The sequence below is a fragment of the Pyrus communis genome, chromosome 5 (assembly GCF_041283825.1).
Source record: "Pyrus communis isolate YQ-2024b chromosome 5, ASM4128382v1, whole genome shotgun sequence".
In the NCBI taxonomy this organism is placed as follows: domain Eukaryota; kingdom Viridiplantae; phylum Streptophyta; class Magnoliopsida; order Rosales; family Rosaceae; genus Pyrus; species Pyrus communis.
The window spans coordinates 6,003,081-6,064,028 of NC_142569.1; the positions used below are offsets into that span (position 1 = coordinate 6,003,081).

Sequence of the window (60,948 nt, forward strand, 5' to 3'; positions counted from 1 at the left end):
TTTCAAGGAATCTTTCGTGTTCACAAGGGATTTAGGCCAATCCCACAATTCTGTTTATATGGAACAAATCAAAACCTCAATCTACGAGTTCATTTCTTGTTCAAAATAAATAAATAAATAAAAATAACGTTGGTCTTCGTAGATATTAGAATTTCCAGCCACAATCAATGGCAATACCAATAATCAGAATCTCTAACCATAATCAATGGCAATACCAATAATCAAAATTTCTAGCCATAATCATCATTGGCTAAACAAGACGTTACCACAATTCTTTTTCAAAATCCGAGTACAAAATAATCCAACTTGATGACCGGTCCTGCGGCCGAGTACCCTTACTTCAATCGAAATAGTGGATTGAGGAATAAAAGCTCAAAGACAAAGAGAATCAGCCTTTTCCAAAGAATTACAGCAGCTTTCCCACTCTCACAACAACTCGAAGTAGGGTAACGAGAGTGTCCATTTGCTTCCTACACCACACAGATCACAAGTACCTTCCTTATGGAATATGGGTACAAGTTCGTCAGTATAGGCCCCAAAGGTTTAGTGGATCAAAACCTAAAGCAACACACGGTGCCCCTCACACCTAGTTCCTCTCAATCTAGGAGTGTCCATTTTCTCCAGTTATGCCACATAGATTATCCTACAGGATTAGCCTATCCGCACAACACCCTCTGAAGGTTTAGGGGATCAAAACCAGGGAAACCACACAGTCCCTTTCACTCTCAAGTCATCAAAATCATCCATGAAAATTGCATTCACTCCCCGAGAACGAGTGATTCACAATACACATATATATTTCACATGAAGGCACCATTATTCATAATTCCTATGAAATAATGCAATATCAACAAAGAGCTCAAGACTACCATTACTATAATATTATTGCTGTTCAGAAATGTAACCACAATCCATTACCATTTCAGTTAATTAATGAAAAAATAAAAGAAAATCAATGAATTGATGCAGTTCTAGTATCTTTTAATTCTCTCAGTTTGCTATGTTTATGGCTTATTCATTAGAACATGGGTATCATTCGAAGACAGAATTGATTTTCTTTGATATCTAACATAATGCATAAAATGATCGTTGAAGAACCATAAGATGGTCACCATAAAATTATTAACGAAGACTTCTTCTACAAGATGAACATGCTCAATTTCATTTGATTGAATAGTTGATTCAGCTCCTCGTTGTTTGAAGAAACCCTCCGCTTCAATTGGAAAATTTTCACGAAAAGCAAACATGAGATAACAAATCTAGTCTTTCACTAAGATTTCGAATAGCAGCTGTCCCTAATTCAAGTTGATTATGTTTCGCCTCTTCCTTGACGAAGGACGATCAAACCATTCCCAATCACAGTCCTTGTAGATCGGATCATCCATATAATATGCAAAAAGAAACTCCAGATATTTGATATCTTTCTCTTTGAATGAGATCTCAATTCCAACGAAGGTTTCATTAGATATCTTACAACTAGAAGCTCTCTTTTTCCTGATGCAGTTCCTCCATCACTGCAAACCCCAGTTAGATTCGGGCATGATACACTTTTTAGTTATTGGGAGAACCTAAGTACTCTCTTTTGGATCCAGGAAACAGCTCTCAGAGATCTTTTTTTCTTTTTGGAAGATACAGGAGTGAAACAATCAACCTATTGATATTGGAAGACCCAAAAGATTCTTCCAATGTATCATTTATGGATCCAATGAAATTCATAGGTATAGGAAGAAGCCCTGTCAAATACAGATTTTTTCTTTTGACCTTCTTTCGATTGTTAATACGATATATAAGGACCGCTGCTACAAATAGTACTACACCCTTGATCGTGAAATATCGGTTGCTTGTTGAACCTTGTAAATATGAATTGTGTGAAAGTAGGATACTCCAAATTCAGGAGTCCAAGAGTTTATAAAGCATTCTTGATAGAAAAAAATGTGAATAAAAAATCTCACTAAATTGAATTTGGTCCATGAATCTAAGAAATAGTGAGAATCCTGGATCTCTCTCAATATCTCTTTTTTTTTTCTTTTTTCTTTTTTTTTCTACTCCATCTTCAAAACAAAAGAAAACACGAAGCCAAAGATAATTGGTGGTACAGAAAACGAAAGATAGTGTTAACTATACAAAGCCTCAAACTATAATTACAATTGTGAAATAATGTATCAAAAGCAACGTAAGAAGGCTTTTCAAACCAAAAATTATTTTGTTGCTACGAACATGGGTAAAATCATTTCCAGTGATCCAAAGTAGCTCTGCCTTCTGCCTTCTGCCTTCGTATTTTCAGCAGTATATCATAATCTCTTAGGGCAAACGTAATATGATTATTAATTTCTTTTCAGGTCACCATGCATCTTGTTTTCTAGTGTTCTTCAATTGCCATAAACAGATTAATTTGTTTCTAGTAATTTTGCTCATATAATACCAAATTATGAATTAAGGAGAAAAGAAAACTGCAGTCTACAATTTGAAGAACTGATATCAAGAAAGGAAAGGTTAATAACTAATTAGTAACACAACCCCACATCAAAAGCCCTTACATATTCATTACATAAATATACTCATTACTTAATTAATTTAAACTTAATCAGATTAGCACAGATAAGGGCATCATGGAGTCCCTGGCAGTAGCAGATGAAGCCCCAGCAGCACTATACCCATAATCTGAACCAAAATTACCATGTTGCCCATGCCTCTCCTCCTCATCATGTTGTTGATCATTCCCCTGCAGCTGTTGTGACGGCCCTACTTTCTTTCTCTTCTTCTTCTCATAAGCAATCCCCCTTGCCCTGGCCTGGCTGTCCCTCACCTCCCTCAGGTACAGCCTCACTGCCCGTGCCCCAAACGGGTTAGTCTCGGGGTGCCCGCCGTTCTCCTCAAAAGCTGCCCGAAGCCGCCCAATGAGCGCGTCCAGGCTGCCCCAAGCCTGCCGCAGCGGGCATGGGCAGGGCGCAGGAGGGTTAGGGTGCCCGTAGAAAGGGCAAGCGTCCGCGTGGACCTTGGTCTTCCCGAATTGATCCAAATACCTAAGGAACTCCAGCACGTGTGCCCCACTGCAGCGGGACAGGTTAAGCGGCGGGCGGTGGTTCTTGAGGTACTGCCCGAACGTGATCCAGTCCCGCCGCTTCTGGGACTCGTATCTGCTCAGCACTGGCGTCACGGCCGCTAGCGGGGACGGTGTGAATAACGGTTGGTGGTGGTAGTTGTCGGTGATGGAGTTGCTGTTAGTGGAGCTCGAATTACTCAGTGCCGCCGCCGCCGCCGCTGCGGCTGCTGCTGACATGGTACACAAAGTTTGATAGCTTTCAAAAGGATTAAATTGGTATGATGATATGAGGACAAAGTGCTATGTGTGAAATGTATGAGAGACGGTAGAAAGACGTGTAGGAATATATAAACGGTGGGTAGGGGGCCGGGGATGGAAAGAAGGAGAGGAGAGGAAGTGGGGGACATAATTTCAATGAGAAGAAGAGAGAAGATGGGGGAAGGAAACAAAAGGAGGGTCCCATTCAAAAGACAAAACCACGTCGCGCAAGCAAGCGACGACAGTTTGGATGTCACTTCATAAACGTCATGTCTCATGATATCTATATACGAAACCTCACCTTTATTTACGCGTCTCTCTCTCTCATGTTTGAAACAGTGAAAATTTGATTACGAAGAAGATAATTATGTGATTTGATTAGGCAGTGGATGTGACTGGTGTGTAACCTTTGTAACCTAATTCTGGCGCGGCAACTGACTGCCCCCTCTCCACCTCAAACTGGATCAACTCACATGCTTATCAGTTTTAAATATTAAACTGCCTATGTTTGCTCGTAGTGCACATTTATTTTCCAGAAGAGAGTAACAGTGCTTACTGTTCTGGGCTGCTAGGGCTAGCTAAGGACAGAACGTACTCTCACTGTGCAGTTCTGATCCTCCAAATTAGGGCATCTTGAACGTAACTTTATATACATATCTCTCCTTATACAACAATTTACAAGTGTTACGGTTTGAATACATGTTCACGACATGTAACATGCATGCAAGATTATTTTTCTTTGCAAATTTTAAGATGAGGCTTACATCCTAAGAGTTTATATTGCCAAACAAAAATTCTGCTAGGTTTCCTGCCTCTCGATCTTTGATATATACATTGTGGCTTTATATATGGACTCACAAAGTTAATTAAGAATAAACTAATGTAGCATAATGTAAAAAAATAAATAATGGAAAAAATTTGTAAATGTCATCTCATTTATTGAGTTGTAAAAGTTACTACGCATACTACATAATCCGTCAGTCACTTATAGAAGTTACTACCTTCCTTTTGTAACTAATTGCATGACATACATGTGTTGCAGATTATATGTATGCCATGAATTAGATAGACAAACTCTAACTCATGTATTTCTTTTGTTCAATTGCAAAGAAAGAGATCAAGCAATAAAATTTAAAACTTGTCCCAATCCATCGTCTCTTTACAAATAGAGGAGTCCGGCTTTAATAATACGTATCATTTAATGGATCAATTTTATGTAATATTTAGCCATTGAAATAATTCATTAAATATCTATATGCAAAATTTAACAGTTAATTTTTTGAACCATTCAATAATTTATACGAAAAATAAAAAATTGGAAATAAAGTGACATAAAAATGGGTAAGGAACAAAAAAAAAGTCAATAGAAAAGGTAAAAGAAAAGGAAGAGAATCCTCAAAAGAAGCATATTAATGGAGGGTAAATAGTAATCCAACATGATTATGTTTAGGGTAACACTGACTGTGCAACCAAAGACTTTTTGTGATGCTTGTTTGAATCTTATTTATTGTATCGCAGTATCGCACTGAGTTGGGTAAGAGGTGGGGGCAAAATAGTGTTACATCTTGTCAAACATGTCAAATCCGATCGATGAGACTATTCTCTCTCTCTCTCTCTCCTTTCTTTTCTGTCCACTTCTTCTGGCTGCGATTGAATCAATCAAGCACATACACAAAGTCCTCTTTTTACAATTTTGCCAGATCTGGAGCTGGATTTGTGTACGTGGGTCACCAACACCCCAGCTGCAAATCCCTTATTCTAGTTGTGTTGTTCCCCTTTGAAATGCTCAAACATGCCATAGTAGTATCATAAGGCCTCCCATGCTTTTCGATCCAAACCTGTAACAAACGTATCTGGTTGAAGCAAATTACCTGCATGGGTAATTCCACACGTGTTTTTGCACAAACTATGGTGTCAACTTTTAAAATGAACAAAAAAAAAAAAAAAAAAAAACAAAAAAACAAAACTTATTGGCATGACCAAACATTTATATAAAATTCTACCTTAAGCACATGTAATACAACCGTAGATTGTCAGAAAGCCAATCTACGAAATAACTTAATTCATGGACAATGTCGTTGTGGTAAATATTGTAATGCCAAAAGAATCCTTACCGTATGATGTAAAGGGAAAGATCATAAGTGTCTATACCATAAAATTGAAAATTCATTTTTGCTTATTACTTTTGTTAATTAAAATTGTGAATTCGTTGTTACAAAGTTCAGTGTCTAATTCAACATCCCTTATGCCGACACACTTCTCATGCTAACAATTATGCAGGTGATTAGAAAAATGCAATTAGGCTTCGCATATTATTATAAAATTGTGATTATTATATTATAAAATTTGTTGAGAACGAACGTGATCATAAAAGTTGGGACAATATTATTTAATTAAACTGGTTAAATATTACATTTCCCTCTTACATTTCTACGAAATACTGAATTCCAAACGTAATGCTGTTTGAATAAAGGTGCTGATATTATTTCATGGAGGCGACAAAAATGAGGAGAAAAATGCCGCTCGTGAATGTGTTCGTTTCAGAATAGTATGTTTTGTTTGTTGTGTATGTTGATTTTATTGTCATTTAATGTGATATGACATATAGTTTCACCAATTATTGGAGATTCATGGGACACCAATCAAACAGGAATGCTTATTTGCAGCGCGCCATTTTGTTACCTTATATCAAGAGTAATGCTACAAAAATTAAATTTATAAACTAAATGTGAAACCTTGTCTCAAAATATGTACATTTTTTATATTAGCGGAATTACGAAAGTACTTTTACGTATTTTTTTCGTTTTAACGGAGTTTGAAATGACCATTTTTATCCCTTATCATTTACCCAATCCGGATCCCATTTTTAGATTTTCTCTAATTTCTCATCCTCTCTCTACCTGCCACGTGGCAACTTCCTATCTCCCTTTCTCTTCTTCTCTCTTCTTCCCCCACCCCGAGACACTCTCTCACTCTCAGCTCACTCTTTCTCTCTCTTGGATCCCTCTTCTCTTCCCGACGACACACACTCACCCACACCCAAACCGAGACAAACGACAGCACCACCCACCATGTTGGACCTTCCCCTTTCTCTCTCCATTGCCTCTGTGAAGCACAAACAACCCGAGAACCCAGGTCCGGCAAGCCCGTGGCTTTCGAGGTGAAATCCGACCGACTTCGGCCACCTCACGGCATGAGATAGGTATGAAACCCTCCTTCTCATCTTGCACTTCAATTTGGTACTTAGATTGTACCTTAGGGTTAGAATTTGGCGTCGATCGGAGCTATGGAAGCTCCGGTCTCTTTCTCGTCGAAAACCTACCTGAAAACAGGTCACATCCGATCCAGGTGGATCCTAGGAACCCAGGCCACGCGTAGGCCGTGCATGAGCCTGCGCGTGGGCCCGCGTGAAGAGCTGCCGGTGCCAGTGCTTAAAGCACACGGACCACCATCCACGGCAGCGCCGACTACTTTTCTTGGCTCGTGGCCTCTGAATCCGCCACCTTACGGTGGCGTATGAGAGCACGTGAGGCGGCGTGTGAGGGTACCCAAGGTCCCCCCTTATGTTTTTTGATGTCTTAAATTTGTTTATGATGTTCGTTTTTCAAAATTCAATTGTTATGATAGAGTTTTATTAAATAGACCCTTTATGTGCCTAGGCGCAATTATTAGCGACGATTTTTCCCTCCTATTTCTCACGGCTCTTCAACGACGGAGTATCTGTGAGTGGACTCATTCTAAAATGCATGTTTTAATAGTAGAAACGCATACACGAAAAACATGATTTAATGGTTACATTTTACGAAACGTTTTATGAGTAAATTAGTTTTACACTTTATGATTATCATGCTTTATTAAGAATATTTTAGAATACCATTCTTTATTGAATTTATGTTCTTTGTAGTATATATGATGGATGACTATATACTATTATGAACATGTTTTTACACTCTTTGTAGTATATATGATGGATGACTATGTACTATGAAGATGTTTGAGATATATGTACTTATGTTGGAAAGATTATATTCAATGTTTTTGTACTTATCTAGTGGTCACTGTTCTGCCTACGGGCGATGATACTTATATTGGCTTCGGCCGGGCATTGGTAGATGGCTACGGTCGGGAGATACTTATATTGGCTTCAACCGGGTGTTGGTAGATGGCTACAACCAGGAGATACTTATATTGGCTTCAGCTAGGCGTTGGTAGATGGTTATGGTCGAAAGATATTTATATTAGCTTCGGCCGAGCATTGGTAGATTGCTTTGGCCGGAAGATATTTATATATGACACCACTATTTAGCACACTATTTGATATATGTTTATTGAAAAGTTTTATGGCATGCTAGGGTTTTCGGAAACCTATTACATATTATGCTATTAGTTTCCATAAACTTTAGGGGTTAGTACGTTATTGAATAATTATATTTGTACTACTTATATATCAACTTGGTTCACTCATGTTTGTTTTGCGCCCTCTCAGGTCATAGGAATGAGGCTTATGATCCGAGCTATGAGGCATTCCCCTTCCAGTGACAGCATGCCATCCATTCTTCTTTGACATCATTGTAATAGCACATTCCGATTGTATTCTGAATTAGATGTATGCTTTGAACATGTCATGCATCATCACTATCATTATCATTGTTGACAGTTGAATATTATTATATTACATTGTGTAGTTCGCGCAAAATTTACATGCATGTTTCCCATGTTCTCAGCATATGCATTCATTAAATGGTTTGCGTCACCCTCGGGTGTCGGCTAGCACGTGACCATCCTGATGTCCCCCAGATATCGAGACCGGGGCGTCTCACTAAACGACGTGAAAGTTGGAATTGGATTATTACTTAATCGTTGATAAACATGTTTTTTTTATTAGTGACACATCATTTGATTCGCTAATTTAAATAGAAATTTAGTCTCCCTAACATTACTCTTATATCAATGATCTATAGCAACCCTTTGCCACTGGTTAATTAAAAGGAAAGGTTATCATTATAAAAAAATAAAAAAAATAAAAAATAAAAAATAAAAAATAAAAAAAAAAACTTATTTCACCAATAACAGGTATTCACGCATCTCATACTCTCAACATCTGACGCTCACAATACAACTATGAGATTATCAATAAGACTCCATTGTAACCTAACCATAGACGGTAAAAAGAGAAAAAAAAAAAAAAAAAAAAAAACTATATACGGTATGAAATTATTATTCACACGTAAAAAAGCTAGTGGTAAGTTTTGTCTCTACCCAACTCTCTGCCTTCTTCGTAAAAAAACCTATATCTAAGAATTTCACAGTCGTCGGCCCCTTGCTTCGGCTTAGGGCTGATGGCAGCCCTTCTCGTAGCCCTCCATCCTCGCGCCTCGTCTTCCCTCCCTTTTTCCTCTTGTTCTGCAGTTTATGATGTCTAATCTCCTCTTTAGTTTGGTTGAGTCTGGCCATTTTTGTTGCTTCTAAACTATGAATGGGGTTGGACATTAGGCGTTTCCGATGGCAGCTTTTCCAGGTGCTGCCAGTAATTAGTGTGTAGATCTTCTGTCGTAGTTTTCTCCCGTTGGGTTGGGCTTTACGGGGGTTTTGTGTTAGGAACAAGAACAAATATACAAAGAGTAATACTGCAAATAACTCAAAGTAATACTGCAAATAACTCAAACAATCTGGAGGAATGCCTTATTTATTGAAAGGAAAGTTTGGCTATTATATAGCTTTACAGAAGTAATGAAACCCTAAAACAGCCCACGATCCACACTACTCGGAAAGTGGTAACGTGCATGAGGAAAAAGTCTACGTAGAACAAGTCTTCCTAGATAATAGGAATTTATTCAAAAACAAAACAAACTAAGTGGTTGAGTCCTATAACAAAGAGAACAACCAGACTTATCAATCCCTCCCTTAAACTTACTGTTATCAAACAGTTAGTTTATACCAACAATTTCACAAACTCCCATCATGCTTCGAAGTCTCTGGAAAACATCCACTTTCAATGGCTTGGTCATTATGTCTGCCACCTGATCTTTGCTCCCACAATGAATCAAAGCAATCGAACCCTCTCTTGTGAGATTCCTTAAGAAATGATACCTTACATCAATATGCTTACTGCGACCATGCATCATAGGATTCTTGGACAGCTTAATGGTTGAACTGTTATCACATCTAATTAAAGTACACATGTCATTACTGTACTCAAGTTCCTTCCGCATTCTCTTCATCCATATTGCTTGACACGCACACACTGCAGCTGCTACAAATTCAGCTTCTGTAGTAGACAGTGTAACAATAGGTTGTTTTTTTTAACTCCATGTCACAGCACCCAAGCTCAGTAAGAACACATAACCACTTGTGCTCTTCCTATCCTCCACAGCTCCTGCATAGTCACTATCTGTGAAAGCAAACAGTCCACTATTTCCACCTTTCTTATAATGAATACCATAATTCATCGTCCCTTTTAAGTATCGAAACGCTCTCTTTGCAGCTTGCAGGTGAAGCTCGGTTGGTTTTGCCATAAATCTGCTTAAGAGATTGGTGACAAACATCATGTCTGGTCTTGTGGCAGTGAGATACATCAAGCTTCCCACCACTTGCTTGAAGTATGTCTCATCCACAGTAATCCCATTTTCATCCTTACCGATCTTAACACCTGGGACAATCGGACTGCTCACTTCATTACTTTCCAACATTCTAAATCTCTTTAGAACCTCCAGGGCATATTTTTTTTTATGTATGAAAATACCATCAGTTCTTTGAAGTACTTCAATGCCGAGAAAAAACCTCATGCTTCCCATATCAGTCATATCAAATTCTCTCATCATGGACTCCTTGAACTCCCACATCATATCTTTATCATTACCAGTAAAAATTAAATCATCAACGTAAATACTTACAATGATGATCTTTCCTGCTCCATTCTTCTTTGTGAACAAGGTTTGCTCACTATCACACCTCTGAAAACCCTCCTCAATAAAATGCGCCTCGATCCGACTGAACCAAGCTCGTGGAGCCTGTTTCAAACCATACAAAGCTTTGTGCAGTTTGTAGACCAAGTGCTCACTTCCTTCCTTCTCGTAACCCTTTGGTTGCTCAACGTAAACCTCTTCACTCAGCTCTCCATGAAGAAACCCTGACTTGACATCTAACTGGAAAATCCTCCAACCCTTTTGTGCTGTCAATGCAATGATCATCCTCACTGTGTCCATCCTTGCCACTGGTGCAAAGACCTCTGTGTAGTCTATGTCGTGCTTCTGGGAGTAGCCTTTGGCTACTAGACGTGCTTTGTACTTGTCAATCTCTCCATGTTCGTTGTACTTGGTCTTATAGACCCACTTGACCCCAATCCTTTTAGCTCCAGTAGGCAACTCACGTAAAGACCATGTTTTGTTCTTCTCAATTGAGCTGATCTCACTATCCATAGCTCGCCTTCATTTCTCTTCTTTCACTGCTTCTTCAAAATGGATAGGATCTTCGATTGGCACGACTTGAACCATGTGTGCCTCATCCTCACTTAGCCCTTCTCCAGTGACATAGTCACTTAAGTAAGAAGGAGGGCGTCTTATTCTTCCTTCATAAACCCTCCCTTCATCCTCACCAAGTTCATTAGGATTACAACCCTGTGTTTTTTCACTGCTCTCACTCACACTGCTTTCTTCTCTAGCCTCACTGACATTCTCATTTTCTCTCACCTTTTCTTCTCCCTCACCATTTTCTTCATTTTCTCCCCATTCCAAATCTAACATGATCTGTCCCTCATAACTCACACCCCAATCCCACTGTTTTTCTTCCTAAAAAATAGCATCCCTGCTTACAATAATTTTCTTAGCTATAGGATCAAACAATCTATATCCCTTGGACTCCTCACTAACTCCCAATAAAACGCAAGGAAAGCTTTTGTCATCTAGTTTACCTCGCTTGACATTTGGAACATGGACATGTGCTAAGCTTCCAAAGACACGGAAATGCTCAACTGAGGGTTTTACGCTGCTCCACGCCTCTCGTGGAGTAATATCTTTCACTGCCAATGTGGGACATCTATTCAGGACATAGATAGCCCAGTTCACCGCCTCTGGCCAGAATGTTTTTGGAAGCTTATTCTCAGACAGCATAGAACGAACCATATTCATGACAGTTTGGTTTTTCCTTTCAACCACTCCGTTTTGTTGCGGCGTGTAGGCAGTGGTTAACTGCCTCTTAATTCCATTTTCTTTGCAGAAGTTAGCGAATTCAGTTGAGGTGAATTCGCCCCCTCTATCTGTCCGTAGGCACTTGATACTCAGCCATTTCTCCTTTTCCACCATTTTTTTAAAAAACTGGAAGCAATGCAGTGCCTCACTCTTTGCTATCAACAAGTATACCCATGATTTACGACTAAAATCATCAATAAAGCATAAAGTATACCTTTTCCCACTATTTGATGTAGGAGAAATGGGCCCACAGATGTCTGCATGAATAAGCTTCAAGGGTTGACTTGCTCTCCACGTACCTTTTGTTGGCATGTCATTACGATGTTGTTTTCCTTGAATGCAGTCTGTGCATGTAGTATTTGAGGTTTGGAGTTGAGGGAGTCCACGAACCATCTTCTTATGTTGTAAAATTCTCAATCCTTTGTGGCTTAGGTGACCGTATCTTCGATGCCAAAGATAAGGGAGATTCTGTGAGCTTGTGTGAAGACACATTGTCGGTTGAACATCTGTAGAGACTAGCGTCTGAGCTCACAGTATAAACATCATGTTCTTACTCATCTCAGTCTGAATAATCAGACCCTTAGTCGGATGATATATTTTGCAAACTCCCTCTCGAATCAATATAGCCAACCCCCTTTCTTGAAGTTGTCCTATGCTCAAGAGATTGTTTTTAAGCTCTGGAACATAGTACACTTCATGGACAACATATGTAACTCCATTTAAAAACAGCTTGACACTCCCTTTGCCAACCACATTCAACCTACTGTTGTTTCCCAATTTGACTGAATGAACAAAACTTTCATCTAGATTTGTGAACATACCTTGACTGCCACACATATGGTTGGAACATCCTGAGTCAAGAAACCACGCATCAGTCTGTTCAGGTAACTCAACATAAGACATCAACAACATATCATCTTATTCAGTTACTTCTGCATAATTAGTCTCCCTTTCCCACTTTGGACATTCATACTGGTAGTGTCCAAGATTGTGACACTTGTAGCATTCCACAGTATCCTTGTTGAACGCTTGGCCTCCCCTTCCACGTCCTCGTCCTCTATAATTGCTTCTTCCACGCCCTCGTCCTCGATAACTGCTGATACCCTCCTCAGTTTTGGCATCAGTGGTTACCTTCAGAGCTTGCTCCACACCGCTGCTTCTGTGAAACTTCTGTTCATGTACAGTGAGCGAGCTTTGAAGTTCATCAATGGTAATTGCATCCAAGTCCCTAGATTCCTCAATCGAACAAACTATATAATTAAATTTGTCCGTGAGAGATCGCAGGATTTTTTCACAGATCGTGACATCAGTCATGGTCTCCCCATAGATTCTCATTTTGTTTGCTACGGTCATTACTCTAGCAAAGTAATTAGTGATTGTTTCACCAACCTTCATCTCAAGAGTCTCAAAGTCTCTTCGTAGGGCTTGAAGAGTTGTGTGTTTCACTCGTGCATTCCCTTCATATTTCGTCTTCATGGAATCCCAAATCTTCTTGGAGGTGTCCTTTTCCAACATTGTCTCTAGGATACTCCTATCAATTGCTTGGAAAAGATAGTTTTTGGCTTTGAGATCCTTGAGTTTCACTGCATCAAGCTCTTTCTGTCGTGCTTCTGATAGGGGTTGTGTCCCCTTTACTGGTTCTTCATAACCAGTTTCAATCAAACTCCAATACTCCTTGCTTCGAAGGAAATTTTCCATGAGCATGCTCCAATGATCATAATGACCATCGAAACGTGGAATGGACGCCTGCACATAGTTTCCTTCAAAACTCATTTTCCTCTCTTGTGTTTGGAAGTCACTCAAAAGCTGCTACTTTTCAGTTCTCAGGCCCCAGTGAGGGGCTCTGATACCAGTTTGTTAGGAACAAGAACAAATATACAACGAGTAATACTGCAAATAACTCAAAGTAATACTGCAAATAACTCAAACAATCTGGAGGAATGACTTATTTATTGAAAGGAAAGTTTGGCTATTATATAGCTTTACAGAAGTAATGAAACCTTAAAACAGCCCACGATCCACACTACTCGGAAAGTGGTAACGTGCATGAGGAAAAAGTCTACGTAGAAAAAGTCTTCCTAGATAATAGGAATTTATTCAAAAACAAAACAAACTAAGTGGTTGAGTCCTATAACAAAGAGAACAACCAGACTTATCACTTTGCCCTTGAAAACTATCATTCAACCTTTTTGGGTTCGTGGTGGAGGTAGGCTACAGCAATGCAGCGACGTGGGTGGCTTCGGCCTGGAGTCTACTAATTATGGGACCCATTTAATTTATACGTACGTTATTCTCTTTGGAGGCAGATTCTTTGCCCTCCCACTTTTCATGCCCTTCCGTGTCCTCTTATTTTATATGATCATGGTTAAGTCACGTCAACATTTTATATTATTTTTTTATAGAGATAATAAGACAAAAAGGTATTACGTGACCACACACAAAAGAGGGCATTGAAAGGCACGGGAAGTGAGGGGGAGAGAATATGCCTCCATTCTCTTTTGTCTCACTAAAAAAATTGATTATTTATTGTACATGGATTAAGCTCAATGAGTTTAGTATATTAAACTCAAAATTGGAATCACACCCATAGAACTTGAATTTTTCTGCTTAGTATATAATTTTGGTTCCTATAGAATTAGAATCAAACTCAATTTTCTACCCTAATTTGGTACTGAGGTGATTTTGAAAAAAGTGGCTATAAAAAAAAGCTAAGAGCTTTTTTATATTTGGTAAACATTCAGCTTCAGCTTTTTTTCACAGTTTTTTGTGAAAAAAAAGCCAAAAACACAAAGCTGCAAAACCCAGCTTTTTTCACATTTGTTTTACATAAAAGTTTATGAAACACTATAATACTACTTCTTTTTTATTATTCAAAAGCACTTTTACAAAAAAGTTTATCAAACATTCTGCTGCTTTATTTCACAGCTGCTTATTCTCACAATACAATAAAAATAGTTTTTTTTCAAAGCACAACAATATCAAACTAGCCCTAAGTACATGAAAATGGATTTGGATCCCATTCGGATTCAAATTGTGGGAATCCTACGGATCCTCATGTCTTAGTCATTCATCGTGTATCGTGCGGTCAGAAATCATTTCACTTTTTTTTATTTAAAATTAAACACAAATAGTACCTTATGAAAATTAACCACACAATGTATAAGGAACGACTAAGATGTGGAGATCCTTAAAACCTCTACAAAATAAATCCAGAAAGGATCCTCTTCCCAAGAAAATAGCCAAATGAAAATAAAATAATAAATTTGAAAAAATAAAAAAAACCTAAATTAAAGTTGGACCAATATTAAAAAATGCAGGGTTTCAAAACAAGTCTCCAAGTATATGGACTCACAGTTGAGAGCCACGTTTTTAACATTGCTAAATCTCGCAATTAGTACTATTTCTTTTTATTAGTAAGTGTACGGTATTATTTGATTCTCGTTGAAGGTAAATTTAAAATATACTATTATTAGCTCATTGTGAAGATTAGCTAAGCCTATGGTATCGTTTATTAAAAAAAAATAATAATAATATTGCAGAATCTCAGAGGCTCCGAATCCAAAGCCCGCTGTTTTCTCAACCATATTGCCCTTCACAATTGCCACTAACAAAAACCCTTGAAACCTCTCTCAGTCTCTCCAGTACCAACTCTAACGATCCCCTTATCTGTTGATTCTTCAACGATTCCTATTTTTCTCGGTACAAGCATCCCATACAATCCCAACAAGAAGCGCCAATCGATTATACGCAATTTGATGTATGAATTTATCCGCCTCTGATTTCGTTAAAGTTTTGTTTTTTGATGTATTATTTGTGTTAACTTTATTTGATTTTTTATGTTTTTAGGTGCCATTGGTGATTTTTATGGCCTATTCCGATGTCCTGAAATTGTTGGTGGCGGCAGGAATTTGGTGTGCTGCGTACATGGCGGTAGCAGTTCTTGCCTTTTGTCAAATCTTTTGCTACGTCTGCGGCTGCTCAGTTTGAGAATTTAGCGGCGGAACTGAGATTTCTGGCCCAGGAGCCACTGCAATGGTGATTCTCAATTCACTGCTTGTTTCTACAGTGCAGTATTTTTTGTTTTCTATATCAAATAGTTAATATTTGCCCAAAATCTGGTTTTTCAGTCTGGTAATTGTTGCCGGAGAGCCCTTAAGCTGCTAAGAATCTCATGTCCGTATTCTTTTCGATCTAATTCGATAGGTTTTCCATGCCACGGGATTCTCTGTGTTAGTTTAGTCGGATAAGTGTTTTGACCTTTCATTATGATTTGGTTGACGATAGTGTGATTTCAGTTTCAGGTTGTTAGATGAATGTGTGTAGGAGATTCTGGGGTCAGATGTGAGGTGTGGGAGTTGGAAAGCAGGGGACTTTTAGTCGTGACTGACTGACGGAAACAAGAGGATGTGGGGAGCTTTATTTGAACTACATTATGCTGTCGTTGTGTCTTGCTGAAGGCTTATCAGTTTGCAATCCCTATGATTTGTATCAGTGAAGGACTGAGTGAGTGAACTGTCAAGGTCGGGATAATTTTGTTTCGATATCAGGCAGTCCTTTGAGGCATTAGACTTCTAAGCCTAATGCGTGTGTCTAGTATGATGCGACTGCATTAACCTTGATACTAGGCCGTCTATGAGTTCATATAGCCCCCATCCGTAGTGCTTTAACATTCATGTCAGGATAATTTTGTATTGATACCAGGCAGTCCTGTGAGGCATTAGACTTATATGAAGCCAGAAATTTTAAGTTTTCTTCGTTTCGGGCCTTTGACAGTAGATGATGGATAAGTACTGCAGAAAATGAACAAGCGGTATAGGAGTTAAATAGGTCGAACGGTTAGTAAGCAACAAAAGATGTACCTCAACCATTTTGTATTTGTCATCCAGCCACCTTTAGTTATTGCTTTTATTTTTCAAAACAGAGAAAATACTGTGCAGGTTCAGGGGAAAGCTGTATACTTGTATTCATTCTTATATACGGTGATAGATGTCTGCTCTCCGGAGTTTCTAGAAATCTTTGAAGAATCATTGATTGTTCTATTTCTTAATGTTAGCAATGTATACTGGTCAAACAGTGATTCTTTTGTTGCCGAAAGAGTCTGATTAGGAAAGTTGATTTTTCTTGTTTTGCTTTTGAAGTCATTTTGTGCTGTGAGAAAATAGTATGGATTTGGAGGTGTTATCACAGATGATTAACTTTGACGTGTTCACTTCTGCAGTGTACAGTTCGTTTTTGGTTCAAATTTGATAACTACCTACAATGTGGAGAATGTCAGACATGACAGTTAGGGACTTGGATCCATAGGATGGCGGCTAGGCCTTCAAATGTTGATTTACTTGAGACGTTACAGCTGCAGGAACTGTGTTTGTGTGAGAATGTACAAATTTGTCACAATATACTGCAAAACCAATTGTGAATAACGAGAGTTATAATGAAAATGAGCTCCGAGTATTGGTGAAGCAAGTTAGTTTACTTTTTACTGGATTCGTAATGGTTTTGTTGTCATTGATGAAATGTTTGCGCGATTTGAAGGGTGCAATGGCAATTGATTTCATCTATTTTTATTGTCTTTCATTCCAATGGATATGAGACCTTGTGCTTCTCCCTTGTTTGTCATCCCTATTTCTACTGCTTGGGTTCACCGATGATCTCAGCTCATTGTCACTGTCACCACACCGATGATATCCAGCGGATTCCATATCTCTCTATCACCGGAGGCCGCTGCAATACAACCACTATTTAGCCGTTTGTCACATCCACTGCTATCATACTTGAGCCAACTTACCCACAATCTCGATATAACAGTAAGGATTCCCAGCACATGAGGAAGATAAGTACTTAGAAAAGTAAGTGTTTGTTGAGAGATGAGTATGAAACTCTGAAGAATTTGTATAATTCTTGTCGTACAACTTACAAGAACATGATGTATACGTTTGTTTGTCACACGAACTACAGCCGAACTATGCTTCGGCTTAGGGCTGATGGCAGCCCTTCTCCCTCCCTCCTAGCCTACCCTCTTTCTCCCTTATGTTCTCCTCCTACCCCTTTATCCCCTCTGTTTCTGCACTCCTTTCTCACATTTCCGGTAGCCCTCCATCCTCACACGTCTCTTCCCTCCCCCTCTCCTCTTTTTCTGCAGTTTATGATGTCTAATCTCCTCTTTAGTTTGGTTGAGTCTGGCCATTTTTGTTCGTAACGAAAATGGACGAATTTTGTTGCTTCTAAACTATGAAGGGAGTTGGACATGAGGCGTTTCCAACAGCGGCTTTCCTGGGTGCTCGCAGTAGTTAGTGTGTAGATCTTCTGTCGTAGTTTTCTCCCGTTGGGTTGGGCTTTACGGGGGCTTTGCCCTTGAAAACTATCTTTCAACCTTTTTGGGCTCGTGGTGGAGGAGAGATTTTTTAGTACAATCAGCACATAAGGTAGTATACCACGTGTCACTATATAAATAGTGTGATATGTTTGTTAAAAAGTTAATAACTAAAAAGTAAAATCTCTCACCACTTACATAAAAACACGTTGTATACCACCAGTATTCCCGTCACAATAAAAAATTTCTCATGGTGGGGCAAGCTACAACAATGTAGCGACGTGGGTGGCTTTGGCATGGAATCTAATAATTATGGGACCCATTTAATTTATACTCTACTATAGGTTATTCTCTTTTGTCTCACTACAAAAATTGATTACCTGGCATGTTTACCAAAGGGGAATGAAATGATAGGAACAGAATTGCACACATCCCCATTCATTCAAGTGTTTACCAAAACTTCAGGAATCAAAAAACTAGTGGGACTCGCGTAAAATTAAGAATTCAATTCCTGAAAAGGCTGGAGTGGGATTCTTGGGTGAGAGGAGGGATTTGGATTTTTGGAAATTATGTTAATCAGGAATCCAAGTTTTGTACCGGTAATACCCTCAAGCTTCAAAGTGATATTGGGATGGGGGGAGGGGGAGAACGTACCAGGGGATATTGTTTGCAGCCCTTGCAGGTTGTACTGATCTACTTCGCATAGTAAGAGGAGCAGAACGTGGTTGGCGATGAGGAGAGTCTTGTGGGTGAGGGGGGTGAGTTGAGGCGGTGGAAGGTGAGAGAGAAGAGGATGGGGGAGGAGAGACGGTGGTAGTGGTGGGTATCCTGCAGCTGTTGATAAAGACTTGGGAGAGGGGAAGAGAGAGAAGAGGATACAAATTAGGGTGATTAAGAATCTTCTCAAATATGTGGAAGCAAATAAAAAAAATTATTTCATATTAAATTTGTGCTGAAAAAAAAATCTCTCTAAAAAATAAAAAAAATGAAAGAGTAAAAGTTTTACTAAAAATAATTAGAAAATAAAATAGATTAGTTAAGCAAGGGTACTTTAGTAATTATATTAGATTTTATTCCGATTCATATGAATTAGTAAACAGTTTATATAGATCAATGTCATTTCTACTCCGATTCCAGACTTTTGGTAAACAACTTCAACAGGAATCTAATTCTGATTCCAGCTCATTCCAATTCCCTCTCAATTCAATTCCTCCTAAATTCAATTCCCCTCAATCTGATTACGGATTAGTAAACGCACCCTTATTGTACATGGATTAAGCTCAACGAGTTTAATATATTAAATTAAAAAATTAGAAGGCTTTTTATATTAGCATCCCACAAAATGTTGAATGCACCCCACATTAAAATTTAATATTAAATGACTTATTTACCCTACTATGTAATGGCAATTTTTAACACACCCCAAACCTCCTAAGGACCTCACCAAGCTTCCTACAAGCTTGAAATTCCCAAAAACATAAGAATTTACATGTACATGAACAGTGACAAAAATCAGGTATCCCGAGTTCGACGTGAAAACGAAGGTATCCTTACCTGAAATGGGTATGGTTGAACTTCTACGGACCTCACGAGCATGGATATGTACTTTGTTCCTTCGATCTGTGAAGATTTCAAGGGTTTTGGAGTATGTCCGTACAAATGGAAGTGAAATGGGTAAGGGAAAGGGCACGGGACAGGTGCAGGAACATGGAAAGGGTGAAGGAAATGTGTGGGGGAAAGTGTGGTGCAAAACCAGCCACACCAAGCTCAAAAACAAACAACACAACGAAAATTCACACTAGGGGCAAAATTATCTTTTCACGCGTACGTTTTAAAATTTTCGGAACTGGCTGTCACAATTTTGACCTTATTAGGTTAAAAAAAACAAAAAACTATGTACACCCCAAATCACTTTTAATGTATTATTTATTTTCTTCAACTATCAAAACCCCTCCGACCCTCCTTTGTTGAACAAAACCCTAACCAATGAAACTACAAACATGTTGATTGAGAAAAATTATTTTTGACGAATGACACACGAAATCGATGTTTCGGAAGCTTCACATGAGGTAAGACTTCATATTTTTTATTGTTTTAGTGATTTTGACGACATCGATAATTATTTAATCTTGCCTTTGATGCGTTTTTCAAAAGTTTATATATTCGTATTCATCTTTTAGGGATCATAGAGATTACATGAAGAATTAAACACTAAAATTACCACCAAATATTAAAACCAGACAACATGGGTTTTAAAGGTGGAATTGAAAACAACTCACATATGCTTTAAATCCCAAGCGACATATTTTGTCAAAATTCCAATCGGCATTTTTTGTCCAAATTAAAAGCTTTATAAGATTTGAGAAATGTAACGACCTGTCCCCAAAAATTATGATTTTTATAATTTTTAAATGTAAATTTACAAAAATGCCCTTCGAGGCAAAGTGTTGACTCTTATTGACTGTCGTGTCGTGTCATGTAAGACTTGTTTTCTTGGTGTATTCTCGTAGTACTCATCGCTATGAACGCGTGGATGCAAACAAAATGTAATTTGGAGTGATAATGAAAATTCTACGAACCTTTAAACGTCAAGGATATTTTGGTAAATTGATAATTAATAGAACATGTGGTATTTTGTCGGACCGTTGGATGAGTGCCACGTGGGGCCACCCCCACTTTTCTGGAACACTCACTTTCTTTTTCTTCTTTCTTCCGTAGCTGTTCTCTCAACTCTCTTAACTCTCTCTCTCTGGGGTCTTCCTTTCTCCCGTGAAACAAACCATCATCATCACCAAATCTTTCGGCTTGTTGAACATCAAAACCACCATTATCTGCATGTCTTCACCACCATAAACCCAGTTTTGAGTTTTGTTTCATTGAAATTGAACCCGAAACACGAGTTCGAAGAACAAAGTTTTGGGCCATTACTTCTAGGCATGATTCAGATAATTTCCAGCCATATTTTGAACTCTAAACAGGTATAAATCGATTCCTCTCATTGATTAGATAAATTTTCATGTTTGGATCGTTTAATTTGGTGAAGAAATGAGAAAGTTATAACGATTTAAAGTTTGCCCAGTTTCCAGCGACCTCCGCCAATTTCGAGTCATTTTCCGGTCAAATCACGGTGAGATATCCATTTTACAAGATATCAATCTCTTCTTCTCGAGAACTATGATTTTCGTTTTTGAATCACTTGATTTCGTTGAGCATTGACAAAGTTATGGACGTTGAAAGGTTGCCCAGAAATTTTGACGAATTTCCCTGTTTTCCCGCGGACAGCCGTATTTCAGGCCATTTTCTGGCCATCTCCGGCGACCATTTGGACTCCAAGCAGGCAAAAAAAATTTCTATACTTCTCTAGCTTCAATTTGGTATATTGTGATCGAATTTGGTTGAGAAACAAGTGAGATATGGAGTTCTAAAGATTGCCCAGGATAGCTGCAAAATTTGTAGAATCCGGTGAAGTTCCATTAAGGTCCGCCACTTGATTAGAATAGTAATCGAGTATCCGACCATTGGATCATCACCAAACTTTAATATGTTATAATACATAATATTTGAGTACCATAGGAACTTACGGATCGCGAATCCGACGTATGGATCTTTCCGAATTAGACTTGTAAATTCATAAAATAAAACGTTGACCGCCACTTGAATTTGCAATTGGCGGAGATCCAACCGTTGGATCGTAATGAAATTTTAGTATGTTATTCTAGAAGCATAATGTGGATATTTAGATGTTATGGATCATAAATCTGAGGAGCGGATCTTCCGGATTGAGTTACGTAGGGTTGTGGACCCTACCGTCGACCATTGACCGACGGTTGACTTTTGGTCAATGGGTCTCAAATCATTCTAGAACGTCCTTGGGGATTTGTTTTATGTAAGTTACGTGTTCTATTGATGAGGATTCTGAGATGTGGTTTAATAATTGTTCTAGGCGCCGATTGTTCATGACGTCTTGATGTTTGTGCTAGGGAGTTGTAGCGCGGACTCCAGGTGAGTGGGCATTTGGTTTTCTATATATACGTATATATGTTTTACATTTTCCCAGAAACTATTTTAAATAAGCGTATATTTTTAAATGCCATGTCATGCTTGCATTTCATTTTATTATATGCACTGGTATGTATATGCATACTATTGTATGACGCTGCGGAGGCCAGGTAAGTTTCAGGTGAGTATTGTATGATGTTGGTGGTTGCATTGGTTATGGTTATACATAGAGACATGTATAGCTCATTATCCTGCACCCCAGTGTTAGTGCTCTCACCCGTGGCCAGGGTACAGTCATTCAAGTGTTGTTCACCTCTCGCACCGCACACTCACATTGGATCCAAGTTTGGTGCACAACCCTGTCGTACAGACCACATTAGGTGGTTCCAACTCGTAGGTGACTCGCGATTATTCGCACAGCCTTCACGTGATCGTAGCACTTGACCGTACTTGTTTACACCCAGCCCTGTCTTACAGACCATAATAGGTGGTTCCAACTCGTGTGCAGGCATATTTGATGAGCTATAGGTTTAGCCGTATAGGTCACGTTAGGTGACTCTGGCTGACATATCATTTTATATTGATTCACAGCACCTTGCTTACATATTTTTTATTGAGATACTTGACATGGCACATACTTTGGTTTTCATTGCTCTCAAGCTTGATTTCTTTATACGTATGTATTATTATTTTCTTGTAAATTATACGGGTTTTACGATGAGGGGTTATTATTTTTGGAAAGAGAAATGGTTTCAAAAAGTTTTGTTTTTACCCACTCACGTTTTCTGTTTTTCGCCCCTCCAGGTTTTAGCTGCTGAAAATTCATTTCGACGATGATTCTTGGCAAATCTCAGTATAGGTGGCTACCTCTGAGGGTATGATCCTTACCCACACTACTGTACTTTACTTATGCTCTGATGTCGTGTGTGAAATGGGTTCATTCCCGCTCACAGCGCACTCTTGTCTTTGGGCACTTTTAGGTTTAAATTTATTCCATTTTCCACATCACTATACTTTATGGCTTCGTCACCTTCCAGGTGTCGGCCAGCACAGCTCGATTAGGAGTCTTAGTGGATATTACGGGTCAGGGTATGTTAAGAAATGTGAGGTGTATAGAAAATATGAGGTGCATGTAGAAAATGTAAGGTGTATATTAAGAATGTGGGGTGTGAGGGTATTATGTGGAAGTATGTGGGGGTATATTAAGATAATTTTTAATTGAAAAAGTAAATTTGAGATGTATTAAATATGTAGGGTTTATTTAACAATTTGTAGGATGTTAAAGCCAAATTAGAATCATACTAATAGAACTTAAATTTTTTTGCCCATTGTATAATTTTGGTTCCTATAGAATTAGAATCAAACTCAATTTTTCGTGGAATGTCTAAGTACATGAACATAGCCTAGGGAATATAAAATAATAAATTTGAAAAAAATAAATAAATAAAAGTTGGACCAATATTAAAAAATGCAGGGTTTCAAAACTAGGCTCCAAGTATATGGGCCTACAGTTGAAAGCCACATTTTTAACATTGTGGAATCTTATAATCTAATACTACGGTTTAGTGGTATTTCTCTTCATTTGTAAGCGTCAGATCTTATTTAATTTTCGCCAAAGATAAATTTAAACTATATTATTGTTGAGGCATTGTGAGGCTTAACTCAACCCCACCGTATCATTTGTTAAAAAAAAAATAATAATAAAAATTAAAAACATTTCGTAATCTGGGAGGCTCCGAATCCAAAGCCCGCTCTTTTCTCAACCATATTACCCGATTTCAAAATTGCCACTAGTAAAACCCTTGAAACCTCTCTCAGTCTCTCAATTACCAACTCTATTGATACCTTTTTTGTTGATTCTTCAACGATTCCGATTTTTCTCGGTACAAGCATCCCATAAAATCCTAACAAGAAGCGCCAATCGATTCTACGCAGTTTGATGTATGAATTTATGATATCCGCCTCTGATTTCGTTAAAGTTTTGTTTTTTGATGTATTATTTGTGTCATTTTTATGGTTTTAGGTGCCATTGATGATTTTTATGGCCTACTCCGATGTCCCGAAATTGTTGGTGGCGGCGGGAATTTGGTGTGCTGCGTACATGGCGGTAGCAGTTCTTGCCTTTTGTCAAATATTTTGCTACGCATGCGGCTGCTCCTGCTCCCATTGAGAATTTGGCGGTGGAGCCGACAGTTCTGGCCCAGGAGCCACTGCAATGGTGATTCTCAATTCACTGCTTGTTTCTGCAATGCAGTAACTTTTTTTTCTATATCAAATAGTTAATACTAGAGTGACTGTCATATACCTGATTATTATTCATTGGAACAAGGTGCTGGTATATCTCTTCGTTAAAAAATAAATCGCCCTTGCAGATTTTGCACAAAATGTACACCCCTTACTATTTTGCTAGCAAATTCCTCCATAAAACTTTGATTGAGGCACTGTCTTTTCTGTTGGAAAGTGTACTCAAAGACCTTTCCAATGAAATATGTAACCTTTTAGGTGACTCGGACAGAGAGAACTGAAATGTGAAGAAGTGTAGAAGCAACAAGACGAATTTACTTTTTTTCCTTTAAACCCGCGGCGGAAAACCTGCTCTAATTTCACTTGACGTAGAAAAGATCAAGGGTCTTGAAGAGACAGGGGTAGTAACTTGAGAATCACTCAACCAGAGCAACGGATTCGCTCGACGTTGTTAATCGTGGATTCCTCAACACAACCAAACCAAATGCTTGTTTAGGAAGGAGAAATCACTTTCTTCTTAGAATAACTTTTAATTCACTTCTTAATCTTACACATGGAACCCTTTAAATAGGAGGCCACCTTACCTTCATAGGATAAATAACTTAACACCCCATATCTATTCGACATATTTGTGATCCACTATTTGGAATCTTTTCAGCAGAACAAGAAGATTAGAGTCCGAGTGCACAGAATTTTGATTGAAGCTCTTTGTTTGGATGCAGCAATCCAATTACAACCAAATCAGGTATCTTTAATCCAATTTTACTTCTTCTATGGAAACAATTGTTAAGTTGAATGTGGTGGTTGATTTAAAGGAAATTTTTTTCTTAATTGCTTGCAGTGGTGTTAGGGATTTGCTGCATATTTGTGTATTTCAATGTATTTGTTATGGTTATGGTTCCTCTATGTTTCGTAATGGGCCTTGGCATTAAGTTTTGAGATTTTACCTTTGGGAATTTTTCAGGTTCTAATGGGCACGGCTGCCCCTAACAATGCTCTGACGATTTTAGACACGGAACAGCTTGATTAATCCTCAGTTCAAAACGTTAGGAATAGAAGCAGAGGTTAAACTTAAACAGCTTTGTTAGGTAGTCAATGTAGCCTAATATTTGCACTCTTCTTCACTTAATTATATTGTGAATACAGCTTTGTAATTACACGTAAATCCTGTTTTGGTCCATAAGTAAAGGTCCCAACTTGGCTGTTTCTTATTTTCTTTTAAAGTTGATTTTATTTTATTTGCCGTTAATTATCTTCCTCTATGTTTGTTTCTATTGAGTTATTTACCAAAATTCTTTGTTAATATGATGTGCTCTGCCAGTTTATCAATTTGATAATATTCCATGGGAACTTTAACGAAAAGATCCATGTATTGTTTACTTTAACGAAAAACCACATTTTTACACTAAAAAATCAATCCTGGTATTATTCACTTTACCCTTTATTTTGTCCTTATTGTTAAAACTCAGAGTTTTCAAACCATTTTCATTAGTTTTTCTATATTTCATTACCTAATGTAGTACTCCCGAACTCTGTTCAGGTTCCTTTTTAGGTTTCCTTTTGAGGTGCTCTGTTCAGGTTCCTTATTTTGTGTATGCTCGTACCTGACATTTGTAAGCTTTTGATTAGTGATGAGAGTTGACATATTTTCTGCGTGTTTATAAACTTATGACATACAATCAGTTTGTTTTGAGTTGGGTTGAAATGATACTGATGGAGCTGTTATGAAGCTCATTTGTTTATAGTTAGGTTGAAAATCACGTTATAGATTCTTTTATTTTGTTGATTCGATTTGTAACAGAGGACCCAAAGAGAAAAAGGAATGAATCTCAAGAGTGGAATAGCAGTGAAGATTGGGAGTACGTTTGTGAAATAGGAGCAGTTATATGCCATTGTGTCTACCGTTCCCTGCTGAATTTCTTTGTCCAATTTTTTCTCTCTTAGAGTCTCTCTGTTTCCTGTTTGTTTTTTGTTCTGCTTTGGGTTGTTCTTGGCTGCTGATTGTGGTGGTTTTTTTTGCAACCTTGTTTCCTTTGCTGTCAATTGCCTCAGTTGCTTTCATGTTGTTGGTACAACGATAACCATTTAATCTCTCTAATTCATACTTCAAACTCGAGTACTGTAAAAGTGACTTCATTAGCTGAAAATGCCCTAGCCTCGTTTGCACAAGGATCAACTTTGAGGTCCTCTAGATCCCTTTCACTATAAAAACCAGGTTTTTGACGTTGAGGCAATGCACTTTTACCACTCAACATCAGGTAATGAAATATTATCAAATTGACAATATTTCGCTGCACACATAAAAGAGACATGGATCGACCGCAAAACAGCATGTGGATTACTGAAGTCTCCTATTGATGTATCGAGCAGTTCAATGGAGTTGCCTTCCATGTGTAAACTTCATGTCTAAAAGATCACAACCACCAATCGTACTGAATAAATAGAAGTACAAAAAATCGAGTAAATATAAATAACAATGCTACACGAACCACATGTTAGATTTTTATGTGGAATCGGATCCATTTTTTACATGAATTATATAAAGTTACGAACTACACCTCAAATCCAAAGAAAACATAAATAAGAGGCTTGGAATCTCTCATATTTGTGTTCAATTCTAAGAATATATATGCACCAACATGAAATATAAGTTACGCCACATAATTTATTTCTTGCCTTGAAGAAGTTGTAGGAAAATCAAAAGATACAATAATGAGAGATAGGTGTGCGGAAATCATTTCCAATATTTTATCTAGCCTCAAGTATTGAAGTAGTGACTTCATTAGCTGAGAATGCTTTAGAAGAACGACCAGCTTCAAGGTCAGTCAAATCCCTTTCATTGTAAAAACCAGGTTTTAGAGGTTGAGCCAATGCACCTTCACCACTCAACATTAGAACTGCAGCTGACATACTCGGCCTGTCTTCTGGATTTTGTTGCACGCACAAAAGACCCATATGAATTGTTCTTACAACTTCAAGCAGAGCGGAGTCCTTTACCGATGTATCAAGTAGTTCGAGAGGCCTGCCTTCTATGTGTAGCATCCATGCCTAAAACACGAAAACTAGTCTACTTAGTAGAAGTAGTGGAATCGAGCGATAAGAAATTTTAACTTGATATTTGATGTTGTCACACTCACATGTCCAAGAAGGTTGAGTTTGTGGTCTGGATGAGAGAATTCTCTATTTCTGCTCCCACTCACTATCTCTAATACCAGAACACCAAAGCTGTAGATGTCGGACTTTATTGAGAAGAAACCATCAATTGCATATTCTGGGGACATGTAACCGCTGCAAACTAATGTGTCAAAAAACGTTTTTATACGCAAAGAATCTAGACTTTCTATTAGTGTTTTCGAAAATTCTTAAAAAGCAATCATACAATTGTGTTTTAGGATACTTACTATGTTCCAACCACTTTCTTCGTTTCTGCTTTCGTTTCATTTCCTCCAAAGCTTCTAGCCAGGCCGAAGTCTGAGATTTTCGGGTTAAATTCACTGCCTAATAAAATGTTACTTGCTTTGAGATCTCTATGAATAACTCTCAATCTAGAATCTTGATGAAGATAGAGGAGCCCTCGAGCTATCCCATTAATAATTTCAAAGCGCTTCGGCCAGTCTAACAACATCCTTTTTCTTTGATCTGCAAAATATCGTAGTTCATAATTGTCAAAAAATACATCATGCCAGCATAAGCGAATTGATGGAACCAAAGTTTAAGGTTTTTGAGCGGTCAAACCAAAAATAAAGAAGTCTAAGCTCTTGTTAGGCATGAACTCATAGATCAGTATCATCTCGTCTTCTTGAATGCAACATCCAAGAAGCTTCACTAGATTCCTATGCTGAAGTTTGGCAATAAGTTTAACTTCATTCTTGAACTCGTTAAGTCCTTGTCTAGAACTTTTTGAAAACCTTTTCATTGCTATTTCTTGTCCGTCTTTCATCGTACCCTAAAATCCATCAGCTTATGTTATGGCCAAGATTCATATTCTGTAGTTTGCACACTACTTATATCCATCATTCCATATTATGACCAGAACTACATATCTATGCAACATGGAAACAGTTAAGGACTACCTGGTTTTACCTTAAATACAGATCTGAAACCGCCTTCACCAAGTTTGTTTTCAATTGAAAAGTTACTGGTTGCAGAAACTACAGTCATCAAGTCAAATAACGGTAATTCCATATCCTCCTTTTGGCTACGTCCCAATTTTCCTGCAAGGACGCAGTAACAAGGGGTGAAAAAAAAAAATTCCCTATACAACTGAACTGTAGAGGGGCAGAATAGTACAGCCAACTTACCACCTTTTTGGTGCTGCTTCTTCCAAACATAAAATAGCAGGGCAAGGCCTAAAATCAGCAGTCCGGTAGACAATACAGTAGTGCTTATTATGATTCTCATTTTCTTTGCATTGGATTCAAAGTATTTAGCATTGATCTTTGTATCGTCTTCATGATCTATGAATGACATTTTTGAAAACAGAAAATCTATGAGTCGGAGAGTAATAAATAAATAAATAAAAACTGTATAATGCCTATCATCCAACTAATACTTGCTAGTTTGTGAGACAATTCTAAAAGAAGATATTGCTAATTGTGTCAAAATTCAAGGTTTAAACTGTTGGAAACAATACAACGTTTCACTTCATTATGTCTTGACTTTGTTTCAAGCATTTGGTCATGAATAAATAAATGCATATTCACCAACAGGTGTTTTTTGCATACCTAGTTCCGATGCAGCCATTCTTATATAAATATCTTGCCCGTTCTCAGCAAAGTATCTTATATCAATTAGATCGCCGTACCACAGCAAGCACCCGCTTCCTCCATTCCGAACATCTAAATTTGTATAAGCCGTGCAGGAGCAGGTCTTCATGCACACCATCTCACATTCCTTGAGGTTCATACTTCTGCTAAGCCAGGATTGTTCTGTGCTAGGCAACTTCACCCCCGAGTACTTTTGGAACACATCTCCGGTGCAATTTAGAGGAGTCTTTCTCACACAGCCATTATACCAATCTAACATATCCCATTCTTTCGGAAACTTTGGTGTAAATCCTTTTAAACAGCTGCAAACCGGGGACTTTTCCATGTTACATGCACCATGTACACCACATACTGCATAGTTGTCACAGTAATCAGTTTGGGCTGCTAGGGAAGGAGCCCAACCTTTGGTTCTATCAATCCATGTGTAGCTGTGCACTCCATCTGAGGTTATAACCACCCTCGTAAGGATTGAGTTGTTGTGAAGCTTGTAACTGAAGTACATTTCATCATGTTCAGAAACAAGATCGTATGTGTATATAGCGTTTGGATTTAACTGAGGCGCTCCACTCAACCGGAGTCCATTCCATGGTCCATACCGAAATTTAATGACCGAACCTTCCCTCCCAAATATTTCAGCATATCCTTTGGGACCAAGTTGAATTGTACAATTGCCTTGAGAAGGATCCTGAGGACTTTTCCACGATCTAAGATGCCAATTGAAGCCTGTAACTGTGTTCCTACCAATCTTCGAACCTGGTAAGAATGTATTGCCAGGGTAATCAAAACTTTGCCACAGAAAGTTCCCAGGGTCATCATCACTTCTATCTGCCACGACAAGATTACCCGAATCCAAAAGACGTGCCACTGGATTCTGTGCGGTTCTTGATGTATTGGAGGACCAAACTGTGCTCATGTTGTGGCTGAGGACAAGAATTCCGGGGTTAGTGACCTTCAGAATGCCGGACTTATCAGTGAGGGGTGTGTCTCTGTTGGCAACCCATACTATGGTTGTCACAGATATCTTGTACCATATCCCCACGTACCGTCTATTAGAAGCATCAAGACTGAAAAATCCTAACTCAAACGTACCGCCAGTTGAAACTACAGTCTCACCTTCTCTAATGGACTGAAATGTACTCACGGCGTCATCAGCTGTGGAGAATACTGCTGCGACGATGAGCAGCAAAGAAGAGTAGAAAAGAAGCAAGCATATCTTAGTTGAAACTTTTGACGGATTTTTCATGAACTTCATGGGAAAGCACAGAATATTGAAGGTTTCCATTGTCCGTCTATATACTTTCTACACGGTGATTTAAATGTTTGTCTGTCATTTGAACACCTTACTGAAATAAACATTGGTACCTTTTCCTGCAAGTAACCAATCATTTTCGAGTTCCTTCAATATTGTTGAATAGTCGGGTGCGTGGGAAGACAAATTGTTCTCCTAAGTGTGAGACTAAGAAAGTCGTGTTTCCACAAAAACAAACAAAAAAAAGAAAAAGAAAGCCGTGTTTCCACAAAAAAAAACAAAAAAAAGAAAAAGAAAGTAGCAGCCGGATACTTCACTCTAGTAGAAAATATCCGAATTAATATGTGGTCATCCAGTTCCCTCAGCTCAAAGGAAACTTAAACGTTTGATTGCTGCACTCTTTCGCATTTGACTTTAATATACAAATGCTAGAAAGTATCAATGAGAGTCTTTGGCAGGAGATAATATTCTCTGTAACTGGTTGTATATCTCGTTGTGTCCATCTTTCTAATCACGTTAATTTTTTCATTTCTAAGTCAATATGCTACACATGTAATGGAATAATTTGGTGCTCTTGTCATTTTCTTTAGTTTATACTAGCAAGCGTGCCCGCACAATGGTGCAGGTTTTGAAACTATATAAAATGTTTTAAATATATATATGATAAGTCTTACTACTTGTTTACATGTGGAAATCTATATACAACCCTATCTACAATAAGAAACAATGAGTAGTATTGAATTTCCTGAATCTAATGGGTTTGTTCCTTCACTTTGTTCCTCCTCCTTTCTTATGATATGTAGCTGTTTTCGTTTATCTATTAGAAATTGGAAAAATAGAAGTTAATGTGAACAAATGACAATTGGATTTGTTATAGGATGCTCTTGCTAAGATCAGAACAATAAAAGGAATAACATAAAGTTGGAAAACAAATGCATAAATAGACAGATAGTGTTCTAGAGAAAGGTCTCTATCTTGATATTCAACACAAAATTTCAAATCCAAAGTATTTAGCATCTTTCAACATGAAAGAGCGCTAATTGCATTAACTAATTAAGCTTAGAAATGGATTCAAGTAGATAGCCGATTAAAATTGAGAACGAAATTCATCAACAAAGTTGGAGCCGGTCTTTGGAAAATTGATTCCATTGTTCCATTGTGTTCACTCCAAACACTGCAATGCTTGAGTTTTTTCCCTATACATTCTAATTGTGACAACCCGTTCTAAATTTTACGTTTTTATTTTATTTTAAAAGCGTGAATTTACGAAATTGCCCTAGAGGCAAGGACTTTGACTTCTGTTGACCATCGACTTGAGAGATGTGGGACTTATTCTTTTAGCATATCCTCGTAGTACTCGTTGGTACGAACATATAGGCGAAAGTCGTTTGCGAGTTCGGATTATACGGTATAGTTACGGACGTTCGAAATTGGTTATTCAAGGTTTAGTGTTAATTAAATTAAATCCCCACTTTGTGGAGTGAAGCCAAAAAATCAGAAATGCAAAAAAAAAAAAAAAAAAAAAAAAAAAAAGAGAAAGAAAGAAAGAAAAAAAAGGGGGGAAAAGCTCCCGTGGGTTCCGTCCGTACACCTCTCCGACTACCCATCTTTCAAGGCCGATTCCGGCCAACTCCGGTGGAGTTTTTCGATGCCACCACAACCATCTTGAAGCTCTCATTCCCCTCTACAAAACCCACCCAAGAACCACCTTGATTAACCATGGATGTGGCGGTTTAAGGCCACGAAAGTTGACGAAAATCAATAGTGCTCCGGCCACCCTTTTCGATTTTCCGGCAAATCGGCAAAGCGATGGCCGATGCCACCACTTGGGCTTTGTAGCCTATCACCCCAGGAGCAAAACCCAACCAACCTTGACCCCGTTGTACCACCGTAGACGACGAATCGACGTCGGGAAATTTTAGGCACCCGCCGGCTTTGTGGGCAAAATTGATCATCTTCCGTCCACTTTTGGACTTCGTGGAAGGTATGAAAGTTGCTCCACTCACTGAGATATTCATTTCTGTGAAGTTTGAGAATTTTTGGAAATAGTTGGATTTTCCGGCGAGTCGGGGCGGCCGACCACCACCTGCGGCGGTGAGTGCGGCGGCGCGTGGCCAGTGGGCCGCCTATGCTATTTTTAGGCTATGTCGAATGTCTTGAATTCAGTTTTGTTATTTGAATGACATAGGTTGATCGTTGGAACCTAAATTCGTTACGATACGTTGCTTGATGAAAATGTGAATCGACGATCCGACCGTTGGATCGTTACCAAACTTGGATACATTATAATATGTAGTATTTAAAGATCATAGGAATTTATGGATCGGGAATCCGATGTACGGATCTTCCCAAATTGAATTTGTAAGTTAGTAAAATAAATGTTCACATCCACTTGGTTTTGGGTAAATGGCGGAGATCCAACCGTTGGATCGTAATGAAATTTTAATATGTTATTCTAGAAACATATTGTGGATCGTTGGGAGTTGTAGATTGGAAATCTGATATGCGGATCTTCCAAATCGAGCTATACAGGGTTGTAGACCCTACCGTCGATCTTTGATCGACGGTTGATTTTTGGTCAATGGGTCTCAAATTATTCTTGAAGGTCCTTGAGGATATGTTTTATGTAAATTATGTATTCTATTGGTAAAAACTTTGAGACGTGATTTGATAATTGGTCACAGGCGACGATAGATCGTGATGTCTCGATGTGCGTGCAAGATAATCATAGCGTGGACTCCAGGTGAGTGGGCCTTTTTCTTTCATAGGCATATAATTGATAGTTCCACAAGCACTTCTATAGTGATCTATGCTTGTTACCTACAATTAATCATTTCGAACTACGAATGGCTTGATCCCTGTTTAGGGTACGTAGGCAGTCTAACAAGACGTTAGATGCAGCCATATAATAAATGAGATTAAATAATTGAGACAATAGCCTTGTTTAGTGAATTGAGCAATGTGAGGGACATTGGTGGGAATTGTGAGATTTAGCTTTATGATTTGGTGATTAAATGTTGATCATAAATCAATGCGTGAAGAATCAAGAAATTAAAGTAAGGAAAGGTAAGTATGATAATTAATGTAACTAGGGTCTAATTGGGCTTATCACTAATGATTACTCTCAAAAGTAAATAGTTTGGGAGTAGGGTGTTATTGATTGTACATGTTACGCCGTATTATATATATCTTGGGAATATCATGAAATGTTTGGGTTTAGATTGCATCATGGCATATTCATATGGATATTACCTGGACCTGACTATTGTGAATGCTTTGAAGTGCTATATGACGCCGCGGACGCCCAGGTAAGCCTCAGGTGAGTACATGTTGATGTTAGTGATGTTAGTGAGTATGATTGTGTTGAGATATAATATAGCTCATAAAACTGCATCCCGGTGTTAGTGCTCCCGCCCGTGGCCAGGGCACAGTCCTTCACGTGATGTTCACCTCCCGCACCTTACGCTCACCTTGGATCCAAGGTAGGTGCACAGTCCTGTCGTACAGACCACTTTAGGTGGTTCCGACTCGTAGGTGACCCGCGATTATTCGCACAGCCTTCACGTGATCGTAGCACTTGAGCGTATTTATTTACACCCAGTCTTGTCATACATACCACTTTAGGTGGTTCCGACTCGTGTGCAGGTATACTTATTGAGGTATTGGCTAACCATGATTGATGAGATATGAATAAGTCGTACATGTCACTATAGGTAACTCCGACTTATATGCTAGCCATGATTGATGAGATATGGATAAGTCGTACAGGTCACTATAGGTGACTCCGACTTATATGCTAGCCATGATTGATGAGATATGGATAAGTTGTACATGTCATATTAGATGACTCCGACTGATATATCATTTTGTATTGATTAAGTTCATTTGGCCTACTTATTATTGCATGGTGGAGTTGATGGCAAACTGTGGTTCTAGCCATTTCTGAGTATGGTTTGGATTATGTATATATGTTGTATTGTCTTATGGAAAACGATACGGGTTTTACATTTAGGGGCATTACTGTTAGAGAGGTAATAACTTTAGGAAGCTTGGTTTTATTGCTTACTCACACTCTCTGTTTGGTGCCCTCCAGGTTTTAGCTGCTGTGTTTGTATCGACAAGAATCTGTGGCGAATCTTAGTATTGATGGATATTTCTGAGGGTATGATTCTTACCCACACTCCCGTACCTTACTTATGCTCTGACATCGTGCGTAAAATGGGTTCGCTCCCGCTCGCAACGCACTCTGGTATTAATAATTTTTAGGTTCAAATTATTCACATTTTTCTACACTCTATCACATTTTATGGCTTCATCACCTTCCAGGTGTCGGCCAACACAGCTCGATTCGGACTTTCTGGGTCGGGTGTGTCACTAATTAATCACTATTTAACCGAAAAATACAATTCATAGAATAATAATTACATAAAACAGAAGAAGAAATATTAAAATCATGGGGTTACCTGAATTCTGGGGTCCAAGGGTGATAGCTTAATGGCACCAAATTGAAATCATAAATCCAAAACCCAATCAAATGATAAGGAAAAGAAATAAAAATGTTACCTTCCTGAGAATAAGGCCCAGAAGCTGCCCCAGATTTTGAGTCGCATAACTGAGGTTGATTACTGCTAAATGCAAAGAAGAGAAAATACATGTTATTACCTATTAAAAAAAAAAAAAAAAAAGAAGCAGAATAACCAATAGGGTTTCGCTCTAATATGTTATTAACTAATTTACACAAAATTAATTGAAGCAAACAAAATCTGAAAACAGGGCTAACTATCGAATTGTCGGGGTTTGAGCTTTTTGGTTTCAGGTTTGCATGTTGATCTGCTTACTTTGTCACATTCAACTCTCGAGCTTTTCAAACGCATAAATTACCTTAACTACCACAACAATATATATACACACACACAGATTGCTTAAGGGGAGGGATCCCCATTTTTCTAAAAAAATGGGGACATGCTCCCCACCGTTGGATTTAACTGTAATGAAATTGTGTGGTTGAGATTGAGTGACCTATGTTTTAATTTCAACCACACTATTTCATTAAAACCAATCTAACGGTGGGGAGCGTGTCCCCATTTTTTTTGAAAAAATGGGGATCCCTGCCCTTACGCAATCTATATGTGTGTGTGTGTGTGTGTGTGTGTGTGTGTGTAATTTCACAAATAAGTATCTAATTTCACAAAATATATGAAACCTAGATCAAATTTTTTGATAAAAACTAAGAATAACTCCACAAATTACTAAATTGTAAAAAAAATTCAGAATCCAGATTAAATTTCAACTTTAAAAACCCCAATTCGGACAATATACCCACAATACCTCCAAAGACGCTCACCTTCACAGTATGCAGACGGGACGGGACAGAACGGAATGGGACGGGACGGGACGGGACGGGACAGGACGGAATGGAACGGAGCGGGAGCAAAGATACCCTCGGATGGAAACAAGGAGGAAGAAGAAGGAGACGGAGAGGTTATAATTTTGTGTTCCACGGATGTGGAACGAGTCGTTCCAGGGGGTGAGGTGGAATGAAAATTCACCCAAAACTCGTCCCGTGGAACAGCTCGTTCCACCCGTTTTAGGTGCACCAAACGTGGAATGAAACGTCTTGTCCCATTCTGTTCCGTCCCGTCCCACGTACCAAACGGTACCTTAAACCACTCCAACATAAACAATCATGCTTTTAGCACAACACAAACAGTACATGACCCTAAAATATGGGGATAAAAATTGAAATTTGAAGCAGACCCAGAACCCTAAATGTCAACCTCAACGATTCAGACTCACTAAATTCTAGTGTTTCTTCAGCTTTTCTAATAATGTGGTAGTTTCTGTGTGAGTGTGTGCGCTGAGAGAGAGAGAGAGAGAGAGAGAGAGATGTGAGCTGCAAAAAAACCTTATTATTTATATCAAAGGGCATGTAAGAAAACATGCATTAGGAAGCAAAGTGATAAATCTGTCTCTCATATACACATCCTTATTATGCTATTGAATTACCCAGCTACTACTCATCATCCAAGTTTCAACTCAAACTCTGCTGAATCATATATGCCTTCACGCTGCAGCCACACGAACTGCGGTCTCCTTAACTTCTTCAGCCTTTCCCAGCAAAATCACAACTATGAGACAGAAATAGGGGCAACTTTAGGATTAGGAACACATAATTATTACAAAAGTCCAGCAGTGAATAACATAACAACTTTGATCAGTAAAATCAAAAGGAAATAATGAACCTGAGCCTTGAACACAATCCGTCCATCTTCGCCATCCAGCTTCGAGACAACAGTAGAGGTGCTTATGCCTGTTTCAGTAATATCGACTTACTATTTTCAACAACAACTTCATTGCTCTTCAGACTCTTAGCATTTGTGTTCAGAATATGAATAGTTGTACCAAATAACTTGCAAAAATTAGAACAAAATGCTGAAACTTGATGCAAATTAAAACCATGGCTGTGTTAGTGACGGAAAAAAAATACTAAAAAAACAATGTCAATCACAAATATATGAAACCTAGATCAAATTTCTTGATAAAACCTAAGAATAACTCCACAAATTACTGAGTTGTAAAAAAAATTCAGAATCCCAGATCAAATTTCTTGATAAACTTTAAAAACCCCAATTCGGAAAATATACCCATAATACCTCCAAAGACACTTAATTTGCATTATTCACAACAAAAAAAGAGTATACATACATCAAGTTTCGCTCTTAAATTCGAAGGAGGACAAAATTAGGATTAGAGTTTTACGATTCTAACCCAAATTTGGCCAAATTCAAGCCTACCATCAGCAATTCCAGTTCGTACACCGTCAAACCACCATCACCCAGATGAATGTTAAACATGCAACACGAAAACGAATCAATTCCCTAAAATTTCGACTAAAACCTAGAATAACTTACCTTGAGTAGAGAGGGTTTTAGAAAACGATGCCGTTGGAGGTCCAAAATTTGACGCTGCAGCGGCGTGGCGATGGTTCCGCTGCGAGTAACAGTAGCCCCTTTTCTCTTTCTGTATATACTAGAACACATTAGCCGCGCGTTACTGCGAGTTTTAAAATTGTGTCAAATGTTTTGTTCAAACAACGTAAAAATGATTTGAGAGAAAACTAATACTGTTTAAACTAGAAATGTTTGAAAAATTGTTCAACGCATAAAATGCGTAAAGAAAAAAAACTTTTAAAATTCATTGTCATCTATTTAGAAAAGAGGACTGCAACATAGGACATGGATTCTGGGTTAATAGCTGCTGGTATCCTACTATTTAGATGCAAAAAATATTGCAGGTAGACATTTCAATTCAGTGGTTTCTAGCTTTGCACTGCCTGCAACAGTTGCACATAAAATATTACAGGGTTGTGTGCTATTTACATTCAAAATATATTGGCAACATTGTGCTATTTACATGCCAAAAACATTATTAACATTGTGCTATTTACATGCAAAAAATATTAAGGCATTTAGACCATGTTGTACTGTTCAGTTGGCAAAAAAATATAAAGAAACATTGTCTGTGGATTTATTAAAATCCATAATAACTGTCTTGTTTCTCTTCAGCAAAACATGAAGCATTTGCATCAACCTTCTTGACTGTTGAGAAAGCAATCCAGGGAAAGAGAAAAAAAAGTAAAACATAAAAACGAATGATAGAATGATGCAAGAATAAAATTATAATCTGGAAAATATAATATAAGACGGATGGTCACCCAATATTTTTTTGGTGGAGAGGTGTCTTTTCCTTAACCAGTTGGAGAAGATCTTTTCAATAACTTGATAGGAATTTCATCAAAATCTTGGCCACTGGCTTCCGAAATTTCTTCCATATCACTGTTTTAAAAACAGAGCAAACGTTGAAAAATAGGGATGCCTAATAAAAAATAAAAAATTAATTTAAACACGGCAAAGATAGTTGTTCACTAATGTATTACCTTTTTTGGCATCGAAAAAAAGCGGTCTACTGACTGATTCCCTCTTTCTTTTATATGATTGGGCACTTGTATCTGGGGTAGAGGTAGATGATGATAATGTAGTGGAAGGCATTGATACTTGTTTGAAAAGAGTCTGCGGAGCTGCTGGTTGCATGGACACATCTTTAGAGACATTGTGGATGAGAAGATCATTGAAGTTCATGTAATTTTTTAGGCTGCTGAATCGGAGGTGAAAATTTTTTTTCTGCCCTATCAGTCTTAAAAATTCATTTGACAATTGCTGTTGATCCGCTAATCTCTGATTGAAGACCAAATTTTTGCAGCTTGCACTAAATAATGTTTCCCCGCATTTACCAATTATTAAAGCACCGGTTTCATCAGTTTCATCCTGAAGAACCAAGTTTACCTTGTACCTATGTATATAAATGAAAGTTAGTTGCTGTAATTCAATTTATAACAGCAAGAAAAATTGATAATGCAGTTGATGAACATAAACATTATTCATAGTTGATTTATTTAATCAGACAGATATCATTGATTGAGCTAAATGGAAATATATGTTTTGTACATAGTAAGTGAAATGGTAAATTTGCTATATATATATATATATATTTCACAGGTGAGGGATTAGTTATTAAAGCACTGATTTCATTAGTTTCATCCTGAAGAACCAAGGGTACCTTGTACATATGTTTAAAAATGAAAGTTAGATGTTGTAATTCAGTTTACAACGGCAAGAAAAATTGATAATGCAGTTGATGAACAAAAACAGTTATTCATAATAGATTTATTTAATCAAAAAGATATTACAAATAGAGCTAAATGGAAATATATGTTTTCTACATAGTAAGTGAAGTGCTAAATTTGCTATACATATAGTTCAGAGGTGAGGGATTAGCAAAACTATTAATAACCAAATAATTATTTTAAGACAAAAAGGAAAATACCAAGGAGTTGGAATTTGATTTGGGTGTTTGTGACAAGTTCTGTCCAGTTGGATCCTTATGCATTTGCTTGACACAGGTTGGGCAAGCACTGTACCACCAGTCGTGCCTTGTGTCAAAACGTTTCACAGATGCTTCACACAAAAATGTATCATCCTAGAAAATATTTTAACCAAGATTTGCATCAGCGATGTTCATGATACATATGTTTTGTTAAAAATGCGAGAATCCAATGACAAAATTTTAGCCAAAGAAAATAACATGTGATTAGTTTGTATACCCTGTGTAAATCTGGATCCAAAAAAGCCAACTGATCAATTGTCATTTTTTTCGCAGTCTGCAAGATTTCGGCTTCATTTGCTTGGTTCGAAGATGAGGGCAATATTCTGAGAGAATATACCGAACTGGAAAACCTGCAACATTTAATATGCAATTTTATCTCGATGATATTGCAGAAACAAAAATTTTTGCATTCCAAAAATATTAAACATAGATTCAATTTGTTTTAACATTATTAAATATGCTCACATTGATTTGTATGAGTTTATTTCTGGAATGTCTGGGTCAATGAAGAAATTTGAGAAACCAGTGTTGTTTAGGATAACATTGTCTACCTATGAAGAAAACAATGAACAAAGTGAAAACCAACAATTAACAAAAATAAAAATTTATCAATACAATTTAAGTACCTCAATGTATTTCAAATTGAGTTAGTTTTTACAAATTTTTAAAAAGTAGCACAAAAAGAGAATGATAATTTATTAGTTCATATGATAACAGATGAATGTGTAAGCAAATGTTGTAATTAACAATGCATGTGTATCTATGTAATGAAAGTGTGCGGGCAAAGATTTCTCTAGAGCAGGTGTATGGACCTTAGCATAACTTCCCAAGGGATTGGCACTTTTGATGTATATGTTCAGTAGTTGGGCTCTTGCTTGTCTTGTGTGCTACAATAAGAGCTTGAAGTTAGTTCTAAAAGATGCCTTTGTGGGGCCTTAGGTGTAGGCCTTGAGGCTCGCAATCAAAACTAACTAAATGCTTAGGCGTGCTACTGCTATCTCAGTATAGCAGATGTATAACAAGTGTGTTTCAAGTTGATTACTTGTGCTCCAAGTTACTCAAACTTCTTGTTATCAAAGGATTGTCACGGATGAGTTAAGTCTGTATTAAGTTCTTTTTCTTGCCTTGTAAACAAGGACTTTTAGTTCATAATCTTGTATGTTCGAATGGAGGAGTCCAGAGCCTTTTAAGTCATTTGTTTGGTTCCAAGTTGCTCTTAGTGAAAATATATCCATTAAGTTAACCAGATCCAGATGCAAATGGGACTCTTAAAATAGAAAACAGGTGGAAATGACTTGAATATATATTGAAAAATGCATTAAGCAATAGATCTACTAATTTAGATGACAAACTAAGAGCCTCAAGGCCAGATTTCACCTTGTCTGGCAAGGTTGAACTTCTTGCAGCCACTTTTCTTTGATTTTACAGAGGTTGTAGACTAAAAAGGATGGATGGTAAACAGGTTTACACAAGAGGATCGATACTACAACATTGGGAATGTAGTAGAGTTTTTATACTAGACAAAAGATAGCTTTTCTAAGGGAACTATTGCTAAAAGGACTGAATCTTGGTTGATTTTAGCTTGAAGGGTACGAACTGGCTTGAGAGCAAAGTTTGTATGTTTGTTTGTTTGATTGGTTTAGTGTCTTTGTCTCTGGGGCCTATCTTCCCTTTTATAGGCAATTTGGCCTGATTGCTGTAGCTTTTGCTCTTACCCGAAAGCACTGGAATGATAGTGAGTCATCAGTTTTTTACTTGTAATGCCACTAGAAAGTCCCTTTTGGCTGATAGTAGGTTGGTCTCCATCACTTGTCACTTCCGTTATGGACACATGGCTTTTGTCTTGGCTGAGAAGTCTTCAGCTTGTTTCTGGTCTCGACGCTGAGCTTCGGGCAAATCTTTATTTATTCTGGCATCTTTGGGCTCCTCCTCATTCATGCCCACTATTCAAATACGAACCCAAATAGAAAGAATAACAATATTCAAATTAAATTAAATGGCAACATTTAAGACAAACTGTATAATAAATTTATTAGAGAATGATGTAAAACTGATTATTATTTTTTGATATTAAATACCCCGGTACAACTTCACTTCCAAACTTGTAAAAACAGCAATAACCCGCAGCAACAAAGCTTCGACAGAGAAGAAAAGTTCTTTGCAACATTTCCCCAAAGTGTAAGTTTTGCCTCTTCTAACTGCAATTCGAAAAAGAATTTTAGCACTCAATTTAAAGATTTTTTTTTTTAAATTTGGCTAACAAAAAATGGAGTCATTGTTAAAACGATTATCTAATTATCAAACGACATACAATTATTAGATGGTATTTTAATTTTTTATGCAGTGGGTAGAATGAAAAGTAAATGAAAAGTAAATGAAAAAAATTACCTCAGATTTTCAACAACGATGTCACATTTGTGCACAACTTTTTCATTGACCTGTTTTGGTTCTAAGCGTTGCATTCCCTTCACATGACCCACCACATCTTGTAATTTAACAAACAAATGTGATAAGATGATTAGAAATTGTTGAATGACACAAACACTAATGTTTTTACAATTATATATATATAGCATTACTTGCCAGTATATCAACACGATTCAACCAATGATAAAGCATATTGTAGTCTTCTAACAAAAATCTGTGGCGAATAATGGTTGGAAACTCATTTGTAATTTTCTTGAAAACTGTTTTCACCGTGAACACAATTTGGCTATCATTTGGCACCACTCTGTATTCGGCCTTCCTTCTATTGATGCGAAAATGTGTGTAGGAGCTTCTGGGGTCAGATGTGAGGTGTGGGAGTTGGGACGCAGGGGAATTTTAGTCGTGACTGACGGAAACTAGAGGATGTGGGCAGCTTTTTGAGCTGCATTGCTGTTGTTGTGTCTTGACTGAAGGCTTATCAGTTTGCAATCCCTACGATTTGTATCAGTGAAGGACTGAGTGAGCAAAGGCGTTAGACTTCTCTGCCTTATGCGTGTTTCTAGTTTGATGTGATCGCATTTACCCTGATACTAGAGCGTCTATGAGTTCGTAAGCGTGCCTAGTGCTCCAATAGTCAAGGTCGGGATAATTTTGTTCTGATACCAGGCAGTCCTTCGAGGCATTAGATTTCTATGCCTAATGCGTGTGTCTAGTGTGATGCGATTTGCACTAACCTTGATACTAGGCCGTCTATGAGTTCATATAGCCCCCATCCCTAGTGCTTTAACTGTCTTTTGTATCGATACCAGGCAATCCTGTGAGGCATTAGACTTATATGAAGCCAGAAATTTTGGGCTTGTTTTGTTTCGGCTTTGACAATAGATGATGCATAAGTAGCACAGAAAATGAACAAGGGGGACAAAAGTTAAATAGTTCAAACGGTTAGTAAGTAACGAAAGATGTAACTCAACCAATTTGCCTGTATCATCCAGCGAACCTTTAGGCATTGCTTTTATTTGTCAAAACAGATAAAATAGTGTGCAGTGATTGTTCTATTTCCTAATGTTAGCAATGTATACTGGTCAAACAGTGATTCTTTTGTTGCCGATAAACTCTGATTAGGAAAGTTGATTTTTCTTGTTTTGCTTTTGAAGTCATTTTGTGCTCTGAGAAAACAGTACGGATTTGGAGTGGCATCACAGATGATTAACTTTCACTTGTTCGCTTCTGCAGTGTACACTTCGTTTTTGGTTCAATTTGACAACTAACTACAATGTGGAGAATGTCAGACGTGACGATTAGGGACTTGGATCCCATAGGATGACGGCTAGGCCTTCAAATGTTGATTTACTTGAGACTTTACAGTTGCAGGAACTGTTTTTGTGTGAGAATCTACAAATTTGTCACAATATACTGCAAAACCGATTGTGAACTACAAGAATTATAATGAAAATGAGCTCCGAGTATTGGCGAAGAAATTAGTTTACTTTTTACTCGATTCATAAAGGTTTTGTTGTCCTTGATTAAATGTTTGCGCGATTTGAAGGGTGCAATTGCAATTGGTTTCATCTGTTTTTATTGTCTTTCATTCCAATGGATATGAGACCTTGTGCTTTTTCCTTCTTTGTCATCCCTGTTTCTACTGCTCTGCTCGGGTTCATCGATGACCTCAGCTCATTGCTACTGCTACTACTCAAATGTCTTAGTTGCTACCTACACCTTCACCCTGTCACTGTCACCACACCGATGATATCCAGCAGATTGCACATCTCTCTATCACCGGAGGCTGCTGCAATACAACCGCTATGTAGCCGTTTTGTCACATCCACCGCCATCACACTTGAGCCAACTTCCCCACAATCTCGATATAACAGTAAGGACTCCCAGCACATGAGGAAGATTTTGTTCAGAGATGAGTATGAAACTCTGAAGAAGTTGTATAATTCTTATCGTACAACTTGCAAGAAGTCGTTGCAGAAGAACCTAATGTATACATTTTTTTTTTTCACATAAACTACAGCCAAATTGTGCTGTTTTGCCCGAAATGCTTACTACAGAACGTATACATTTTCCCGTATGAAGCTTACTGAGATGGTAAGCCAAAAATGTTCCATATAGCCTTCCACCTTTACCTCGTTACTTTTTGTTGAGAAGATGAGCAAGGCAGCGAAGTTCCTCGAACGCGTGCATTGTGTCTGCATCGAATCCCCCTGCAAACTGCATATCAAGCAAGAAATATATCTCAATCTTCTGCATTTTGAATGGACAAAAAAGCACAAATAATTTCGCATCTTTTTTGTTCTACTAACCTGATGAACTCTGAAAGCAAATCTCACTCCCTGAAGCAGCATGTAATCCATTGCAGGATCTTTCTCCGCTGCTGCCTTCGACTGAAGTTCCATAGCCACCCTCATCATGTACATCTTTGCCAACTTGACTGAGCCAAACTTTATCTGCAAGATCGGCATCAAATTAGATATGCGATACACAAGCTGACCACTATTCGTTCATAAAGAATATCAAAGTCTACCTTGCTTAAAATTCCATTGTCAAGCATCCAGTCTGTGGGGATTTTGAAGTCCCTGCAATTACGCATCAATGACTCCCTTGTCCGGAAAAGGTTATAAACTGTACGCTCCATCCTGTGAGAGGTAAGGAAACCCTTGGTAAGTAAGTTTAACTAGTAGGAAAAGGATTGAACATTCTAAGAAATTAGCCACGAAATTTCTTACTTCTCAGACAAGGAAACCATTTTCTTTAGTGCAATGTCACAAGCCAGTCTGTTATCATCCTTGTAAGAAGACACTTCAAACTCCAGTTTCTTGAGATCTCTGTAGCTGAATGCTGCTTCTCGCAGTGTGTCGGCTTTCTTTTCTGGCCAATCAAAGTTCTTTAGTACTGCCCTCTCATCCACCTTTCAACAGAAAGTAAGCTTAACAGTAAGAAATCGGCATGGCTTCCCAGTTCCATTTGAAACAAATCAACCATTACATCACTGTAGGTGAAGACTGAAATATTGCACACAAAATTATAAACTGGTTTTTCTGGTCGTTAGAAAGATCAAACTTACAAGAAAGGAAAGTTCGTCATCGAGCCACTTCACAAATGCCACAACATCTTCAATGTTTTGATAAACTGCATTGTTCACCTCTCTTATCAACGAATTCACGAATTCTCCTTGAGTCTCCACATCTGCCTTTATCTGCAAAGCAAATGGCGGTTTCATTCAATAAGAATTTGCAGTAGTCTAGTCTGCTAGAAAGCCTATGACTTCAAAAGAAACTATAACTTAGAAGAAATGAACTTCAAGCAGCCAAATTATAAATAACGGGGCAAGTGATCACTTACAGCAAGCAAATGTGATGATCGGTTCTCAATTTCTCCGATCATGCTACTACGAACATTTGCAACATCTGGGCCATCAGGAGCTCCTCCATTTGAAGATTCTTTCCTAGACTCTCTCTTCATCAGTGAATGATAAAACTCAACTACTTGTGGGGCTCTTTGTACCACTCCTGTGGGACTAGTCTTCGCTGCAAACTTAGGAGGAGGCGGTGGGGGAAGTGGAGGCGGTGGTGGAACTTGTGCTGAACGATCCACTTTGGTTGCACTAGAAATGGAACATGAAGGCCTTGGAGGGGGGTTCGGAATTCTCAAGGCCCTTTTCTCAACATCTAAGCAAGATGGAAGTTTATTAATTTCGTGACAATTTCCGAAGAACTGTGATCCGTGAAGGATTCCCAAATCATATTCTTGAGAGGTTACAGTCTCTGTATCCTTCTCCATTTCTTGGACACACATAAAACCATCAGACTGCCTTCTCTTATTCGTCTGCACCAAGTCTTCTGCAAAGAATCTTGATCCGCTTATTGAGTGTCTTCTTTTCGGACTTCCTGCTTCCTCGTCTGAGCTTTCTAAGTTAGGCAAATCCTCATCAGCAATTGGACAGTTCTTTAGTTTCTTCATAAGGTTCAATCGCTTTCCACCACTGTATTCTAAGTACTTGCTGCTTCTAAATGAAAGTGCTCCATCAGATTTTCTACTCCTCTCAATCGAAGTGGGACTTAATGTGTTATCAGAATTTGTGGTGGAGGATGAGTGCTGCAACTCGTTTCGTAAACATGAATTCACCCACCTCAAGTATGCTAGCTCCTCAACCTCATTCAACCTACTCATTTGTAAACCTTCAACTTGTTTGCACAATTCTTCGTTTGTATGCCTTAGCACAGACGCCTCGGCTTTAATCTTCTCAACAATGTCACTCTGATGATAACCAATATAACAAGTTTCAGTAAGTAAACAAAGCTAAACCAGGACAACCAAGTCACATAAACCAGTAATTCTAATGAAAACAAAGTAATTAATGTGTTTGGAATTCTTCTGTTGGAAGCTTTTCTGCTCATAAGCGTGTCTTCTAGAAATGCTTTCATTAGAAATACATTGAAGTTTTTATTAAAGAAGCATTTCGCAGGTGATTCTCCAAAAAGCGCTTTGGGTTGTCATGGTGCTTTTAGTCATTCCAGAAGCATTCTCAAACATAGAAGACAAATTTAAGGTCAGCTTTGAGCTTCCGATGCCAAATTTAAGTAACCAAGGAAGTTGATTGTACCTCAGAAGCCTTTGCCAGAGAAGCCAACTGGGATGTTGCAGAAGAAAATTTGCTAGCAAGATTTCTCTTCTGAAGCTGCAACTCCTTGTTCAGGCGCCTCAACTCTAAAACCTCCATTTCCGCACTCCCCGATGCTGATGCCACTGAGGTTTCATGATCTTCTCTTTTCAAAATCACTTCACTCCTCTCCAAAATTGATGTCAACTGATCGGAGAGACTAGTTTTCTCTTCTTCCAGCAGCTCAGCTTTCCGAGCCAGATCATCAAGCTCCCGCCTTTTCACCTCAAGTTCCCTCTCAAGCTCCAAGACAATCGGGTTTCGCTTACACTCCGACAACTCAGCTTGCAACTGAAACTCCCTTTCCTTAGACTCCCGAAGCAAGTTCCTCAAGTGATCAAGCTCAATAAACAAATCTCGTGATGACTGCCTCCGGTGGGTCGGATGCATCTGAGGATGAACCTGATTGGAAAATTTTGAAAAATAGACAATTTTAGAGGCATGAATTGAATTTTAACCACACTTACTAATTTCTTATAATTTTAACCAAAAAATTCAAGCAAAAGGTCTTAGTTACCCGTAATAATAGAAATTCCCCAAATTTAGAGAAAACCTTGTTCTATCACTTCACATTACACAACCCAACACAAAACCCATAAAAGGAAACCTTGTATCCAAACAACAAGTCAAGCAAACACAAAACCCAGAAAAGGAAAACCTTGTATCCAAACAAGAAGTCACAGGAACACACTAAACGAGGCACTCTTCCCTGTCACTTCACAATGCAGAACCCATCACAAAACCCCAAAAAAGAAAACCCTGAATCCAAACTGCAAGTAACTCACTCACACATATACAGACATGATCATATAGAATTCCAAATAAAGGAGGCTTATGAAATCTCCTTCAAAATTTCTTAATTTTCTTGCAAACCAAACACGAAAGGTAGTGCTGGGTACCATTCATTCATGTTCTTTCTATTCAATGGCATACATGTGCCTGCTTAGTTAAGTAGTCTCCAATTATCAACTTAGAAGATGATAAAGTGCTAAGAGGCCAAAGTCGGAGCCAAGACTGTTTTCCGGGTGGCCTACACAGAAATCAGGCTAAATAATACTGTCGCCTAACTCCGAACGGAAAGGATATGGTTTGCTAAGGGTAATTAAGACTTTCTATCTGGGATTTTGGTTAGAATCATAAGACGTTAGAAACTTTGGCTAAAATTCAGTTCATGACTCTAAAATTAGCTACTTTCCAAAATTTCCCAACCTGATTAGCATTCACAGAGCACGCCAAATCGCCAATCAGCGAGCGCTTGACGCGCGGCTGAGCCGGCGCAAAAGGGATCTTCTGGTTTGCTAAATCGTACCCCGTTAGCGGTGGTTTCTTGCTGGTGACTGTGGGCTGCGCCTTGGCCTTCTTGTCCCCTGCCAGCCCTTTCACAATGTGAGAACCCCATGAGGAAGCAGACCTCAATCTCGAAGAATTGCTGCTGCCCTTCACATTCGAACATTTCGGAATCTGGTTTTGGTCGGAAAATTTGATCGATCTTGCTCTGGTTTCTGATGGGTTTTCTTCTCTCATCGTGAAATACCACAATTTTTAAAGAAAACGTCTAACAATTGGCACTCAATTGAAACATGGGATGCTCCAAAAAAAAAAACCTAAATCTAGTTGAAGCGATGAAATGGGGTGATGATTACATTCAAATCTTTGGGACCAAAAGGAAGATATAAAAGCTTGAACAGTTGAAAGCTCCTATTCCAAGACCAGCTGAGAGCTATGCGAGAGAGAAAAGTGGCAGCTTTCTTTCTCTATTTGTCCCAACTTTTGAATTTTTGAAATTTGAATGCTCTCTCCGGGTTCAAGAGCTACGTGGCCAACGGTCGTATTCTGTGCCGGGAGACCCCACTTCTAGGGGGTGATTCACTTTCTGCAAATACAAATTCGGGCCTGTATAACTTTTTGGGCCAATACCCGGCCCAATATTCTTCTTTTTCTTCCAATATTCGTTGATATTCCCGGGTTTTCAAGGGATATATCTCGAACAACAATTCAAGAGCTTCTTCCCCAAAAACTTGGACTGCTTTCATGGTAGCCATTTCTGCTTCGAGCTCTTCTGCTTCTTGAATTTTAAGTTCGTAGTTCATCGTCTCTGTAATTTAATTCCTCTCTCTCTCTCTCTGTATTTTCTATATTGTTTCACTCAGTAGCTCAGCACGTGAGAAGGAAAGTCTCAAACTTTAAACGATGCTATGTGAAATTTTTTGGATGAATTGAGAAATGGAGGTGATGATTATGGCCAACGCTCAACCGGGTGTCTCCAATTTTCAGAGGAATGGGGTTTTTGCTACGAATTGTTGCTCAAAGTCGCGTCCTTTATCTGGGTTTTCGATTTTCCGGAGACCAATTTTCGGTATTGGATTAAATGAGAAGAATGTGAAGAGGAATCGGGTTTTCGGTATTAAGTTCGTGAATTCCAGAACTGTTATTAGTGCTGTGTCGAAGGAAGGGTCTGAAATTTTAGAGAAGGAATTCGAATTTAAGCCGTCATTTGATCAGTACTTGAAGGTTATGGGGACTGTTAGGCTTAGAAGTGATAGAGATAAGCAGCAGAGATCCAAAGAAGAGAATCCGAAGCATAGTGTGCGGAGTAGAGGTGTTTCCAGGAGACTGTTGTCTGAGGGTAGTGAAGAGGATGCAAAACTCGGGGAGCCTGAAGGGAATTTGAATCGAGAGAAGGCGTCAAAAGTTGAGAATCGGTATGAGTTGCTTGGAAATAGAAATGGAAGCACGCATGAACGTCAACGAGTTAAGGGATTTAAGGATGAATACGATAGCAGACAGAACAACAAGGATGAAAAGGATAAGAAGATGATAAGGGGAGAGACAAGAGATGGAAGATGGTCAAAATATACTGGTAGGGTAGAACCAGGATTGGACTTCAAAGGTAAAAGTACAACAGTACGAAATGCAAAAGATGGCCCGGGAGTTACTGGTCGGCTAGAAGAGGAAGTAGACTTCAAAGGTAAAAGTACAATGGCACGAAATGCAAGAGATGGCCCGAGAGTTTACAAGTCAAGGGATAAAGCCGTTGAAAGAGGGAAGTTTGGTGTTAGAAATGAAGATGGAGTTGAAAGCAACCACAGCAATGCTGATAAAGCCACTGATAGAGGTTTTGTTCCAAGAAGTGTAACTAAGAGTGGTAGGGATTTCCCTAAAAGATTTAATGAAAAAAACTTGGAGGTGGAAAGAGCAGCATTTCGGAATTTTGATGAATTCGGTGATATTATGGACAAGCCACGAGTTTCACAAATGGAAATGGAGCAGAGAATCCAGAAGCTAGCAAAGTGGTATGCGCTCTGTGCCTTTTTCCTCTTCTTATATTGGAAGAATTACCTTTTAGATTGATGAAATTGACTTCACAATTGTTGACAAATTAGTGTTACTCTTTTATTTTTAGAAGAAAAAAAAAGACTGACATTATTGATTTTCAGCGTTTACTATTTCTCGTACTTCAGCGGACGAAATGGTTTAAATGTATGGGGGCCTATTAGTGAGTTGTTCAGTATGTATGCTGGCTATATTATCATGTGTTTTATAGAGCATCATGCAAGCCAAGCTAAGTTTGGCCTTTTACAGCAATTGTATTATGTTTTCCGCAAAGTTTCTGTAGTTTGTTAGTTCATCAATCCTCTCGGTAAAACTAATTAATAAGGCTGTTTCCAAGCAGGAGTTTATGCAACATGGTAGTTGTGTAGTTATAGTCTAGGGGTGACTATACTTAATTCCGCCTGTAAACTGGGTTGCAGAACTATCATGTGAGTTTATACAGTGTTTCTTTCCCGTTAGAACTACTTGGGGTTGGGAAGGGGACAGTCATGTCCTAAAAAAAAAAGATCGTCGTTGACAGTTTGATAGGTTTTGCTTGTCATTTCCTGTATTTTTCTCTATTTCCCTTTTTTGATTTGCCAAATTAAATATCTCATATCAAGTGTTAATATATTGTAGTTATGGATTCTCATGATCTCATTAATTTTAAGTAATTATTTTAACAGGCTGAATGGTGCAGACATTGACATGCCTGAGTGGATGTTTTCAAAGATGATGCGAAGTGCACAAATCAGATTCACAGATCATTCAATATTGAGAGTTATCCAGCTATTGGGAAAACTAGGAAACTGGAGACGGGTGCTACAAGTCATTGAGTGGCTTCAAATGCGTGAACGTTTCAAATCCCACAAGCTCAGGTATTTTTCCCTAAGAAAATATTAGAGCATTAAGTATGAAGCTTGGCATACACTCCTGCTTAGGAAAGTATGGCAAATCTCATGGGGCTTTAGACTCCCTTTCAGCATTTCGATGGGCTTGAATCCGTAGTGCTGCAACAGTTTCTTTTAAGAAATTGTCACGATTAGTGGATGGAACTTGAAGGAGTGTAGATATTACCAAAACTATTTCTAATATGTGGTGCAAATCATCTATCATCCATAGTGACTAATTTTCACGTGTTGCAATGTCTGGGTACCAAAGAATAGTTTTTGAAGAAAGTAGAAATCAAATGGTTCTTGTTAGTTGTTACTGCTTTCTTTGTTACTATCTTGGCCTTCACATGACTATTAAATAACTTGTTGAACAACTATGTAAGATTGTTGTCACTAATCATTGTATCTGAGAACAATATGAAGCATTTCCCCTTTTTGAAATTCAGATACATATACACAACTGCACTTGATGTACTTGGAAAGGCAAGGAGGCCTGTGGAAGCACTTAATGTATTTCATGCAATGCTGGTAAGTCGTGCAAATTGTTATTTTCTGCAGTATGCTTTGTGCTCATAAAACACGATTGTAGTTAAAGGAAGAAGAATACTTTGACCAACCAATGTTATCTTTTCTTTTTGTTTTCTGTCCAGGAACAAATGTCCTCATATCCCGACTTGGTAGCTTATCATTCTATTGCTGTAACTCTTGGACAAGCAGGACATATGAGGGAACTTTTTGATGTGATTGATACTATGCGATCTCCTCCTAAGAAGAAGTTCAAAACCGGGGCACTTGGGAAGTGGGATCCTCGACTGGAACCAGATGTTGTTGTCTTTCATGCGGTAAGTAGTAGTTGGTGATAATTGATGCAAACATGAGTGCAGTTCTATATATATGGGTGTAATGAATTGTATGTGCAGGTATTAAATGCCTGTGTTCAGCGCAAACAATGGGAAGGAGCATTTTGGGTTTTGCAGCAGTTGAAGCAACAAGGCCTACAGCCTGCCACAACAACATATGGACTTGTTATGGAGGTATAAGTCACCCTGGTTTCTTTCTTCCGGTCCATTGACTATCTCCCTAACCTCTACTAGTTGTTCCCAAGTATTTTCTTTTGTCATGAAGTCGGTGTTAATGAATTTAGTTTTTCATGTGTGTGCTAGTTGGATTACGTACTTATGTAGATATTCTGTTTGATTGTCAGCTTTCAATGAAACAGGGTATAACCTTGTTGAATTAAGTAAATTTAAGTATAGCCCCTCACTCCTTTTTATATAGTTTTCTGCCTGTCCTCGCTCTGGAGCTCCTTACGTGCAACTTTTTGGGCCAATCTAGGCTTATTCATGAATCATGTAACATTTGGGGCCAATCTGTTTGATTTTATAGGATTTACGAGCCTGGTACTAGGATGCTAAATTACCCTGAATATCTCTTTCAAATTATGCAAACCTGAATCCGTTTTCACTGAATCAGGTGATGCTAGCATGTGGCAAGTACAACTTGGTTCATGAGTTTTTCAAGAAAGTGCAGAAATCTTCTATACCAAATGCTTTAACTTACCGAGGTATTTTACTGGACTATTGTCTCACCTCGTGTTTTGTTGTAGATGGGTAATATTGATGGTTCCTTATGAATGCAGTTATTGTGAACACTCTTTGGAGAGAAGGTAAAATAGATGAGGCTGTATCGGTTGTTCACAACATGGAAAGACGAGGAATAGTAGGTTATGCGGCTCTCTATTATGACTTTGCTCGATGTCTTTGTAGTGCTGGAAGGTGCCAGGAAGCACTAATGCAGGTAATTTAGCTGTCTATTTCATTACAACAGCAAAAATTCATTCCCGTTTTGCATTTTTGTATTATTTGGCTTGGCACTTTAGCATGCATTATACAGTTGGGTCACTTATTCCATTATTCCTTCTCTTCACAGATTGAGAAGATATGTAAGGTTGCAAGTAAGCCTCTAGTAGTGACTTACACTGGTCTAATTCAAGCTTGTTTGGATGCCGGAAGCGTTGAAAATGCGGCCTATGTTTTCAAACAAATGGAGAACATTTGCTCCCCGAATCTTGTTACATGCAACATAATGCTGAAAGCTTACTTGGACCACGGAATGTTTGAAAAAGCGATAGATCTGTTCCTGAGGATGTTAGATGATGGGAATAATATCACGAGCAGATCCGATTATAAGGTTCGGATAATACCAGATAGCTACACTTTCAACACCTTGTTAGACGCCTGCGTTGCAGAAAAGAGGTGGGATGATTTCGAGTATGTATACAAAAGGATGTTACACCATGGGTTTCACTTCAATGCTAAACGCCATCTTCGGATGATATTGGACGCTTGCAAAGCTGGAAAGGTATCATTTCGTTCTTGTATACTTATGTTCCACCTCTCGGAATATAGTCGTCACCTGTCTGGAAATGTCCAATGTTTACGAACTGAAGTTGAATGTTTTCTGCATTCATGATTTTCAGGCGGAGCTGCTGGACATAACCTGGATGCACTTGACTGAGGCAGACCGGATCCCACCTCCTCCCCTCGTGAAGGAACGGTTCTGCACAAAGCTAGAGAAAGATGACTATGCTGCTGCTCTCTCCTGTATTACCGATCAAAATCTCGGTGAGCCACAGGCATTCTCAAAGGCAGCGTGGTTGAAATTGTTCGAGGAAAACGCAGAAAGGTTTCAGAAAGACACTTTTGTACGGTTGGTTGACGAGGGTAGCATTCTTGTAAACAGAAGTGATAGGTCGAACCCTGTATATCAAAACCTTATGGCAGCTAGCGGAGAAGTTGATAGAATCCGTTTAACGGGAGCTGCAGTTTCTACACGTGAAACTGTATCTACAACTCAAACGGAACCAGCTATCAATTCAAAGATGTATTTTCCGGCCTAAGAAAAATAAAACAGAAAACAGAATGTTCATTGAATTTCTGACCATTGATGATATGGAAACTACCCGAACCGAAAACAATCGGGCATTTTGTTGGGTTAAACGGGAAACTGAATGACATAAGGGTCTCTGCGACAGAGAGAAAACTTGGTACAAATTCGCTTTGACAAGAATTAAATCTCAAATCTCTCACAGGAAAATTTTAAGATCCAACATCGGAACCACGTGTCTATGCGGACTCCAAACATAAAATTCAGAAACTCCCGGATCTCAAGACCCGGGAGTTTGAGCCCTTCGTTTTTGTAAAAAAGAGATCGAAGATCTTAGTTTGTGAAAAAGGATCAGCTGAATAAGTTGATGAAGACCGTCGGATTCAATTTGAGTGGTCAAGATTATCTAATCTTTAAGCTCAAGATAATGAGGCCCGATGTAATGACCCCATCACCTCCGGCACCCACACTGTAATTTCTCCTCTCACATACACGTACAACTGAAAGAAGAATTAACAAGCACAAAACAAGAGCCAGATGACAACTAGTAAAACTTTACTGTTAATATCATGATATTGATCAAAGCATGAAAGGTTCAAACCGCACAAAAATGCACCAATCTAGTACTGCGATATAAATTAAAACGGTCCCAAAACAGCAAACTTAGGTAACAACGAAAACGTAATCCCTCATAAGCCTCTTCACTTGTCTGCCTTAGATATGTTCGCAGCAGCTTGTCCTCTGAGACGACCAGTCCTCCTAGCAGCAATGAGACCAACCTTCTGCCCAGGAGGAGCATCACGCCTGACTGTGCTAGCATGTCCAATATGCTGGTGATTACCTCCTCCGTGAGGATGCTCAACTGGGTTCATAGCCACACCACGAACCTTGGGCCAGCAGTTCCTCTTCACTCTGAACTTGTGGTAAGCATTACCAGCCTTGAGCATTGGCTTTTCTGTTCTTCCTCCACCTGCAACTTGCCCAATCATAGCACGGCATCCGCTGGGAACAATCTTCTTGGCTCCAGACGGAAGCTTGATCCTGTTAGAACCAGTGGAAACAGAAAATTGTTTATACGTGTCTCCCATACAATAAACAGTATGTCAAGACATAGCTAGTGTTATGAACAGAAATCATGATATCAGACAATTTGTGGTTGATTCACACTCTTCTAAACGATGCAACCAAGTACGGACTCCAAAAAATTACCAATTCCCAACTGGTTCTGAATGAAAGCAAAATACAGAATAAGGATGTCAAATCGATAACTTAATAATGTGAACAGCAATCTAATCTTAAAACGCGATTTGTTTTTGCGTAAAATGACAATCATATAAATAATTCAACCAAATAATGGCCTTTTATCAGAAAATTAGTAATTTCTATATAGTACTAACTGAAAAACATGTTCAAAGGATGACCCGAAAACCCATCACAAAATAACAGCTTAAATGCAAGGGTTCCGCGGATAAACAATCTCAAAAATACCATATGCTCTGCATATAAAGATACTCAGCATCTAAGATTTTATAATAAAAAAGGGTCAATATTCCGAAGAAAAAAAAATTGATGACAAGCAGTAAATGAAGCAACAAAATGGGCAGTCCGAAATCATCAGTCTTCTTAACAATACAACCAAATAGGAAAAATCTTGTTAAAAACCAATTTCTCTATTGTCCTAAATGAAAGCAAAAAGTAAAATGAGGTAATGAAATTCGATTAATTAGTACTTTAAACAACAATTTTAAAACCCGAGAATTTGCTTTTTAAGTTTCACAATCATAACATCAATCCAACCAAAAATAAATTCATTTTCATTCAGAAGAATCATTAGTTTCTCTCGCTCCAAATTGAGAAAATGTTCGAGAACTGACCCAACTGCATACCGCATAATACAACCCAAAACTAAAGCCAACCCAGTTCAGCAAATGAACAAACTACTCGCTAAAGGGATACAATTTTTGCGATTCATCTCTATCGTTCTACATTGAAAAAGTGTTGGAAAACTGACCCAACCGCATACGCATAATAAAACCTAAAACTAAAGCCAACCCAGTTCAGCAAACGAACATACTATTAGCTAAAGGGATACAATTTTTTGTGATTGAATCAGACATCACATATCTACATGCAAATTGCAATCATATGAGAAATTGGTAACCCAATAACAATGTAATATTTGAACTCCAATTATCGAAATCCAATTAACAAATATAATAACCCAATAATTTAGCAAGAATGAAAAGGAAATAATATGAACAGAGAGAGATGTATATAGACCTGGAGGTATCGTTGTCAGGGTTGTGGCTGATAACAACAGCGTAATCACCAGACGCCCTAGCGAGGGTTCCGCGGTCCCCAACATGGTGCTCGACGTTACAGACGACGGCTCCCTCCGGGATCGATCTGAGAGGCAACACATTTCCGACCACCAAATTGGCCTTCTTCCCGCAGTAGATGAACTGACCGGTGTAGATTCCCTCGGCGGCGACGAAGAGCTCGTTCTGCTTCTTGTACCTAAACGGATGGCGGAAGCTGACGCGGGCCAACGGGGCACCGCGACCAGGATCGTGGATGATCTCGGTGACGACACCCTTGAGGTAGCCGTTGCGCTCGCCGAAGTCGAGGCTCCGGAAGCGGGCAGGACCCTTGCGGTGGTGGGTGTGCGACTTGAAAACGGAACCCGCACCCTTACGCTGAGCTCTGATAACCCTCCCCATGGCTCCGGCGAGTGATTTTCTGCTACTAGCGGCCGCGCGAAATGGTGTTCCAAAAACCCTAGGATTTGTGTTTGCTTTTATAGGTCTTGGGAGAGGTATGGCAGTGAGTGAACAGCCTGCAAGCTCCCTAAAACCCTAACGTGAAATAATATGACATTGGCCCAAAATGTGGAAATTGGAAAAAGCCCAAAGTCAAGAGGTTGGTATAACGAGCAAAGGTTTGGAACCTTCAATTAGCGTATCGTCTGATATGAGAGTTAAAAGTGCGATGTTGTCTTATGTGGTACGAGAATTGCATAAGAGAAGATCAGCCTAATTAAGATGTGGTGATATCCCTCCTAATTATAGCACTACATTCGTTTTTGTTACAAAGATTGAGCACAAACGTTGGTGGCAACCCTTAAGTCTCTATAGTGACAAAAGCAAGCCTTATGGCATTGGTGTGTATATAAATAGTAACAACTTTTCTATATTTTATTCTTATTTCTCAAATTTAAAACTCTCACATTATCCCTCTTAGTTGTGCCCACATTTCTCACTAACGTCGTTGCCTGTCATACTCATATGGACACCAATTTTAGTATAAAATTCTCTTTCGGAGAATGATAATTAAATGTTTTATGATCATTTAATCATTACATCATCAATTTCATCATTCATCTCAATCGTCGTCATCTTCGGCCATGCAACCACTGACTTTGCCTGCTCTTTCCTCAGCTGTGTTAGATCTGTTGACCCAATCCTTTGCCTTTCGGAGGCTCCATCATGGCTCAAAATTTCAATAACTACTACTCTTTGGTTCTTGAATGTTCTTCCCTGAGAACATAAGACAAATGTGTTAAACGAACCGTGTCATCAATTAGGGATAAAATTGGGGCCAATAAAATTTTGGGGATTAGGGTTGGGTGCTGGTTGACTTGGGAAGAGAGAAGGGAGGGGAGGTGAAGAGAGTGTAGGAGAGGGAGAAGGTATTAAATTGAAATAAAATGATAAGTAAATGTATGAAAGTGAAATGTTTAAAAGATGTTGTATGAGGTTGCAATCAATCTCAAACCTGAAGAGGTAAAATGTAATTTATCCTTCTTTTAAAATTAGTTGTTCATGTCCATGCATTAAATTGTATACTTAATTATTGCACGATTATTTCTTTTCTTTTTTTTATTTATTAAATATAGCAATTAGACTTTTTTTCAACAATTGCATGATTTATTTCAAGATTTTTTACCTGATTTTATAGAATTTAACGTCCTAATTTTTCACGATGCCATAGGTATGGCATGCAAGATTCTGCAATGAAATTAACACGATATATGGTTTCATTGGTTGATTGTGATAGTTATATATATAAGTAACCATATGCGCCATCAATCTTAAAAGATGATACTCATAATACGCATAAATAGGTGAGATACTTGAAGCAATTAAACATATAAAAGATCGACATGTCCAAGAACTTTATTATTTATGAAGAAAAAACAACATAAGTAAAAGACATATATGTACATTGTCCATAACCACCCTCCAAACCCATTAAGAAGGTTGAACCTTTACGGTAGTGAGTGTGGGACTTGAAGACGAGCCAGCACCCTTATGATGAGCCCTGGTGACTCTTCCCATGGCTCTGCTGGGTGATGTCCGTTATTAGCGACCGGCGGAAAAACAATGTCATTTGACCATCACAAAAATAACTGTAATTTATTTTTGTAACTCGTTGAAAGGCTATTTACTTTCATTAGGTCTCGAACTAGGTCAAAATCATTATCAACGAGTTCGTAAGATGCAACTCCTTTTTCATCGAGCTGAGAAGACACTCGAAAGATAAAGAACTATTTTTAATTTCTTAATCCAATGCTCAAAAGACATTAGAGGGTCTAGAAATGCCAAAAAGATATATAGGCTTGTGAAAGGTAAAAAAAAAAAATGCGTGAACAACACTATCCTCCAATCGACAAGATACAATTGGAGTTTATATCGAGCTTGGATCATATTTGACTTGTTTACCCTATATTTCTTGAAGATAATTGTTATTAGTACTTCAAAATTCTCATTTTTCACTCCAAACTTCCTATATTTCACATATAAAAATACACTTATAAGGAATGCAAAATAAGATTTTTGAAATACCAATAACCGTTCCTTTCTTGAATAAAATGACTAATTGAATAAATAGGGGTTTTAGCTTCAATAGACACAAAAACCAAAACATCCCAAAATGCACCAAACGCTTGTTCAACCGACAATATATTCAGCAACAAACTTTGGTATCGAGCTTGGATCATAATTAACTCATTTACCCAACATTTTGAACTCATAATATGTTAAGCAACAAACATTAAATGATCCAACCAAACAAAACTTCCTCCACAAAATGCACCAAACTAGTCTTGGATAAAATAAAACAACAAAATGTAATCTCATCACTTGTCTGCCTTAGATATGTTGGCAGCAGCTTGTCCTCTGAGACGACCAGTCCTCCTAGCGGCAATGAGACCAACCTTCTGCCCAGGAGGAGCGTCACGCCTGACTGTGCTAGCATGTCCAATATGCTGGTGATTACCTCCTCCGTGAGGATGCTCGACCGGGTTCATAGCCACACCACGAACCTTGGGCCAGCAGTTCCTCTTCACTCTGAACTTGTGGTAAGCATTGCCAGCCTTGAGCATTGGCTTTTCTGTTCTTCCTCCACCTGCTACCTGCCCAATCATCGCACGGCATCCGCTGGGAACAATCTTCTTGGCACCAGATGGCAATTTGATCCTGTTAGAACCAGTGGAAACACAATTGTTAACACACCTCAAAAATACCATAAACTAGCAGATAAACGTAATCATTACTCAGCGTATGAGATTTCACAATCACAAAGGGTCAATCATTCAAAAAAATTTATGACAAGCAGTAGATAAAGAAACAATTTCACACTACTCTTTCTTAATTTCACATTCTTCACAACAATACAACCAAATAAGCATATCTTGTTAAAAAGCAAATTCTCTATTGTTCACAATGAAAGCAAAAAGTCGAATGTGGTAATCACATTCGATTAATTAGTACTGTACACAACAATCATAAAACCCGAGATTCGTTTCATAAGTTCCAGAATCATAAGATCAATGCAACCAATTTCTTCCAAAAGAATCATTCATCTCTCGAATACTGACCCAACAGCATACCGCGTGATAAACCCTACAACTAAACCCAACCCAGTTCAGCAAATGAACGAAACTATTGGCTAAAGGGATACAATTTTTGTGCTTGAATCAGAAATCACATATCTACATGCAAATTGCAATCATACGAGAAATTGGTATCTCAATAACAATGTACATTTGAACTGCAATTATTGAAATCCAATTAACAAATATAATAGTAATTTAGCATGAATCTAAAGGAAATAACATGAACAGAGAGAGATGCATATAGACCTGGAAGTATCGTTGTCAGGATTGTGGCTGATAACAACGGCGTAATCACCAGACGCCCTAGCGAGGGTTCCGCGGTCCCCAACATGGTGCTCGACGTTACAGACGACGGCTCCCTCCGGGATCGATCTGAGAGGCAACACATTTCCGACCACCAAATTGGCCTTCTTCCCACAGTAGATGAACTGACCGGTGTAGATTCCCTCGGCGGCGACGAAGAGCTCGTTCTGCTTCTTGTACCTGAACGGATGGCGGAAGCTGACGCGGGCCAACGGGGCACCGCGACCCGGATCGTGGATGATCTCGGTGACTACACCCTTGAGGTAGCCGTTGCGCTCGCCGAAGTCGAGGCTACGGAAGCGCGCCGGACCCTTTCGGTGGTGGGTGTGAGACTTGAACACGGAACCCGCACCCTTACGCTGAGCTCGGATGACCCTCCCCATGGCGGCGGTGAGTGATTTTTCTGCTACTAGCGGCGGCGCGAAATGGTGTTCCCAAAAACCCTAGAATTTGTGTTTGCTTTTATAAGGCTCAGGATAGACGTGTATTGCAGTCGAAGTGAACAGCCTCCAAAGTTCCAAACTCTCTAAGGGTATGTTTGTTTGCCTTCACTAGCATTCATTGGACTAGACTAAACTAAATGATAGTCTAGTCTGGTGTTTGTTATTTATACGGATAAAAGTTAATGAGACTAAAGGGGACTCGCTCCGACTGAACGCCTCGCTAGCCGTTCTTAGCGAGAGCCATCGATTTCGAGCAGACTCCTAGTCCCGTCCTCTATCGCAGCTGATCCATCCATCTTTTTCTCCTTCGCACATTCGCCATCTCCCATCTCCTTCATGACTTCACCGTCTCGTCTAAGTTCGAGCAAGACAAGGAAGTTCTCAGCGACAACAAAGAGGCATTCCCTGACCACAAACTCTTCGTGGGTAACCTTCCCTTCAACGTCGATAGCGCTCAACTCGCTAGTATCTTCGAGAACGCCGGAAATGTCCGGTTGGTCAAGGTAATTCCTTGTTTTCACTTAAAATTTTGTAAATTTTACTTGAAATTTGGGTGAAAAGTGAAATCGTTTGTTGGTGGTTTAGTGCTTTGTGGGTTAAATTTGGAGGGTTTTTAATAGGTGATATATGATAAGATGATCGAAATAAGCAGAGGATTTGGGTTTGTGACTATGTCAAGTGTTCAAGAAGCTGAATATGCTGCTCGCCAGCTAAACGACTATGTAAGTCTTCATATTTAAGTCTAACCATTTGTTCATATTTTCTTACATATGTGAAAGTTTGTGATTTGCGAATTGGTACTTTATTTGTAATCGTATTTATTAACATTCATTTGTTGAAACTTGCTTTAGATTTGTCTTACTAAAGAAATGTTTGATGGAGCTTAGTCTCTGGCCTTTGTAGTGTGTATTTTTTTTATGGTTGCGATTACTTATTATCGTGTTGATTGTTTCGAGTTGAAGTCATTGGTTACAGGTCAAGTTGAGAAACCCTGTTTGTTGTATATAACTATGTTAGCAAGAGTTTCATGGCATTATCGTGAAAACAATTTTATTGATTGACGTTTGAAACTTGGTCGATGTTTATTTCATTATGAAAAGGTTGTTTTGTTTTGTAGCTTTGTG

General features: G+C 38.5%; 7 protein-coding genes and 3 long non-coding RNA genes across 13 annotated transcripts; 3 read left to right on the forward strand and 7 right to left on the reverse strand.

Annotated features, from left to right (window-relative positions):
* Positions 1-2,478: 2,478 nt before the first annotated feature.
* Positions 2,479-3,436, reverse strand: LOC137726080 (protein G1-like1). The gene has a single exon (XM_068464944.2). The coding sequence runs from the start codon at positions 3,278-3,280 to the stop codon at positions 2,585-2,587; it is 696 nt and encodes a 231-aa protein (XP_068321045.1). The 5' UTR covers positions 3,281-3,436; the 3' UTR covers positions 2,479-2,584.
* Positions 3,437-6,509: 3,073 nt separating this feature from the next.
* LOC137723261 (uncharacterized) lies at positions 6,510-7,985 on the forward strand. Its single transcript, XR_011066884.2, has 3 exons — positions 6,510-6,854; positions 6,961-7,023; positions 7,788-7,985. It is a non-coding gene; the product is annotated as an uncharacterized LOC137723261 (long non-coding RNA).
* A 4,420-nt stretch (positions 7,986-12,405) lies between these two features.
* Positions 12,406-13,260, reverse strand: LOC148696622 (uncharacterized). The gene has a single exon (XM_088693322.1). The coding sequence runs from the start codon at positions 13,258-13,260 to the stop codon at positions 12,406-12,408; it is 855 nt and encodes a 284-aa protein (XP_088549448.1).
* Positions 13,261-14,994: 1,734 nt separating this feature from the next.
* On the forward strand, positions 14,995-16,946 carry LOC137723720 (uncharacterized). Its single transcript, XR_011066955.2, has 3 exons — positions 14,995-15,244; positions 15,334-15,522; positions 16,706-16,946. It is a non-coding gene; the product is annotated as an uncharacterized LOC137723720 (long non-coding RNA).
* A 9,527-nt stretch (positions 16,947-26,473) lies between these two features.
* LOC137725657 (G-type lectin S-receptor-like serine/threonine-protein kinase At4g27290) lies at positions 26,474-34,965 on the reverse strand. 3 transcript variants are annotated; one of them, XM_088693947.1, is made up of 9 exons: positions 34,836-34,965; positions 34,619-34,680; positions 28,765-30,872; positions 28,345-28,497; positions 28,124-28,254; positions 27,776-27,986; positions 27,442-27,679; positions 27,178-27,328; positions 26,474-27,088 (listed from the first exon to the last, which is right to left on the reverse strand). In XM_088693947.1, the coding sequence occupies exons 3-9, from the start codon at positions 30,086-30,088 to the stop codon at positions 26,789-26,791; spliced, it is 2,508 nt and encodes an 835-aa protein (XP_088550073.1). In that variant the 5' UTR covers positions 30,089-30,872; positions 34,619-34,680; positions 34,836-34,965; the 3' UTR covers positions 26,474-26,788. The 3 variants fall into 3 exon arrangements, with proteins under 3 accessions (XP_088550073.1, XP_068320528.1, XP_088550072.1); XM_068464427.2 differs by having other exon boundaries at positions 28,342-28,497; XM_088693946.1 differs by having other exon boundaries at positions 28,124-28,497.
* A 977-nt stretch (positions 34,966-35,942) lies between these two features.
* LOC137721804 (uncharacterized) lies at positions 35,943-36,945 on the reverse strand. The gene is made up of 3 exons (XR_011066724.2): positions 36,824-36,945; positions 36,298-36,365; positions 35,943-36,183 (listed from the first exon to the last, which is right to left on the reverse strand). It is a non-coding gene; the product is annotated as an uncharacterized LOC137721804 (long non-coding RNA).
* Positions 36,946-43,316: 6,371 nt separating this feature from the next.
* Positions 43,317-47,869, reverse strand: LOC137727005 (protein CHUP1, chloroplastic). The gene is made up of 8 exons (XM_068465959.2): positions 47,301-47,869; positions 46,035-46,493; positions 44,774-45,688; positions 44,496-44,627; positions 44,158-44,339; positions 43,956-44,067; positions 43,735-43,878; positions 43,317-43,642 (listed from the first exon to the last, which is right to left on the reverse strand). The coding sequence occupies exons 1-8, from the start codon at positions 47,613-47,615 to the stop codon at positions 43,562-43,564; spliced, it is 2,340 nt and encodes a 779-aa protein (XP_068322060.1). The 5' UTR covers positions 47,616-47,869; the 3' UTR covers positions 43,317-43,561.
* A 185-nt stretch (positions 47,870-48,054) lies between these two features.
* On the forward strand, positions 48,055-53,229 carry LOC137726145 (pentatricopeptide repeat-containing protein At1g30610, chloroplastic). 2 transcript variants are annotated; one of them, XM_088693949.1, is made up of 10 exons: positions 48,055-48,125; positions 48,242-49,384; positions 50,090-50,281; positions 50,743-50,824; positions 50,947-51,138; positions 51,217-51,330; positions 51,770-51,860; positions 51,936-52,093; positions 52,226-52,657; positions 52,776-53,229. In XM_088693949.1, the coding sequence occupies exons 2-10, from the start codon at positions 48,315-48,317 to the stop codon at positions 53,193-53,195; spliced, it is 2,751 nt and encodes a 916-aa protein (XP_088550075.1). In that variant the 5' UTR covers positions 48,055-48,125; positions 48,242-48,314; the 3' UTR covers positions 53,196-53,229. The 2 variants fall into 2 exon arrangements, with proteins under 2 accessions (XP_088550075.1, XP_068321121.1); XM_068465020.2 differs by having other exon boundaries at positions 48,058-49,384.
* Positions 53,230-53,720: 491 nt separating this feature from the next.
* Positions 53,721-55,994, reverse strand: LOC137726146 (large ribosomal subunit protein uL2x). The gene is made up of 2 exons (XM_068465021.2): positions 55,463-55,994; positions 53,721-54,223 (listed from the first exon to the last, which is right to left on the reverse strand). Exons 1-2 carry the CDS (start codon positions 55,900-55,902, stop codon positions 53,884-53,886), a joined length of 780 nt encoding a protein of 259 aa, XP_068321122.1. The 5' UTR covers positions 55,903-55,994; the 3' UTR covers positions 53,721-53,883.
* Positions 55,995-58,127: 2,133 nt separating this feature from the next.
* On the reverse strand, positions 58,128-59,961 carry LOC137725532 (large ribosomal subunit protein uL2x). Its single transcript, XM_068464256.2, has 2 exons — positions 59,325-59,961; positions 58,128-58,659 (listed from the first exon to the last, which is right to left on the reverse strand). The coding sequence occupies exons 1-2, from the start codon at positions 59,762-59,764 to the stop codon at positions 58,320-58,322; spliced, it is 780 nt and encodes a 259-aa protein (XP_068320357.1). The 5' UTR covers positions 59,765-59,961; the 3' UTR covers positions 58,128-58,319.
* Positions 59,962-60,948: the final 987 nt, after the last annotated feature.

Bases quoted from the DNA above. Each gene is read 5' to 3' on its own strand.
- LOC148696622 (XM_088693322.1), bottom strand. From the start codon at position 13,260: ATGAGTTTTGAAGGAAACTATGTGCAGGCGTCCATTCCACGTTTCGAT.
- LOC137726080 (XM_068464944.2), bottom strand. From the start codon at position 3,280: ATGTCAGCAGCAGCCGCAGCGGCGGCGGCGGCGGCACTGAGTAATTCG.
- LOC137725657 (XM_088693946.1), bottom strand. From the start codon at position 30,088: ATGGAAACCTTCAATATTCTGTGCTTTCCCATGAAGTTCATGAAAAAT. The intron at 28,498-28,764 runs GTATGCAAAAAA...TGTCATTCATAG, and splicing joins AATGGCTGCATCGGAACTAG to ATCATGAAGACGATACAAAG. The intron at 27,329-27,441 runs GTAAGTATCCTA...ATTAGTTTGCAG, and splicing joins AAGAAAGTGGTTGGAACATA to CGGTTACATGTCCCCAGAAT.
- LOC137726146 (XM_068465021.2), bottom strand. From the start codon at position 55,902: ATGGGGAGGGTTATCAGAGCTCAGCGTAAGGGTGCGGGTTCCGTTTTC. The intron at 54,224-55,462 runs GTCTATATACAT...TGGTTCTAACAG, and splicing joins CCTGACAACGATACCTCCAG to GATCAAGCTTCCGTCTGGAG.
- LOC137725532 (XM_068464256.2), bottom strand. From the start codon at position 59,764: ATGGGGAGGGTCATCCGAGCTCAGCGTAAGGGTGCGGGTTCCGTGTTC. The intron at 58,660-59,324 runs GTCTATATGCAT...TGGTTCTAACAG, and splicing joins CCTGACAACGATACTTCCAG to GATCAAATTGCCATCTGGTG.
- LOC137727005 (XM_068465959.2), bottom strand. From the start codon at position 47,615: ATGAGAGAAGAAAACCCATCAGAAACCAGAGCAAGATCGATCAAATTT. The intron at 44,340-44,495 runs GTAAGTTTGATC...TTCTGTTGAAAG, and splicing joins ATGACGAACTTTCCTTTCTT to GTGGATGAGAGGGCAGTACT. The intron at 43,879-43,955 runs GTAGACTTTGAT...CCGATCTTGCAG, and splicing joins ACAATGGAATTTTAAGCAAG to ATAAAGTTTGGCTCAGTCAA.
- LOC137726145 (XM_088693949.1), top strand. From the start codon at position 48,315: ATGGAGGTGATGATTATGGCCAACGCTCAACCGGGTGTCTCCAATTTT. The intron at 49,385-50,089 runs GTATGCGCTCTG...TTATTTTAACAG, and splicing joins ATCCAGAAGCTAGCAAAGTG to GCTGAATGGTGCAGACATTG. The intron at 51,861-51,935 runs GTATTTTACTGG...TTATGAATGCAG, and splicing joins AAATGCTTTAACTTACCGAG to TTATTGTGAACACTCTTTGG.